Source organism: Sorex araneus, chromosome 1, assembly GCF_027595985.1.
Source record: "Sorex araneus isolate mSorAra2 chromosome 1, mSorAra2.pri, whole genome shotgun sequence".
In the NCBI taxonomy this organism is placed as follows: domain Eukaryota; kingdom Metazoa; phylum Chordata; class Mammalia; order Eulipotyphla; family Soricidae; genus Sorex; species Sorex araneus.
The window spans coordinates 30,384,381-30,456,469 of record NC_073302.1 but is presented as its reverse complement, the minus strand read 5'-3'; the positions used below and the strand labels follow the sequence as shown (position 1 = coordinate 30,456,469).

Sequence of the window (72,089 nt, the reverse complement as noted above, 5' to 3'; positions counted from 1 at the left end):
GAATAGTCTGGTCCTAAAGCATTGCTTTCATTTGTATCCATCATAACCCAGATAGATATAATCATATGTGGGTTCAGGGAGAATAAACAGGGCTAAGTTCTGATTCACTAGACTCTGTAATGATTTGGAACACAAATAATTCTACTGTGAATGCTTCTGATTGCTTAAAGATTTATTCATTATATATTTATTATTGTTGGTACTGTGTTTGGCATATCAAATATGCCATGGGTAGCTTGCCAGGCTCTATTGTGTGGGCAGGATACTCTCAGTAGCTTGCCAGGCTCTCCAAGAGGGACAGAGGAATCGAACCTGGGTCAGTCGCGTGAAAGGCAAGTGTCCTACCCGTAACAACAAGTCTCACAGTGGAAATGTTACTGGTGCCTGCTCGAGCAAATCGTTTAACAATGGGACAACAGTGCTACAGTGTAGTCCTATATTTATTATACATTTACCTATACCAATTTTATGTAAGTCAACGTTTTTATAAGTTCTGGACACATGACAAGGAGATAAAATCTAACTTGCTTTTTTTTTTCTATTCCCATGGAACTAAATTTCAGGAGGTGGAGACAAAAAATAAATAGATGAATAAGTAAGCAGCATAATTTCAGGTTTTCACACCCAGGAAGCAGAAGGAAATCAAGGATGCATTTACTGAAATGTAAAGTTTGTGTGGGCAAAATCAAGGGTTTGATTTTATAAAGACACATTTTGAGATGCTGACTCTATGTGAGTGGAAATGTTGATTAAGCAGTCGGATCTAAGAGTCAGAGCTTGATAGATAGATTGAAGCACAATAACAAATCTCTACAGCAACAAGGATATAATTAGGGACAGGAGCATTAGTAGTGCAGCCTGAAGTAATAAATAAAGGCTGACAGAGTAGCTGCCTGGGCTGTTTCTCGTCCATATATCCCATCTCACTGATATTTCCACGTATGTTTAAGGATGGTTACACTGAAAGAAAAGAAGAAACAGTATGGAAAATTGCTATAAAAAGCAAATTAGAGTACCCAGGTGCCTAATGAAGAAAGAGGGACCTAAAGTCGAACAATGGGGACTTAAAGCTCTACCCCAGATGTGCTAATCCTTATGCCCAATCCTCTATGGGTATTCCTTAGTTATCTTACTCCTTACAAATCTCATACTCCCAAATCAAGTGTGACTCTCTCCCTGGAGAGTTCCTGCATCTGTGTCTCTAATTGAGTACTTTTTTGTTTTTAAGAAATCTTTCAACTACTGTCTATACTATCTTGTCCTTGAATTCATAGTTGGGTTTTTGACATACAGTGTTCTATCTCCAACTCCACCACCTGTGTGAACTTTTCTCCATAAGTGTTCCCATATTCCTTCTCCTACCCCACCCCTACCCCAGCCTCAACCTGCCCTCTTGACAGAAACCTTTTAAATTTGGTTATTAAACTTTGGGTCTCATTATTTTAATGCTGTTGACTCTATGTACTGTCTATTTAGCTCTATCATTCCTTAACACTACCTGGTCAACAGTATATAGAGTTCTCAGTAAACTTAAAATTGAGCTACCCTACATGTAATTCCACTTTTGAGTATCTACACCCAGGACAGAAAATCATTCATCCAAAAGGATGCATACATGCTACTCTTCATTGCAGCACTCAGTATGGTCGCACAGCACAGTCATTGCACACTCGTCCTATTGTTCATCGATTTGCTCGTGTGGGCACCAGTAACGTCTCACAACAGAGTTGTGAGAATTCTTGTCACTGTTTTTGGCATATCGAATACGCCATGGGTAGCTTGCCTCCTCTGCCGACATGGGCGAGATACTCTCGGTAGCTTGCCAGGCTCTCTGAGAGGGGCTGAGGAATCAAACCTGGGTCGGCCGTGTGCAAGGCAAATGCCCTACCCGCTATACCATTGCTCCAGTCCAACAGCTAAGAATTGGAATCAACCTAGATGTCCAACAACAGATCAGTGGATCATGAGGATCTGTTTTATATATATATATATATATATATATATATATATATATATATGACATTGAAATACTTTGCAGCTAGTATATGCACAAAAGATGATGAAATCATGCGATTTGCTGCAACATGCTGAAGGTATCATGTTAAATGAAGTAAGCCAGAAGAAGGACAAACACAGGATGATATCACCTATATGTGGTGTTTAGGGGAACTGGATGTACTAGATGAGGAAATGCAGTGTTTTAATGGGGTTAGCGGGCAGAGGATGCCTAAAATACCCTTGAACCCAGATAGAGAGTATAGGGAGAAGGAAATGAAGAGAGTCAAAGAGAAGGGAAGAAGAGATAGAATGATACAATATGGTAAGGGTCAAGAGGAACAGGGATTTCTCTGAGGAAGACCAACAGATAGCCAACAGGCACATAAAAAATGCTCACCATCACTTTTTAGGGAAATGCAAATCAAGATGACGATGAGATACCATCTTACATCAGTGAGAATGACACAAATCAAAAACCACGGAAGCAATCTGTGTTAGCAGGGATGTGGTGGAAAAGGAACTCTTGTCCTTGAAATCTTTGCCTTTTTTTTTTTTTGACTAAAACAAAGGGAAAGCAGAGATACTACAGAGACCTCTCAGAGAGCAAACAGCTCCACCTGTTCAAGAACCCTCCATCATTTGGGGGCTTACTCTACTTCTAATAAGCACATAAATACTTTACTTGAGTCTGTCTCCTTCCTCTCATTCGTTGGTGGTTGGAAACAAGAATCTCTCTGTGTTAGCAGTGTCAGGATAAAATTTGTGGCCTTGTGCCTGCAAAACAGACACTGTCACTGAGTCACAGCCCTGGATCTAACCCTGAGTTTTCGTTCCTTCTAATTTTCTAGCTCCCAAGATTTCTACCCACTCTTCATTCGTACAGCCTGGTGAATTTTTCAGCCCTTTCCTTCCCTACACCCTGTGCCTTTCCTGTAAGTACTAGGATTGTGATTCCTGAGCTCATTGTGGTGAAGAGTTTTGGTGAATTGTCAAGGTAAGTAATGCATGTCATTTTTGAATAGTGTTTTGTATTCCGTTTCTAAACTTTTTCAGAGCTTTTGTACCTCATCAGGGATCTGCATGAGTCTAGGGAGTGGCTACCCTATCAGATTGGCTTCCTTGATGACACTGATAAGTAAAAAATACTTCCTTGCCCTGATAACTTATAACGGGCACATAGCATAAGCAAGAAATAGATGTTGTTGCTTTTTAGTCCTTGGCAATGTGGGCAGGAGCAAGGGTGTATAATGGGGCTTCCAAATAATTCTCAGGAGACCCTTGAGTCCTTTTCTGTTCATTCTCAACTGACAGGAAGTTCAAAGTGAGGGCCTGAGGATGCAGTTTTTCTTGGGCCATGCAGTGCTGGGGATCACTTGGGCCATCTTGGTGGTTTCCATGGAACCTTCAACCTACACCTGACAATGCTTGGAGGACCATGTGTTGTGCATTATCAAACCAGGGTCACAGCATGCAATACAGGCACCTTAAATCCTGTACTATCTCTCCAGCATCCCCCACCTTCCACTTTAGTACTTGCTATTAGCTTTATTCCTTTTCCACTACCCTCAGGTTGCTTCTTGGGAGTATCCTTCCTGATAGAAACACTAACTAGTAGCAGCCAGGAGTGTTGGACTTTGCATAGCCAGAGAACAGAAGATTAAATAGGTCAGGTATAGTTCCTTTCCTTTCCAGTCTTCTGTGAAGTGGCATAAACATTGCTTTAGTACTTTAATGCATGAGATGCCAACTTGTTGTCATAGAGATCACAACCCAGCACTTCTAGGGAGTGAAGCAGATGTACTCTTTCCAGACTCTAAGTTAAATTCTGTTAAAATATTCTGTGGGGGCTGGAGAGATAGCACAGCGGGTAGGGCGTTTGCCTTGCACGCGGCCGACCGGGGTTCAAATCCCAGCATCCCATATGGTCCCCTGAGCACAGCCAGGGGTAATTCCTGAGTGCAGAGCCAGGAGTGACCCCTGTGCATCGCCAGGTGTGACCCAAAAAAGCAAAAAAAAAAAATATTCTGTAGTGTCTTACATTATAATTGGAATTGCTTCAGGTGTATTTCCCAGAGCTTTTTATGCAAAAAAAGCAAATGGCCTAAGGTGATGTTTAAAGGGCATTTATAGTTAACACATTTGAAACAAAGGGCCTTGCATGTCTTTGCATTCACCAGTCATTGTACATAAACCATCCTTGAAAACGTGGTGTGACTTTGAACTGGGAAATGTCCTTAAGTGGAGGAAATTACCAGGAACATCCTTGTGATAAAAGACTGCATCCACTACAAACGTATATCAATTTCTAATAAAAAAATCATTGGGATTCTGTACTAGTTATCTTCTCTTAAAACTTACTGTTTATGTTACCCTATAGTTTATGCCCATAATGTGATGTTCACTTGGGCTATTGTTTTATACTTCTCAAGGCTTATCTTTATGGGTTCACCTCAGACACAATTTCAGAAAACCATCTCAGGAAATATCTCTTGATAGTGTTACCAGCCATCCTGGTATTTCTTCTGTGAATTTTGAAGACATTCTGCATCAATTGTTGCTTGCCCAGTGTAAGGAAAGGGCCCTTTAAGCCGTGATGATGGAGCTGTTCCTCAACCCTGAGGCATTCATTGGGGAACTAAGATGAAAGTTGATTGGGTTGAGGTTGAGGAGTAACGTGAGGTACTTTTCCCCCCCAGGATTTCACACTGAGCACACTAAACCTGAAAGTCCCAGAGTATCTTATTATTCCATGTTATGTGTTAAAATGTTACATTCTTGACTGAGACTTTTGCCCATGCCTCAAAGGGCAAGTTGATCATTTCAATTCCTTCTGAGTAATTGTATCTCTGTTCTCCAGGCCCTGTTTCATCCCATCTGTTTTTGAATTCTACCTGGGGTTGTTGTATCACTTCTGATGAATTTTGCTGAGGGAAAGGGAAATGGTAAAAAGTAAGACTGTGGACTGCCAGGGTTTGCTCTTTCAAGCAGAAATCAAAAGTAGAATCTCTAAAGAATAAAATTCTAATAATCTGTTTTAAGTTTTATTTTACGAGGAAGCAATTTATGTATTTAATTAGATTATTCACAGATTTTTTTGTTATGTTTTGTATTGTTTTGGTTCAGGGGCCATGCTTAGATAGCTTAGGGCTTACTCTTGGTATGGTGCTCATGGATCACTCCCAGTAGTGCTCAGGGGATCACATGTAGGGCCAGGAATTGAACTGGAATCACCAGTGTGCAAAGAAGGACCTCAAGTCCTATACTATCTCTCCACACCCACATTTTATTTTCTTATTTGACCATAATTTACCTAATAAAGGAAAATTATGTCTTACTATCCCCCTATATCAGAATATATATGACCATAATTCTTCAAAGGTTATTCCATCCCTAGAAATTATTTGTTAGGGTGGGTGTAGAATAACATTGGTTTGTCCTTTCTGCCTTGCCACCGGAAGCTTAGGTTATTGGGTTACTCCCATTACAGTGCTCCCATTCCTCTGTGTTTGCTTTCTTTCTTTGTGCTCTGCTTCCCCCAACTGGTCAATTACCTTTATCTCCTAATCAAACTCTGTTAACTTGTAAATATTGCTTTTCTATTCTTAAGTCCTTTGCATAGTTAATTCAGAGCAATGCCCTTTTTGTATAGACACAGGAAGTCAGTTAATGCTATGCTTTTGTAACTTGAGAGTTAATTGACTCTGAATGATAGTCATTCCTGGGCATCTGTTCTCTTGACAAGCCTCAGTTGCCCTTACTTCTTAGCACCCCAAAAGCAGGTCCTGACGAGGGACTGGATGGACCCAGGGCAAGCTGTGAGCTACCCTGGCATCAAAATGGGTCAAGCCAAAGTGCCATAGTACGTAACTATAAATTAAGAGCATGGTCATGGACAAATTCTGTCATGATCCACAAAGTACAACTAGATAGGACCCTGCTAGAGTTAGGAAAGATTAATCTGGCCTGGTCACTGTAGTCTGGGATCTTTAGCAAGATGTCCCCAGGAGAACCACCCTACAAGCTTAATGTATTTCTTACTGTGTCCATACAAAATAACTAATATTAAGAAGTAGAATTAAAATGTTAATTAAGTTATTGGACTAAGGAAAGGAGAAAAACCCTTAAGTGGCATTTTGCCCTTGAGCCTGATTAGTTAATAAGGAAGGGCTTTGATATGTTGATATGCTACCCAGACCTGGGTGTGTGGTGGCTACCCACAATGGGGGGAAGTTGGAAAGTGATGAGAGTGAGACCAGGGTGGGGGCGAGATGAGTGCAGAGAGATGAGCAGGAGAGACAGGAGGAGGGGCCGTGTGAGACTAGACTGGGGAGCTTAGTGAGACTGGAACAGGCATGTGGGGAGAATGGAATAAATGGCAACTAATCATCAACCAGTCTTAGTCAGCCCATGGCATTGGCCATCCTACGTAGGGGAGTGGCCTGAGACCACCGAACACAGGCAGCTAAAGAGAGCCAAGGGGCTTCTCAGTTGTCTGGAGATTACATAGGTGGATGTTTTTGTTTGTTTTGTGTCACACCCAGTAGACTCAGAGCTTACTACTGGCTTTGCACTCAGGATCATTCCTGGATGGAGTGTTATTCTCAGGGGGCTGGGGATTGAACCTGAGTGAGTTGTGTGCAAGATAAGCATCTGTTCCTCTGTACTATCACTCTAACCTTCAGAACTTATTTCTTGAATGTGGACCAGTTGAAAACAATAGGATGTCACAATTCTATAAAGGTTGATAATATTTTATCTCCAGTTTCCATATTATTTTACCGGCAGATATGCTTTCTACATATCTTTGTTATTGCCAAGTAAAATAACTGCTCTGAAAAAAAGGGTAAAATAACACAGAAAAAAGTAAAGCAAAGAAATTTCTCAATAGTCATCACTTGGACACCAGAAGCAATTTGATTTAAAGCAGCTTGAAATTTTTAAAGAATGACAAAAAAAAAGGCACTGTTTTCTCATTTGACTTTTGCTTTTTCTTTAAACAGGTACACACTCTCCCTGCAAAGATTCTCTCTTTAAAAACATTGCACAGCTTGACCTGTAATTTAAATCACAATTAAGCTCCTAGTTAGAATGTATCTTCATCATAAATCTGCTATAAATCCCCCAGTGTTCTGCTAAATCCCCTTATCCTCTTACACAGCATGACCCTAGTTTTTTCCCCCAGACATAAAATGCTGAATTATAGCTTATTTATGAGGTTTATGAATAAGACTAATTTGATTGCCATTTGTAGAGAAATTCTCACCAGGTTATTATACTCCTAGATCCCATTAACCAATAAAACATATACAAAACAAAAATTACTCCAAATTAGTCTCCCAAGCAAAATTGCTGGCAACATTTCTTTATATAAAAAGAAGCCACCAGCCATAACTATTAAGAGCGTTTCCTCCTGTTGCCCCTGTTCAACCCTGTTTATTTATGCAAAATCCAATCTGCTTCTTATAAATACATACAAATCCATTTTCAGCCTGTTATGGATATATTCTCCTAGAAAGGCATTGCTTTTCCACTGAGAATTCACTCCCTTGCTATCAGGTTTTATTTTCTTGAGCTAAATCTGAGTACCCACTAAAATTCTGTGTAAATGAGATAGTCCAAGCATCTAATGAAACTGGTCAACTGAGTTTCAATGACTTGAAGATTTTTAACTGCACAAAGGAACTTACAGGAAATGTTTGAAATTTGCCACAGTAAAAAGTAAACATCAACATTTTAAGCAATAAAATTTTATATGAATAACCATAAATAATAAGGACCAAGATAAGTTTGAAATAAAAGATGTAGAAATGATGAGGAAAACTATAACTGAAAAGTTTCAAGTATTGTTCTTTCTTTTGAAATTCAAATGATTCAGTTAGATAGACTTGCTTTTGTGAAACCACATGAATTATAGTTAAATTTATAAAAATATAGAAGTGGTTTCCTTCAGAAATAGGATGTTAGACATGTAACACTGAGGAAATACATTGCTTTTCCAATATCAAAACTGTTTCAAAAAAGCATTTTTTGTACAAATTTGTAACATTGGGGCTGGAGCGATAGCACAGCCAGTAGGGCATTTGCCTTGCATGTGGCCGACCTGGATTCGATATCCAGCATCCCATATGGTCCCCCAAGCACCGCCAGGAGTAATTCCTGAGTGCAAAGCCAGGAGTAACCCCTGAGCATCGCTGGGTGTGACCCAAAAAGCAAAAAAAAAAAAAATTTGTACCATCAGATGTTTATGATACTGTTTGTCCTATTAGGGAATATGCTTTCTCCTCCTCATCCCATCCCATTCCCTCCTCAAACAGTTGCTGTAGGAATGAGATTAGAAGTTGGGGGAAAAAAGGCAGAAAGACTTGAAGGCATGATTTTTAAAAATATTATTTTTAATTTTTTGATGAATTACCGAGGGATACAGTTATAGACTTACAAACTTCCATGCTTACGTTTCAGTCATACAAGGATTGAGTACCTATCCCTTCACCAGTGCCCATTCTCCACCACCAATAATCCCGGTATCCCTCCCACCACTCCCACCTCATTATACCCTACCCCACCCTTGCCTCTGTGGCAGGGTATTCCCTTTTTGCTGTCTCTCTTTATGGGTGTTATGGTTTGAAATAGAGGTATTGAATTGCTATCATTCTATCTGTAGTCTACTTTTAGCATGCATCTTCCCTCCCAAGCAGGCTCTCCAAGTACCCCATACTTGGTGTTCCCTTCTCTATCTGAGCTGCCTTTTCCCCCTGTATGTGAGGCCAGCTTCCAAGCCATGGAGCAATCCTCCTAGTATTCACCTCTACTATTCTTGAGTGTAAGTCTCCCATTCTGTTTCTTTATACTCCACAAATGAGTGCAATCTTTCTATGTCTGTCTCTCTCTTTCTGACTCATTTCACTTAATATGATGCTCTCCATGTAGATCCACTTATATGCAAAGTTCATGAATTCATCCTTTCTAACAGCTGCATAGTATTCCATTGCGTAGATATACCAAAGTTTCTTTAACCAGTCATCTGTTTTCGGGCACTCAGGTTTTTTCCAAATTCTGGCTATTGTAAACAGTGCTGCAGTTAACATACAAGTGCAGGTGTCATTTCTACTATATTTTTTTGTATCTCTGGGATATACTCCAAGAAGTGGTATTGCTGAATAAAATGGGAGCTCAATTTCTAATTTTTGGGGGATCATCCATACTGTTTTCCAAAAGGGTTGGACCAGTCAGTATTCTGACCAGCAGTGAAGAAGAGTTCCTTTCTCACCACACCTGTGCCAACACTGGTTGCTTTTGTTCTTTTGGATGTGGGAAAGTTTCTGTGGTGTGAGATGATATCTCGTTGTTGTTTAAATCTGCATCTCCCTGATGATTAATAATGAAGAAAAAATTTTCATGTGCCTTTTTGCCATTCAAATTTCTTCTTTGAGAAAGTTTCTGTTCACTTCTTTGCCCCATTTTCTTATGAGGTTGGGTGTTTTCTTCTTGCAGATTTCAACCAGTACCTTGTATATCCTTGATAATAATCCCTTAGCAGATGGGTCTTGGGCGAATATCCTTTCCCACTCTGTAGATTGTCTTTGTATTCTGGTCACTTTATCTTTTGAGGTGCAGAAGCTTCTTAGTTTAAGATAGTCCCATTTCTTTATCTCTGTTTCCACTTGATTGGTCAGTGGGGTGTCATCTTTGAAGATATCTTTAGCTTCAATGTCGTGGAGGGTTTTGCAGACCTTGTCTTCACTGTACCTAATGGATTCTGATCTGATGTAGAGGTCTTTAATCCATTTTGATCTGAATTTCTTGCATGATGTTAGGTAAAGGTCTGAGGCCATTTTTTTTGCATGTTGCTGTCCAGTTTTGCCAGCACCATTTGTTAAAGAGTCTTTCCTTGCTCCACTTCACATTTATTGCTCCCTTATCAAAGATTAGATGATTGTATATTTGAGGGTATGTGCAAGGATATTCGACCATGTTCCATTGGTCTGCAGCTCTACCTTTGTTCCAGTAACATGTTGTTTTAATAATAAATGCTTTGTAGTAGAGTTTGAGGTTGGAGAAGGTGATGCCTCCCATCTTCTTTTTCCCAAGAATTCCTTTAGCTATTCATGGGAGATTGTTGTTCCCTATGAATTTCAGGAGTCTTTGATCCATTTCTTTAAAGAATTTCATAGGTATTCTTATGCGGATTGCATTGAATGTGTACAGGGCTTTGGGGAATATTGCCGTTCTGATAATGTTAATTCTCCCAATCTATGAGCAGGGGATTTGTTTCCATTTCCTCATGTCTTCTTTTATTTCACGAAGTAGAGTTTTGTAGTTTTCTTTGTATAAGTCCTTTATCTCCTTAGTTAAGCTTATTCCAAGATACTTGATTTTCTGAGGCATGTCTGTGAACAAGACTGCTTTTATTCCTGTCACTTTCCTCTCTCATCATTTGCATATAGGAAAGCCATGGACGTTTGTTTTGATTTTGTAGCCTGCGACTTTACTATACAAGTCAATAGTTTCTCAGAGTTTCTTGGTAAAGGCTTTGGGGTTAAATATAGTATCATAGGGACCCTCTCGCCTAAAGACTTTGATTCCAAAGATGTAACACATTCGGGCATCCAGCGCAACATCCGATAGCGATGCACTGGGACACCAAACTGGGCTACAACTCTGTGCTGCCAGGGGTGGATATTTTTTTTCCTCCCCACCCTGTCTTCCTGCACGGAAAGCAGCGGGATGGCAGCACCCATGTGGCAGGCGCCATCTTCTGTGACTCCAAACCCACAGGTATTTGGATTTTACTTTGGGGGCTCCCAGGAACTCATGGGAAGGGGGCGTAACTGGCACGCCCTCGGCCCAGATAAATCCGGAGCCGCTGAGCGCGAATCTGACCCTCTCGCCTAAATACTTTGAATTCAGAGACTTCTTACAGCAATGCACTGGGACTGTGAGCTGGGCTATGTAATTTCTGGCAGAATTTTCCCTGGACTTTATACAGAAATCCAAAATTATAACATTTATAATTGTCAGCAATGTGAAACGGTTCCATTTGAACAGGTCTGACTTGGGGGGGAAACTCCAAATAATAACAGTAAGTTTTTGTTGAAATATTGAAGGTTTTTAATGTAGCAGCCACCTCTGGACTGTGAACTAAGCAAAAGCCCCACGCTGGCCGACGCGGCGTGGCGTACACCATACCATGAGGCGCAGGAAGGGGGATGAGGGGGAAAAAGAAAAAAAATGGGAAAAGGAAAAAGAAAAAAAAAGAGAGAGAGAGAGAGTTATGTCAACTATAGTGAGTTTTGTGTTGAATTATGGAATGTAATCAAGGTAAAGAAAAAATGAAGTGAAATTCATTAGTTATACCGTAGGGGGCAGGGGGTAAGGGCGGGGGGTATACTGGGGTTTCTGGTGGTGGAATATGGGCACCGGTGAAGGGATGGGTGTTTGAATATTGTATAACTGACATATAAACCTGAGAACTTTGTAACTTTCTACATGGTGATTTAGTAAAAATTTAAAAAAATATATAGTATCATAAACTGACACCCAAGGACAGTAGATACAAGGGCCAGGAGGACTTCCCCATAGCTGGAAGCCTGCTTCATGAGTGAAGGGGAGAAGGCAGACGGAAGAGAGAAGGGATCACTGAGAACATCAAGGCTGGAGGAATCAGTCAGGATGGGAGATGTGTGCCAAAATTAGATAATGGACCAAACATGGTGACCTCTCAGTGTCTGTGTTGCAAGCCATCATGTCCAAGAGTAGAGAGAGAGTGTGGGGAATATTGTCTGCCATGAAGGCAGGGGGAGGGTGGGAATGGGTGGGGTATACTGGGGATATTTATGGTGGGGAATGTGCACTGATGGAGGGATGGGTGCTTGATCATTATGTGATTGTAACCCAAACATGAAAGCTTGTAACTATCTCACAGTGATTTAATAAAATTTAAAAAATAAATAAAAATTTTAAAATAATTTTAAGAATAAATAATATCATATCATCTGTGAATAGTGAGAGCTTGATTTCTTCTTTTCCTATAATATCTTTTTCTTGCCTAACTGCTATTGCAAGTACTTCCAGTACTATACTGAACAGAAGTGGTGAGAGAGGGCATCCTTGCCTTGTCCCTGATCTTAGGGGGAAGGCTCTTAGCTTTTCCCCATTGAGAACAATGCTTGCCATAGGCTTGTGGTAGATGGCTTTGACTATATTGAGGAAGATTCCTTCAAAATCCACTTTGGTGAGAATTTTCATCATAAACGGGTGCTGGATCTTGTCAAATGCTTTCTCTGCATCAATAGATATGATTATATATATATTTTTATCTTTTTTTGTTAATATGATGAATTATGTTGATGATTTCTGAATGGTAAACCATCCTTGCATACTCGGGATGAATCCCATCTGGTTGTGGTGTATGATCTTTTTGATAATTTGTTAGATTCTATTTGCTAATATTTTGTTGAGAATCTTCTCATCCCTGCTCATCAGGTATATTGGCCTGTAGTTTTCTTTGTGAGTGTGTGTGTGTGTGTGTGTGTGTGTGTGTGTGTGTGGTGTCTTTGTTTTATATATTAGGGAGATATGCACCTCATAGAAGCTGTTTTCGAGAGTGTTTGCTTTTCCAATTTCCTGGAACAGCTTGTAAAGAACTGGCAGTAGGTCCTCTTTAAATGTTTGGAAGAATTCGCTAGTGAATCCATCTGGACCTGGACTTTTGTTTTGGGGAAGACTTTTGATTACAGTTTCAATTTCTTTGATAGTAGTGGGGGTCTATTCAGGTATTCCACATCTTCTTGGTTCTGTCTTGGGAGATTATTGGAATCCACGAATTTGTCCATCTCTTCTAAGTTCTCATGTTTTGTGCCATATAGCTTTTTGAAGTAGTCTCTGATGATGTTTTGAATTTCTTTGGTTTCTGTTGTGATGTCCCCCTTCTCATTTCTGATTCAGTTTATTTGGGTCCTCTCTTCCTCTCTCTCTTTTTTTGTGTGTCTTGCCAGTGGTTTGCCAATCTTGTTTATTTTCTCAAAAAACCAGCTCTTGGTTTCATTGATCTTTTGAATTGTTTTTTGGATCTCCATGTTGTTAATTTCTGCTCTAAGTTTTGTTATTTCTTTCCTGAAGGCATGATTTTTATATCTATAGACACATAAAGAGAACTAGGTTTGGATTGTTGAAGTCTGACCTAAACTCTATTAAGGATGTCCTAAGTATTCTGGTATTTTGAAGAAAAACCTCTTGAATGTTATGAGAATATTGATGTTAAGAGTAGAATGAAAGAAAAAATTAAATATATGAATAGTGGAGACTGAAAAGAGAATACAGAGAATATAGGGTTATGGATTTCACATTTGCAACACAAACTGTGATATGAGACCCTTGGTCATTTCAGAAACAAATTAAAGGGAAGTTGGTGGTGGGGGGTGCATTGGAATACATCAAGTAAGATACTTACAATTATTCATGTTAAAGCTTTTATTGATAGTTTGATATAAATAAACCATTTTACTGATACAAACTTTTTTAAATGTCAGATCAGTGAAGAATAATAAGTATCTGCTATTAACTTACTGAACCATAGGTTACTGAATAATTGGTAGATTATGCTGTATTTTAATATGCAGCAGTTCAAAATCTTTTCACTTTTCAATTATTTCTTTCATGTTACCTTAGAGAGCGACAAATATCAACAAATAACCCCCACAAATTTTCTTATATTCGACCAACACATAATAATCAATTAAGCCAATATATAATAATATATATGTGCTTTGTACTGAGTGCAAAATATATTGCAGTAGAAATATAAGCCACAGCCTGCAGTATTCAGGTCTTACTCCTAGGTCTGTATTGAGGGCTCACTCCTGAAAGTGCTCAGAAAACATTAAATGATTCTAGGATTTAACCAGTGTTGGTTGCATGTAAGGTAAGCACCTTAGCCCTATTCTCTTCACCCCTTTATTCTTTTTAAATAGATAGGTAAAATGGCTTGAACTTCAGTAAGGCAGAAGAATCAGAACTAAATTCTCAGGAAAAACATAGAGTTTTAAAAAGCTTCCAGTCACTGGGAATAAAAAACTCCCACATACTAGTATGGGGAAGGGCAAGGAAGTTTGTTTTCTGCCTGGACCGCTGAACAGGGAAGAAAACAAAAAGCACCCATGAGAAATCAAAACACCATACCGGTGTGATAGTTATAAATTTACAATAGCTGCATAATTCAGGGACCACAAACAGAGAAATAATCATTCACAAATGCTCTAGGATCTTTAAGAACCCAAGAACCTTGGCAGAAGCAAATGCTTAACTGCTCTGAAGGGACTTTTTCACAATTCAGGGCATAAGAGACTCCCATAAACAAAACAACCCCATCCCAGAACAGAGCAGTAGAGAATAAATCTCTGTGAGTAAGAACCAGCAAATGCTATAAAAAGTAGTAAAGAACTCAGAAGCTGGAAATTATAGAAATATCTGAAAGGGAAGATAGCAACATTTAACTTGACTAAAGAGGCAAAGTAATAGAAATCAAAATGAAAGAATGAGCAGGTTTCACAGAGAACCAAACAGAATATGTAATATTGAAAAAAAATCATTGAAATAAAAATGAATGGTCTATGAGTCTAGAATATAGCTCAAGGAGGCAGAGCATATGCCTGACATGTTTGAAGCCCCATGTTCCATCCAGACATTGCATGCCACCCCCTCTAATGCCCCATGTCTCCCATTCCAGCACCGTTGAGTGTGAGAAACATAGCACCAAGTAAGGCATGAAACAGGTCCAATGCTGGTTGAATTATCACTGAGAGAGACTGCTCCCACTTAAAAGCAAAATAAGCACATTTAATCAGACCTCTCAGGGGAACACTGTTTTACTATTGCTTAATTTCTTTTATGTATATATGTACGTACATGCTGGGGATGGAATTCATGGGTTTCCATATAGGAAGCATGTAGAGCCATATATCCAACACTCCTTTTAAATTATGCTCAACAGTATTTCTTTCTAAATTTGCCAGTAACGTTCTGCTTGGTATATTCTGAATGTGCTGCTACTCAATAGTTCTACCATAGAACTTCTTGTTCTAGCAATTCAATCCTTGAAACTAAAATTAACCTCCCAACAAACGAATGGTTATTTCTGGAAAGAACTGAAAGTTACTTTTTTTTCTTTTTGTTTTTTAAAAATTTTTTTATTAGTGAATAACTGTGAGATAAAGTTACAGACTTACAAACTTTCATGCTTACGTTTTAGTCATACAACGGTAGAGTACTCATCTCTCCCCTAGTGCCCATTTTCTACTACCAATGGTCCAAGCATCCCTCCCACCACTCCCACCCTGTCCCCTCCACCCCACCCTGCCTCTGTGGCAGGGCATTCCCTTTTGCTCTCTCTCTCCTTTGGGGTTTTGTGGTTTGCTATAGAGGTATTAAGTAGGCATCATGTTCAGTCTATAGTCTAGTTTCAGCCCACATCTCCCATCCGGCCTAGCACCCTTTGCTTGGTGGTCCCTTCTCTATCTGGGCTGTCTTTTCCCCCTATATGTGAGGCCAGCTTCCAAGCTGTGGACTAATCCTTTTGGTACTTATCTCTACTATTCTTGGGTGTTAGTCTCCCATTCTGTTACTTTATATTCCACTAATGGGTTGCAATCTTTCTATGTCTGTCCCTCTCTTTCTGACTTATTCCACTTAACATGATACTTTCCATGTTGATCCACCTATATGCAAATTTCATGACTTCATCTTTTCTAACAGCTACATAGTATTTCCATTGTGTAGAGGTACCAAAGTTTCTTTAACCAGTCATCTGTTCTCAGGCACTCAGTTTTTTCCCAAATTCTGCCTATTGTAAACAGTGCTGCAATGAACATATAGGTGCAGATGTCACTTTTACTATAAGAAAGTTACTTTTTTCTTGTCCTAAGATCCATAGAGAAAGGATTGCCCCACTCCCTGTGCAATTAATATTAGACAAATACCATCAGGACTGAGTATTCCCCCAACCCTCTGGAAGACTAAATCTTTTTCTTCTACTTTATGACTTTATCAATATATTTTCTACATGAACATTAGGACCACACCAGACTGCCAACACTGAAGCTCTTATAAGCTTTGACCCATATTGATGAAAGAATAACAGTAGTTTATATTCTTGCTTTTTAAATTGTAAGTTGGGTAGCACTGTCACTGTCGTCCTGTTGTTCATCAATTTGCTCGAGCGAGCACCAGTAACATCTCCATTGTGAGACTTGTTACTATATTTGGCATATTGAATACTCCACAGGTAGCTTGGAAGCTCTGCCACACAGGCGGGATACTTTCAGTAGCTTGCCGAGCTGTCCAAGAGGGACAGAGGAATGGAGCGTGTGTTGGCCACATGCAAGACAAATGCTTCACCGCTCCAGTAATGGATAATAAGTGGTAATAGTTGATTCTTCTAAAAGCAGCTTTTGGTTTCAGATGTTTTGAACTCAAATATTTATCGTGGTAGACATAAAAACATTTCTGGCTTGATTTCTGGTCCTTAATTTGGGGACAAGGGTTAGGGGACAGTGATGTTCAAGGGCTTACTCCTAGCACTGCACTCAAGGACTCCTAGTAGTGCTAGGGTTCAATATGAGATATCGAGGATCAAACCAGGTTCAGCTTCATTTAAGGCAAGAGCACTACCTGATGTACCATCTCTCCAGCCTTCCTCTTTTTGTCTTAAACCATACTTAAAGAAAACCACCAATTTGATAGATCGAAGAATTCTCTAGGCTCAAAAAGTAAGACCCTGATATTTTAAAGGTGAAGACTCTGAGGTCTACAATGAGTAAATGATTCACTCGTTTGCCAATTCAAGGTCAGTTTGTGGTCGAGACTACAACAATTTACTAGAATACTTTACTACAATACTACAATACTTTAACTTGGTTACTAATTAGTCCATTAAGCTGCTTCTCACAGTCCATTAAGCTGCTTCTCACAGTACTTCTCACAGTACTAAACTACAACAGTAATGATCCTTAAAGTAAAAATTATGAGTAATATGAGATAATTATCTTTCTGAGAAATGTTTAAGTTGGGTAACTTAAAAAATTGTTTTAAATTTTCTTGCAATTCATTACTATAAATGTGTATAATTGGATTTGCACCTCTGTCCAGCGGGGTTTGGAGGGAGAATGTAACAAACACATAAGGAGACAAACAAATGCATATGGACTGTCCAAACTTTAGGGTCTCCTGGGGAGCTCTAAGTAAACACAAAGGCTGGCCATTTATTCAATAGTTTTGATCCTCCATGCTGGTTCTCTATACTTCAGTTATTGTTTAAGTTGACAGACACATTAAGAAGAGTTAGTAAGCACATCAAAATTCAAGGGATATGCTAAGAGTAGAAACTGAGATATTTCACATAGCAAATCAGCTGACTCTCTTAAAGACTTAAACGTATCAGCCAGTAATTAATCTATAAAGTAAGTGTAAAGCTAATAAAGCTGATCTTAGCATACCTCTCTTCACCTCAAACTCATTTCACAGCTTGGTAAAATCCCCATTTGCCTTTAGTTGCAAATGAAATTTTTTATTCACAAAGCAGTGAAAGAAGCCCTACTAAAAATAAATATGCTGAGACTAAATAGAAATCAATACAAATGAGCAGCTGTGAAATGTTATTGGGATGCAGGAATCAAGAAAAAGACGGCTGGGACCAGAGGTATAATATAATGAGTAGGACACTTGTCTTGCACATGGCAACCCTGGTTCAACTCAGGCATCAGCATATGGTACTCTGAGCTCTGTTAATTGTGATCCCTGAGCACAAGAGCTAGGAGTAACCCATAACACAGCTGGTGTGCCCCACAAGCCAAAAAGAAAAGGCAAAAAGAAAAAGATAGCTGTCCTCAGGCCATTAATATACCAATGGATAGATATGAGGCAAAATAAACGAATTTTTTTTTTTTTGAGCAATCCAACTGTACCTAGGGTTGTTCCTGGTGGTGCTCAGGAGCTGGTTCATTCAAGCAAGGCAACTTTGGTTCACTGAGCCACATCCTCTCAAGCCCCTCACCCCCAAATTCACCTTTTGAAATAGTTAAAGAATTTAAAAACATAGGCAATTGCTCTTGGTAGTTTAAGACCAGTGCAAATACTACAAAGCCTTTCCAGGGCAAAAAGAGCTTTGGAGTCCTGAGCTCTTTTATTACTCGTCTCACCCCATCTTAATAATTTATTTTCAGAAAAGAACAATACACACAAATACAGAGTATCGCTAATAGAGGTGCTGGATTCTGTGCTTGAAGGAAATGGCAGCAAAATTAAAGGGCTCTGGAGCTAAATGGCTTGGGAAATGCATCCCAGAGTTTCCACTTAATCTTCGCCTGAATTGCTTAATTTACTATTACTCAATCTGTAAAGAAAACAACAGGTCGCAGATTGCACTGGGTTACTTCGATGTTAAGAAACCCTTGGAAGCCAGTGTGGTAGGGAGCGCAATCTGTCTGAATTGGCCTCAGGTGTGTCCAGGAACTGTCCCTGAAACAGCATTCAGTCTATCATTACCTCTCATTATGCAGCTTTTTCGGTGATGAGATGAATGTCTCTCTGCCCAGCATCACAAGGCTATTAATCCCCCAGGCAGGTTCCCTCTGGGGCTCAGTAAAACTGCACATAGACTGTCTTTTTTTTTTTTTTAACTTTTTTTATGGAATCACTGTGAGATAAGACCCTTACACACTCTTCATGATTGGATTTGTCATACAGTGATCCACCACTCATCCCTCCACCAGTGTATATTTCCCAGCACTTGTGTCCCCAGGTTCTCTCCCATCCCCCACCCCTCACCCCATCCCTGCCTCTGGCAAGTTCTTTCCTTTGCTCTCTCTCTTCTTTTGGGCATTGTGGTTGGCAATATTGAAACTGAAAGTCTATCAAGAATATCCCTTTACCTACTTTTAACCCTCAGATCTTGTCCATTGTGATCATTTCCAGCTATTATTGTTATACTGGTCTCTTCTTTCTTACCTACCCTCAGCTCCACACACACTTTTGGTTATTAGAGACTTAGTTTCTTCCCAGAGAAATTCGATATAAAAAAAAAAAGGCCCTGCCCAAAACCGGGCAGTTGGAGGGCGGAGCCCCAACACTACCCATCACCCCCAGACTTCAGCAGATTGGAGCCTTCCTGGCCTTAATATAATTCAACTCTTCTTATTATTATTAGTAGTATTATTATTATTTGCGTTTGCTTTTTGGGTCACAACCCAGCCATACACAGGGGTTACTCCTGGCTCTGCACTCAGGAATTACTCCTGGCGGTGCTCGGGGACCCATACGGGATGCTGGGGATCGAACTCGGGTTGGCCCCGTGCAAGGCAAACGCCCTACCCACTGTGCTATCGCTCCCGCCCCTCAACTCCTATTTATGTCAAGTCTCAGCCAACACGGGTACAGTCTGACATCCGGAGAAGAACGAGCCCACTGGGGGGAAAAAAAGTCTTCCGGTTTCCTCGCCTTCACCCGCCAGGAGAGACTTTAACGGGCAGGGACAATAGCCCCGCCCTGACACTACGCCTTCTCCCGCCTTCCCCGGGGGCCGGGGCGGGGCTTGGAAGTGCGGGGGCCCTACGGCGTCAGTGGCCGGCTGTCCAAAGTGTGCCTGACGCCAACCTCAGTATTTACCCCCGATTTCTGCAATTCTCCGACCACGCCGTCGTAGAATCCTGTGATGACTTAGTCGGGACTCTCTTTCCTTCCTTTCTCTTACTTTGGTTATTCGTTATAAGGGGGAACTAGGGACTCCTTTGCACAGGCATCTCCTAAGATGCCGCCCACGAAGCGGGCCAAGGGCGTGGGGTCCTTGACTCGCGCCGAAATTCAAAGGAATAAATATTTCCGGCGCCGCTGCTAAGGCGCGGGGCAAGTGTTGTAGCTGCTATGGAAGGATTCGCTACCTAGCACTCGAAGGCGGGCAGGGTCGGCGGGCTGAACGCCCGCGTGCCCAGGAAGAGCTCCGGGAGCGCGTCCAGACCTGGCAGCCTGTGCACTAGGGAGACGGGTGCGTGCGCGCGGCCGGTTAGGGCCTAGCTTGGCAGCTTGGGCCGGAATTGGGGGTGGGTGGGAGTGGGGTTAGGGTGCTGGGACGGATTGCCAGGGCTGCCCTGAGGGTAGAGTTAGGATGGAAGGCTTCTTAGAAGAGTGATCAGTTTCTGTTCGGCCTGGGAGGAGGTTGAAGAAGTGTTGGCTTAAAAGCTTGGTAAGACGATTGCAATGGACTGAATAAGAAGAGACTGGAGAAATAGATAATTAAAGTGTGTAATCAGTGTTCGCTGCCCTCTTGTCTCCCGCACTCTGCCCTGGGATTGGACGCTATTCAGGCATGGAGATGTGAATGTGGGTGAAGATTCTGCAGGAGATGACTTCCTCATGACTTGAGCAGACAGAGATGTAGACACCTAAGTGCAGTGAGGCAGACAGAGGGCTGGGAGAGGTAGAGATGCTTTATTTCCCCCGTCTGGAGTTCAGCACTCACCCAGTGGGATGACTTTTGAACCCAGACACGGGTGCGTGAACACTTGCCTATAAGTGCCTGGAAACAGCAAGATATGGGCATAATCAGTCGTCTCCGTTAGCTAGAGCATAAAGAGGAAGAGCGAAGCCTGGAGGAACAGTGGCTTGACTCACTTCCATGCTATGTATGTTCCAAAATTGACTCACTTCCATGCTATGTATGTTTCCTAAATTGGAGACCAATGTGCTTACTTCGTAGGCATTAACTTGTTAAGCAACAGGTTAATTTCTATTCCTTTTGGCATTCTTTGTTTTTAGTCTTTTGCATTTACTGTGGTTCCAGACTGACTTTCTTCTTCATTGTGTCGTTTCTGTTTTGTTTAGAGCTACTTCGTGGCTTGTTTAATTCCCAGTAGAGGTTTATCTTTCCACATCAGTAGTGAAAATGCATATTAAGTCAATCATTCTGGAGGGATTTAAGTCCTATGCACAGAGGACAGAAGTCAATGGTTTTGACCCACTCTTCAATGCCATCACTGGTTTAAATGGTAGCGGAAAATCCAACATATTGGATTCTATCTGTTTCTTGTTGGGCATCTCCAACCTGTCTCAGGTAAGGTGTAAGCTTTTCTGACTTGTGTGAATTTGGATTTAATGGGGGGGAAATCTTCATTGAATTTGGAGATTATTGACACTTATGTTGATTTGTACGTTTTACTTCACTTGATATATCGATACCTCAGGGGTAAAGGTATTGTTACTTTCTTAGGTGAGAAAATAGAAAACTTGGAGAAAGTTGTCTTAGATTCACCTTTGAAACACTCAGACTTTGTCTAACTTTAAATCAGTCTCATTCTAAAGTGTGAATTTCCAAAGACTGTCCCCGTAGGCCCTTGTTTCACTCCCCAGGTTTATAATGTTTTTTAGGAGGTGCTAGTGTATTCTTTTCCCCAAAATCTTTCAAGTGAATTTGCTTTAAGGTTTGAGCAAGAAAACAGTTCGATGCAGAGCTTAAAAACTTCTTGGAGAAAGGAACTCAGTGTAGGTTGCTGTCCTTGTTTCTGCATGTGACTGGTTATCCTTGGCTTCATGTTACCACATGAATAGTTTTTCAATAGCAAGAACTCCAGTTTTAGTGTTTATTGTGTAATAAGGGGTTTTGTAATTGATAAGTTTTTCTTTTTATTTTAGGTTCGGGCTTCAAATTTACAGGATTTAGTTTACAAAAATGGTCAGGCTGGCATTACGAAAGCCTCAGTGTCAATCACCTTTGATAATTCTGACAAAAAGCAAAGTCCTTTAGGATTTGAAGTACATGATGAAATTACAGTAACAAGGCAGGTGAGTGACTACTAAATCTTATTTGGGTATCTAAAAATTTTCGTGACTGATAGGTTTTCAGCAGTAAGAATATGGGAACGGGTTTACCAACAAAATCTATGTATCACAAACTGATGGCTTTTTAGTATCTGATTTGTCTCTTTAAAAATGAAGAGGTAAAGGAGAGGAAGGATTAGCTACAATGTATGGAAACTGTAAGAATGTGATAGGAGTAGTTAATATTTTATACATAAATTAAAACATAAAACTGAACATAACTTTAGAAAACTAACCTGTGAAGGTACTCAGTTAGGTTTTTCCTTTTTGGTGGGTGTGCATTTGGCCCACACCCGGCAGAACTTGGGCCTTACTCCTGGTTCTATGCTCAGGGGCACTCCTGGTAGGTCCTGGCAACCGTACAGGATGCCCAAGATTGAACCCAAATTGGCCATGTGCTAGACAAACACCTTACCCACTGTAGTAGCGCCAGGGAACTAATTAGTTTCCAGTGAAGTGAAATTGCAGTGAGGAATGTGGGTGATTCTATAACTTCAGTCCCAGTGTTAGAAGCTGTTTACCCTCAATCAGTTGTATATTCTTTCTGAACATGCTGCGCATGCTTTATTTACTCTGGATAGCTTTGGTTTACCACTACTTAGAAGAAACAACTGAAAATAGTTTGGGGAGGGAACTTATCCTCTGAGCTCAGTATTTGACTGTCTATATGTTATTTTTCTTTTAGGTGGTTATTGGTGGCAGAAATAAATACTTAATCAATGGAGTAAATGCAAATAATACCAGAGTACAGGATCTATTCTGTTCTGTTGGTCTTAATGTTAACAACCCTCACTTTCTCATCATGCAGGTATTTAGGGGGTTTTTTTGTATCTGTTTCCTGATAATAGTTTTGAAATCTCTTACTTTTGAGTTATTAGAATAAGTATTTGTTTTGATACTCCTTTTTTGCTTCAGCTTTCGTGGCACCTGTTAAGAAATGAAGGTTGGATATTGTATTTGTGTGTTCTAACATTTATACACTTTAGTTTTTTTCTTTTCTTTTTCGGGTTTTGAGTTACACCTAGCTGTGCCAAGGGCTTAATTTTGTCTCTGTACTCAGATCACTCCTGACTGGCTTGGGGGACCATATTGGGTGGTGGGTAATCAAACCTGGATTGGGTGCTTTCAAAGTTTGATTACCCTTGAAAAAAAAGCACCCTACCTGCTCTACTATCTCTGCAGCCCTTTACACTTTAATTTTGAAGATTGTTTGGAATTAATCTTCCTTGAATTAATTTTTTGTTGTAAGAAAACTTTTTGTTGTAATATGCATCCAAACTATAACAATCAAAAATTAATAAAATTAATTTTTGTTGTAAGATACACATAAACTACAACAGTTTGTTTTAAAACTCACAATATATTTTTGGGGTTATTAGATGAAAGTATTTTATTTCAAAAATTTAGTAAATTTTAAATACTTTTCTTGAGCAGTTTCTGAAGATGAAAAAAATGGGGGCCAGTGTTATCTTGCACTTATATTGATGCCAATTGACTTATGCAGCTCTCTTTTGAAAAATTACTGGCAAAATCAATGGCAAAATTATAATAAAACGAAAATAAATGTATTTTTAGTATATTACAGCTTAAAAGCTAAAAGTTACCTCAAGTGAATCTAATACCTAAGTAATATGATTCTTTTGGAAATTTGTTTTCAACTTGGGGTTTTTGTTTGTTTATTTTTTTTAATAATTCTGAATGAATTTGGTTATTTTTGAGTCCTGGAAGTCTGTAATCTATGTTATACGTGTGTGTGTGTGTGTGTGTGTGTGTGTGTGTGTGCCTGCTTAGAATTAAATACTTCTATCATTACTACTGACTAATTAACTTTGTGTTCCTCATGTGTGACTTATCAGTGGTGTGAAAGTATATAGTAAAGTTGCAAATTTCTAGTTATGTGACAATTTTTTTCTAAGATCTAAGCAAAGAAACTTCCCAAAAGATTATTTTATAATTAATTTCAATGCAAATAAACAGATACGCCTTTCGGTTATGCTTTCTGTAATTTGTTATTAAAGTTTGCCTTTTTATTTTCAGGGTCGAATCACAAAAGTACTGAATATGAAACCCCCAGAGGTAAGAGTACTATTTATGAACAGTTGGCAGTAGTTATGGATATTATTTTAATCTTCTACATAATCTACTTTTTCACATACTTCCTTTATATTTTGGAAACTGTAAGAATGATTACTAAAGAAACTGGTTTGGTTGTTGGTTTTGTTGTTGGTTGTTAAAAATTTGGCACTTCTAGTTAATTGTTTTGGTTACATAATTGATTTACCCCACTGAGCTCAGTTTTCTCAATTATAAATTGGAGTCTATAATCTTTACCTCTGATCTGTTTTGAGACTATAAGAAAAGACATATAAAAATCACCATTGAGCAGATTTTTAAAAGTTGAGCTTTCATTAATATTAGTTTCATGTAAATAATGCTCTCCATGAACGGTAATCTAGCTCCTATGCTTCACCACACACATAGTTATTTTCTTGTGATTAGATCTGTCGTGTTGATGCTGTGCTGTTCAGATTTGTTGGTGTGTGATCCACACTGGGTTCACACCTCACTGTGCTCAGAGTCCATGAGGGTGGAGCCAGGGATCTAATTTGAATCCTCTTGCAGGCCAGGCCAGTCAGTCCTCCAATCTTTTTGGCCCTGCGAAAGCAACTTTTTAAGATAACCCTTAACAAGTTCTAAATATAGAATGCTATTATTAATCAGGAGGCTTGTGTCTTTTGACCACTGCAGCCATTTTTTTCCAGCCCATGTCATCCCTCCCCTTGCAAGTACCAGTCTGTTCTTGTATTTATAGGGGGTGTGTGTGTGTGCGTGTGTGTGTGCGCGCGCGCGCGTGCGTGTGAGAGAGAGAGAGAGAGAGAGATTGCTTCCCTTTCAAGATTCCACATACAAATGTGGTCTCTTTCTTTGGTTTTCTCTGCCTGACTCATCAGCATTCAACAGAATACCCTCAGGGTCCTTCCATGCTATTGAAAATGCAAAGGTCTCCATCCTATTTATGGCTACCATATTCCAGAGTGCATATATCCTCCATATCTTCTTAATCCACTCATCTGTACTTTAGGACTGATGCTGCTCTTGTAAGTCTTGGCTGTTATAAATGCTGCAGTCCACGTGGAGCTGCAGCTCGCTCCTGTGTTTGGAGTTCCTGTGTTCTTTTCCGTAGCATAAATACCCAACAGTGGAATTGCTGGGTCGTATATTAGTTTTATGGTTTTGGAGGAATTTTCATGCTGTTTTTCATGGTGACTGTACGAGTACACGAAAATATATATTCCCTCCAACAGGACACAAACGTTCCCCTTTCTCCAGTCTACCAAGACTACATTTCTTATCCTTTTTAAATAGCCATCCTGAAAGGTGCAATGTGATACCTACTGTGTTTTTGATATGCATTCCCCTAGAGAGTAGGACCTGCTGCCCATTGTAGTTTTTAATGGAGAAACATCTAAAGATGCTATGCCAACTTTTTATATATGCATTTATTTATCTGTTCTATGAGTTTTTTATGTTTTTTGGTTTTGGTTATTAGCCTGTTATCACATATGATTGTTATCACATATGATTGCACATATTTATTCCTAGTGGTAGGTTTGTTCATTTGTTCACAAATTCCTTTGGTTCATAGATGTTCTTACTTTCTACTTTATTCTAATCAACATTTTTAACATGTAGCTAAGAATGAAGTGTCGACAGTACACCAGGAGTTCACACAGGCCAGCAGAGCTAGTTCCCTGCAGTGGCAATACCACAGTAACATGAGAGAGCGAAGTATTTTTTACCTTGAGCTCTTGGTGATTAAGAAGCTAGAAAAAAATAGTTGATAGACATAGCCACACCTCAGATCCATTTGTCACACTGTTTGTGAAATTACTGCATATAATTTGTTTCACTTATGGTAGACTAAAAACATCAACATAGTTCTTAAGGAGTTAAATGCAGATTTTTTGAAGATTGCAGTAATGGCAGATTGGTGCATGTTTTATCAACATGCACCTTATGCATTTCTTTTGGTTTTTAAAGACTTTTTTATTGAATTACTGTGAGGTAGTAATCTTTACAAAGCTGTTCATGATTAGGTTTCAGTCATACAGTGTTCCAATACCCCTCCTCCCGCCAATGTACATTTCCCAGCACTAGTGTCCCCAGTTTCCCTCCCATCACCCCTCATCTCCCCCCACTTTTTTTCTTCTCTCTCTCACTTCCCCTCTCTTTTTCTTCCTCCCCCCACCCCCTGATCTTTGGTTTTGGTGTCAGATCACCAAGGCTATAGGCAAGGATCTTATCATTTATGCTTTTTCTAGGATTTTATTTGCCCAATATATATATATTTTTAAAAATTGTATGAAGCAGCCAGTTTTCTTTGTTGGAGTTAAACATTACAGAAAAAGATTTGAGTGAAATTAGTTCATTACATACAATAGTTTCCTTAGAGCATTACTGCTTAATTTTCTCTTGGCATCCCCTTGAGAGAGTTGCTATGAAGGGATGAATGTTACTGATAAATTCAGCTGTTGTGAACATAAGTTATGGTTATGTTGCTCTATTTGGGGGGAGTTTTACAACAGCACCCATTGGTGCTTGGTGCTGCTTCTGACTCTGTGCTCATTATTTGTTTCTAGCAGTCTTCAGGAAGCCATGTAGTTGAAGGGCTCATATTTAGAGCTCTTGCATCCATGTGCACAAGCCTTTGGCATTATCTCCCTGGTTATTTTCTTTAGATAACATTTTAAAAGGAAAACTGATTTGAAATATCTAGAAAGTGGTTGCCAGAGAAATACCCTTGAAATAGGTGTTGATATTAAGTCAGTGCTTCTAAAGCAGAGTGTTAACAAACTCCCTGTTCCAGAGTACTTTTCTAAAAGATTTATTTTAAGCAATGTTTGAGGGGTATTATTAATACCCGGAATGTAACAAACTGGGGCACAGAGAAAATGAAGTTACTTGTCAGCCCCCTGAGCTTTGCCAGGGTGGCTGTCCTGGTCCCTGCCACCACAGGACTCGAAACAGCACCCCATCCCTGGTTCCTTACATTGAACTCTGGCCCTGTTGTTGCCTGGGTCTCCAGCCTGAACCACTGAGTTCTGCTTGAGTCCTGCTTATCCCCCCCACCCCCCATCCCTTCTTACCTGCCTATTTTCCCCCAAAAGTAAAAGTTTCTTAAAGCATTTTTTCATATCTAGAATGTAAACATTTTCCCATATTTTATTCTTGTCAGCACAAAATGAAAGTCTTTGGGAGAGTTTTAAATAGAAATGAGGTTTTTTTTTTTTCATTTCATATTTCCTTGTAAATATGAAAGCTGAATGGTATTGTTTTTCATCACCCTTTTAGACTTGGTTTGCAGGGAACCAGGTGTGATTATTGGGTTCTATTTTAGAGAGGGGGCAGGGTCCAGTCACACCCAGTGGTGCTAAGGCTACATCTAGCTCTGTGCTCAGGGTGCTGGGTGGTGTAGAGGATCAGACTAAGGTCAGCCACAAACATAGGAGGCACCTTAACTTTTGTACTCTATCCCCAACCCCTGGGTTCATATCTTAAAGAGACATGGCACATTTAATTTTAGGACTGGAGTGATTGTTAGAAGACATTTATGTATATTTATTTGTTATTCTAGATTTTATCCATGATAGAGGAAGCAGCTGGAACCAGGATGTATGAATATAAAAAAATAGCTGCCCAGAAAACCATAGAAAAAAAGGAGGCTAAACTGAAAGAAATTAAGACGGTAATGATATTTATGTAAAACTTTTTAAAAGATAGTAGTTTTTCATTTAATTTTTATGTTTTGTGTTAGAGCCCCATCCAGCTTGCCTCAGGGCTTGCTCCTAGCTCCTGTTGGTCCTCAGGAGACAGTATGTGGTAACAGTTATCCAGCCCGGGTCTGCCGCATGCAAGTCAAACACCATAACTCCTGAACTCCCTGTCTCTTTAATGGTGCTTTTTAAACCAAATATTTCATTTTTCCTTGTTTTCTAGATACTTGAAGAAGAGATTACTCCTACTATTCAAAAATTAAAAGAGGTATGTATCATTTATGTGAAGACAGCAAGAATTTCATTGGTGATGTATCTAAGTTCATAAACATAGGAATGAAATATGCACTACTTGCAGGGAGTTTTTCTCTGGGATAAGGGATTACTGTTCGTACTTCATAACTCATACTTCCACTTACAGAAGACATGTCTTCCATATTCATTAAGTCTTAATGATTTTAAAAATTGCTCTCCGGAATCTCAGAAGATGATACGCTGTTTTGATTCGTTTGTTTCGGGGCCACAGCCAGCAGTGCTCAAGGCTCACTCCTGGCTCTCTACTCAGGGGTCACTCTTTGCAGGGCTCAGGGGAACTCTGGGTTCAAACCCAGGTCAGTTGTTTGCAAAGCCAGCCTCCTGCCTGCTACTCCAGTCACCACGTTTTCTTTTCTTTTTTTTTTTTGGTCACACCTGGCAATGCACAGGGGTTACTCCTGGCTCATGCACTCAGGAATAGGAATTAACCCTGGCAGTGCTCAGGGGACCAAATTGGATGCTGGGAATCGAACCCAGGTCGGCCACATGCAAGGCAAACACTCTACCTGTGGTGCTAATGCTCCAGCCCACCTTTTGATTCTTTGTTGAAGAAAATGTCTAGATTTTCTTGAATTATTACAATTGGCTGGAATAGTATTTCTTGATAATTAGATACTTTTTAAAATAAACCTTTTTTTTTAAAGTTACAAAGTTTCAGATTCACATCATTTAAAAGAACAATATGTATCTAATAAAGAGCTCTTAGCTCTTGGTGTAAACGTCTAAGATTTGCTACAGATATTGCTATCAAGGCATTTGGTAAGAGAAAGGTAATGAAACTGATGACTAGTTTTTTTCTTCCCTTTGCAGCTTCTAACATATCTAAGCTTCAGTGAAGGGGTGCATTTATAGCACTTATTTTTGGTTTGGAAGGAAAATGTAGGGGTGCTTAGGGCTTAATCTTGGGTTTGTGCTCAGGGGACTGTATATGGTGGCAGGGATCTAACTAGGGTTGGCTGCATGCAGGGCAAAGCACCTTGGTCCCTGTATTGTCCTACACTAGCACATCTTTAAATTTGTGCTAAAGATAGGGACTAATCCGATGCTCCTGAAATTTCATCCTTCTAAAGCTATCTTCTGAATCTGCATAGTAATTAATATAGATGTTGTAAAGCCTGAAGAATTTTGATTTTCACAAGTGTATCCTTTTTGTGTTTGATTTGCTAGAAAATCCTAGATAACATACTTAAACCTAGGTTTTTCCTGATTATGCAAAATCTAAATGTGATGTTGACAGGATATTTAACCACTCTAAATTTGCTTCTTTATCTACAAATTAGGATTTCTAAGTATTGCTTTGTCTACCTGGAAGATCTTAATGAAACTTAATTTAGCAATGAGTGAGCAAGTGTTTTCTTATAAATATGTAAATGACTGTTGTGTAGGCATTTTGGTAATATACCATGACATAATACATTTATTTTATTATGTATCACTGGTGAGTGTGTTGGTTGCAATTTTTTTTGGGGGGAAATGCATGCCTAGCTCTATCCTGTGTTCAGGATTACTCCTGGTGAAATATGTGGAACCATATGATTCTGGAGATAGAACCCAGGTCAGTTACATGCAGGAGAATCTCCCTACTTGCTGGACTTTTCTAGCCCCTTGATTGCATAGAGTTCACTAGAGATGGCTTAATCTTAATTTTTAAAAAGCCAGAGTCCTAATGTTATTTTACGTTTCCTAAAACTTCTGATTGATAATCTAAAACAAAATGTGTCGTAGTATCATCTAGTAGAAATTTTTGTATAAGGTTATGTTGCTTAGTGCTTCCCATTTTTCTATAGTTTGGTTCTATTTAAATTTATTTAAAAATATGTACTTGAGTCATACTTTATTGATGATTTCTCTTTCAGGAAAGATCATCTTATTTGGAGTACCAAAAAGTAATGAGGGAGATAGAACATTTGAGTCGTTTATATATTGCTTATCAGTTTTTGCTGGCTGAAGATACCAAAGATCGCTCAGCCGAGGACTTAAAAGAAATGCAGGATAAAATTACAAAACTTCAAGAAGAGTTATCTGAAAATGATAAAAAAATAAAAGCACTTAGTCATGAAATCGAAGAACTGGAAAAAAGGAAAGATCAGGTCAGTAATATACAAGAATGGTTCATACAATGGAAAAGTATTGTGTTGTATATAACAACTAGTGTTCTGGATATTGTCTACATATTAGATTTTTTAATCTTAAGGTAATAAAATAGTTTATAACAATACTACGTAGAGAAGCATAATAAAGTAATATATGAACAAATTTTAAGTATTTTGATTTAATTGGGCATAGGAAATTGGTGGCATACTCCGATCTTTGGAAGATGCTTTTACAGAAGCTCAGCGAGTTAATACTAAATCTCAAAGTGCCTTTGATTTAAAGAAGAAAAATCTGGCTAGTGAAGAGAACAAACGTAAAGAACTGGAGAAAAATATGGTTGAGGTAAGCAAAGAAACTTTAATTGCATTAGTACACAGTTATCCCTCTGTTTATATTTAACGTAGTAGTGAGCTAAGTATATTTGTTTGGACTTGAAGTGTAACAGTAAAAGAAATAACAAATGGGCATAAAACACCCTATTTTGATTTTTTTTTTAATACAGGGTGAGAAACAATTGTAGTGATATCTTATGTAAAAAAAAGCAGGGAGGTGATTGGAAATATAAGAGACAGGAGGGAAGAAATGGGGAATCTGGATTTTATTTTATTATTTTTTTATAATTTATTTTTTAATTGGTGAGTGACAGTGAGGGTACAGTTACAGATTCACACATTTTTGTGCTTGTTTTTCCCTCATGCAATGTTCGAGAGATCCATCCCTCCACCAGTGTCCATTCTTCACGAACACTTCTGAACCCAGTATCCCTCCCACCCTCCTATCCCATCCCCCCCACCCCGCTCTGTCTCTATGGCAGAGCATTCCAATTTGTTTTCTCTCTCTCTCCTTTTGGGTGTTGTGGTTTGCAATAGGGGTATTGGCCATGATGTTCAGTCTCTAGTCTACTTTCAGCGTGCATCTCCCTTCCCGCTCAGGATTTCCAATCACATTTTACTTGGTGCTCCCTTCTCTATCTGGGATGACTTTCCCCCAGCGTGTGAGGCTAGCTTCCAAGCCATAGAGCCAACCTCCTGGTATTATATACTACTATTCTTGGGTATTAGTCTCCTACTCTGCCATTTTATATTCCATAGATGAGCGCAATCTTTCTATGTCTGTCCCTCTCTTTCTGGCTCATTTCACTTAGCATGATACTTGCCATGTTGATCCACTTATATGCAAAGTTCATGACTTCATCTTTTCTAACAGCTGCATAGTATTCCATTGTATAGATCTACCAAGGTTTCTTTAACCAGTCATCTGTTCTCGGGAACTCGGGTTTTTTCCAGATTCTGGCTATTGTAAACAGTGCCTCGATGAACATATAAGTGCTGATGTCATTTCGACTATACTTTTTTTTTTCTCCAGGATATATTCCCAGAAGTGGTATTGCTGGATCAAATGGAAGCTCAATTTCTAATGTTTTGAGAAGTGTCCATATTGTTTTCCAAAGGGGCTGGACCAGTCGGCATTCCCACCAGCAGTGTAGAAGGGTCCCTTTCTCCCCACATCCTCTCCAGCAGCGGTTGCTTTTGTTCTTTTGGATGTGTGCCATTCTCTGGTGTGAGGTGGTATCTCATGGTTGTTTTGATCTGCATCTCCATGATGATTAGTGATGCAGAGCATTTTTTCATGTACCTTTTAGCCATTCGTATCTCTTTCTTGGAAAAGTTTCTGTTCATTTCTTCGGCCCATTTTCTGATGGGGTTGGATGTTTTCTTGTAGAGTTCAATTAGTGCTTTGTATATCCTTGATATCTCAATCCTTTGTCGTATGGGTATTGGGTGAATATCCTTTCCCACTCTGTAGATTGCCTTTGTATTCTGATCCCTGTGTCTTTTGCGGTGCAGAAACTTCTTAGTTTAATATAGTCCCGTTTGTTTATCTCCATTTTTACTTGATTGCTTAGTTCCGTGTCATCTTTGAAGACACCTTTAGCTTCAATATCGTGAAGGGTTTTGCCGACTTGTCTTCGATGCACTTTATGGATTGTGGTCTGATGTTGAGGTCTTTAATCCATTTTGATCTGATTTTTGTGCATAGTGTCAGGTCGAGATCAAAGCCCATTCTTTTGCATGTGGTTTTCCAGTTATGCGAGCACCATTTGTTGAAGAGGCTTTCCTTGCTCCACTTCACTTTTCTTGCCCCCTTATCAAGGATTAGATGATCATACATTTGGGGATGTGTGTTGGGATATTCCACTCTGTTCCATTGATCTGCGGCTCTGCCTTTGTTCCAGTACCATGCTGTTTTAATTGTTACCACTTTGTAATAAAGTTTAAGGTTGGGTAAGGTGATACCTCCCATCATCTTTTCCCCCAGAATTGTTTTAGCTATCCGTGGGCGTTTATTGTTCCATATGAATTTCAAGATTGCGTGATCCATTCCTTTGAAGTATGTCATGGGTATCTTTGCGTTGAATCTGTATAATGCTTTGAGGAGTATTGCCATTTTGACAATGTTGGGGAATCTGGATTTTAAACTAGGTAGCTGTTGAAGTTACCTTTTAGAAGATGGTTTCTCGTAAGACCCACGGGAGATCAAGAGAGCTCTGGAGATAAATTGGGAGGCTTTGGGGGTGGGGAGTAGTTTTTCCAGTCAAAAGAATATCAGCTGTACTGGGGAAGTAAGGAGTGGTTGTTACTAACAACTAGGGCTGTAGAAAGGTAATGGGATATAGGGTGATTTACAACAAATGTGGAAGGATTTTATCAGGTAAGTTGCTAGAGTTGGGCAGGATAGTGACATTTGTAATGTTTTAATTGGACTATTCTGCTTCGAAGATAAAGATAAAGGGAAGAAATAGGGAATCTGTGCAGTAAAAATATTAGTCTGGTGCTTGGATAAATGTAGTAGAAAAGGGTGTGAGAGAATTCCCAAAATTTTATGTATTTATCTTAAGGGTGATTCCAACAAAATAGTGGCAGATGAGTTGTTGCATAAGAGAGTATGACCAGGAAATCTCCCCTCTCCTGAAAAAAGACCCACACAGCATAAGGTTACCATAACTTAAATTATCTTCATGCCTTCTTCAAATTGCTATGAAATCTGATGATCTATAAAGGTAAAATTAATGTTTTCTAAAAATACAGTAAATTTCCCATCTGAAATTCTTCGTAAATTCCTAAATTCTTCCTAGGATTCAAAAACTTTAGCAGCAAAAGAAAAAGAGGTGAAAAAGATAACAGATGGACTGAATGCCCTTCAGGAAGCGAGCAGTAAAGATGCGGAAGCTTTGGCTGTGGCACAGCAGCACTTTAATGCTGTTTCCGCTGGCCTTTCCAGCAATGAAGATGGAGCAGAAGCAACTCTTGCTGGTCAAATGATGACCTGTAAAAATGACATAAGTAAAGCTCAGACAGAAGCCAAACAGGTAAATATTAAGCGCTGTTAGTATAATTTAATTAATTCATTTTTCAAGAAGTTGTTTTAAGTTATGGTTATTATTATAAAATACTGAAAATTGTTACTTCACTCTTTAGTAACTTGCTTATTTTTATTCTGCTGCTTAATTTAAACAAGGTAGTTGCTAAATACTGATGGAATTAATTTACTAATATGCTCAAAACAAAGCACCTTTTAGGTTAATTGGAATTTGAAGTACAGTAAATATTTAGTTAGCATCATTCCAGTATTGAATACTGGAAATTGGATCATTTATTCTCATTTTGATTCTGCTGTTTTTATTTATGTAAAGTTGATGCCTAGAGCTTTAACATGAAAACAAAAAAAGCCCTCTTCATTTTTATACCTATCACCTATTTATTTCTAAAACTTCTTACCTTCCTTGTATGCGTCTCCCTCCTATGTACTCCCACTCCAGTCTTTGACTTTTCTGCAATTTTTATTGTCTTGAACAACTTACAATTTATTTTAATGGCTTTCATGTTTGTTTAGCTATTTTCACAGTTGAAGGTCCTATGAGCACAAGCATTTGATGGCAGAAAGGAAACTATAGGTACATAGATCTTGTCTTTAAATAAAAATGAATTAAAAATGAGTAAGTTTAGATAACTAAAAAGGGGTTCGTCTTTAAAAGTGGATATAGGTGTTTTTATGCTAATCCTATATAAAGAATTCTATTATATGTCACTGTCATCTGGTTGCTCATTGATTTGCTTGAGCGGGCACCAGTAATGTCTCCATTTCGGGACTTTTTGTTACTGTTTTTGGCATATCGAATACGTCATGGGTAGCTTGGCAGGCTCTGCCATGCGGCCGAGTTACACTCAGCTTGCTGGGCTCTCCGAGAGGGGTGGAGGAATCAAGCCTGGCTTGGCCACATGCAAGGCAAACGCCCTGCTGCTGTGCTATTGCTCCAGCCCATATTCTATTACATGCAACATTTTAATTGAAAGATGTGATAGTTCATAAAATGCATTAAGTCAGTCGTAAAAATACATTATGTTCTCTTTAATTTTTTTCATGTTGTGATTTTATATGGAACTAGGGAAATATGTATGTGTATATATATATATATATATATACACTTTATACTTTATTCAGTTTTAGGGGGAGGATATACCTTATATATCTTAGAATATTAGTTCATGGTTTTAAAAAACAGTGCTCAGTTGTTTTCAGACTCCTGAAATTTCAATTTCAGCATCTGAATGATTCTATCAGTTTACTTTCCTTTTCTATATAACCGTATTGCTCAATACAATTTCTCCACTGTCAAATCAATAGTCACAAAGATACACAAATATAAATATGTACATCTAAGTGCTTAATGGACTTAGAATTGTGATTTCTAACTTTATATGTTTTTTAAAAAGAACATAATCAGCTAATGACATTTTCCTTACACAGGTTTTTAACCTTAATGTTGTTTAATCAATATCAAAAATATGAACTTCAATTGCAAATTATTTCATGATTTATTATAATTAATATATTAGTTTATACTATCAGTGTCACACCTGGCGGTGCATAGATATCATACCTGGTGGGACCCAGGGGACTATCTGGGGTACTAGAGATTAGGCCTGTGAAAGGCCAAAAAAATAATAATCCAGTAGACCAAACAGATTTCAAAACATGCTTATTCGGGGGCCAGAGTGATAGTAAGAACACATAGGGCATTTACCTTGCGTGCGGCAAATCGGGTTTGGTCCCCAGCATCTCATATGGTCCTCAGAGCACTGCCAGGTATAATTTCTGAGCACAGTGCCAGGAGCAACCCCTGAGCATCACCGGATATCACCCAAAAAGCAAAAATACAAACTAAAAGACGTATTTTTTATTAAACCAATCTAATTCTTGGCCATTTAATCACTAGCATTTAAGTTTAATCACTTGACTACCTTACATAATATGTTAATTTTTTTCTGTTATAGGCCCAGATGAAGTTGAAACATGCCCAACAAGAATTAAAGACCAAACAAGCTGAAGTAAAGAAAATGGATAGTGGTTACAGGAAAGATCAAGATGCCTTAGAAACTGTGAAGAAACTTAAAGAAAAACTTGAAATTGAAATGAAAAAACTAAATTATGAAGGTTTGCTTTTAAAGATATAAGATTATAAATTATTACCATAAAATGATTGTAGGTAGAACCTAACTTAAAGGAGATAACAAGCAGGATAAATTATTTTACCCTTTTGGATATTGGTAAATATGATATCTGTAAATGCAGTCTGTAAAAGTATCTAATATGTAAAAGTAATAAATATGATATCCGTAAAACGATATCTGTAAAAGTATCTAAGCATAATGGTTTTTTGCATTTTTGAAAGTTTATCACTGAGCTATTCCAATTTCAATCATTCAGAAGTGCCACATGAAGACCCAGAACTCATTGTATGTTTCTGTTCTTAAGTTTTCAATTCATTGTTTCTTAGAGTGAAGATTGCATTTTTTATTGGAAGTGATGTTTACTTGACACTTGATAGAAATTTGAATGTTAAGCTAGTTTTTTCTTGTATACTAGATGGTTTGTATTTTGCTTCTAGAAATGTTTTGAAAATAGAGGTTACTAATATTATTCTCCAGCCCGTAGAATACCTAAGTTGTTAAAACTTGTTTCCAATTTTCTTATGATTGCTGTTTAGAAAATAAAGAGGAGAACCTCCTAGAAAGGCGCAGGCAGCTGTCTCGTGATATCAGTAGGTTGAAGGAAACATATGACTCTCTTTTGGCCAGATTCCCCAATCTTCGATTTGCATACAGGTAAGATTTAAAGTTTGAATTTTTTTTTTTTTTTGCTTTTTGGGTCACACCCAGCGATGCTCAGGGGTTACTCCTGGCTTTGCACTCAGGAATTACTCCTGACGGTGCTTGGGGGACCATATGGGATGCCGGGGATCGAACCCGGGTCGGCCACGTGCAAGGCAAATGCCCTCCCCGCTGTGCTATCGCTCCGGCCCTAAAGTTTGAATTTTAATGGAATAAAGACCATCCTCTGGCATGAGGATTTGGATGTGAAAATTTGGACATGAAAATGTTTCAAGTATTAATTTGAGAAATTCTTCTGAAAACGAATGACAACTAATATTACTACTCTTAAAACCAAAATAGGAAAATTTAATCAGTTGAAAATATATAAACATTATAAAACAACTTTGTTATGTGCATTTTCCATGCACTATATAAGGAAATTGTGTATTACAACGATTAGAACAACAGTTTTTCCTTTTACATTGAAAACATACATACTGAAAGGTCTGATTATTTTAAAGCCAATAGCTGATTTGTCATCTGGGACACTTTTTTTTGTTGTTTGTCAAAACTGAATAGTTTCTGCTTTTGCTTTGGAGTTAATGTATTGTCAGTAACAGCTCTTAACAAGTAAGTACAATTTCTTTTATTTTTTTAATCAAAAATTAATTTTTGTCTACTTTTTTGTTTCAGGGACCCAGAGAAGAACTGGAATAGAAATTGTGTGAAAGGACTTGTGGCTTCCCTGATTAGTGTGAAAGACACTTCTGCAACCACAGCTTTGGAATTGGTGGCTGGGGAAAGACTCTACAATGTTGTTGTAGATACAGAGGTCAGTTGGTCTTAATTAAAGAGAATTTGTTTGTTTTGCCTCAAAAGTCATGTGTTACTAGAATAATTGGGCGTTATCTTAAGCTTCTTAAGCTTCTAAGTTTGCTTATCTTACATGATAAAATTAATCAGTTTTTGATTTCTCATGATTTTATTATATTTGACCAACTATTGCAGAGATTTTATGCTTACTCATGCAGTTAGTGCTAAATGCAAATTATTGATCTTAGATTTTTTTTTCCTATTGTTTGGGATAGAAGACACTTCACATTTATTTAATTATGGGTTCCCAAGATTTTAATGCTTTCCATTTGAATGTTTTTTTGTCATCATTAATATATATATTTTAATTTCAATTGAACAATATCTTAGATTACTGGGAAAAAACTACTGGAAAAGGGGGAACTGAAGCGTCGATACACAATAATTCCACTCAATAAAATTTCAGCCAGATGTATTGCTCCAGAAACTCTGAGGATTGCTCAAAATCTTGTAAGTTTTATTTGTTTTGTCTTTATAATCTCTTTTTAAGTTAAAGACATTTATCTTGTGTTATTTAATTACATTCATATGCACAAAATTTCAGGTACAGTACATTAACTTGCTTTATATGAAATTAGATAAAAAAAATATAAATGTTGGCTAGAACTCCCATAGCGTTTAAAATTATATTACCTTTTTTTACTCCTTGCCTGGGTTGGGATGTGAGCCAGACTTGATGGTGTGTGGGGGCTTCTCCTGGCTCTGAGTCTAGGGGTGGTTTCTGGTGGTGCAGAGGGTCAAACTGGGACAGCACGTGAAAGGCAAGCGCTTAACTCCTATACCATTTCTCTGGCTTTTAAATGTCTTTAAACTTTAAATCAAGTCTGTGAATATCAGGGGATTTTAAAATTTTTGAGTTTTTTAAGAGCTAGATTTATAGAACATACATTTAAATACCAGGATTCCTTAGTTTTCATTTTCGTTCCAGACATACATACATTTCTTACAGCCACAAATATTATGGAAAGTCTCCATCACATAGCAATGATGTTTCTCTGTTAAAGATGTGTCCTGTAACCTTTAGCATACAGAGCAGCTGATCAGAATAACCCGGCAGTTGTTGGGATGGATATTGTATCTCTTGAAGTTCAGCTTCCTTGAAAACGATTCCAAAGTATAGTTACATGATCAAGAGTAGGAGGATATATATAGAATAAGTGAAAGATGGTATTTTGTGTACTTCCTTTACGTAGTAAAATCATTAGTGGTCTGTGAACCTTAGAAAATTATTTCCGCTTTTGGAGAAGTGCCAATGTTAGAGGTAAATCAGAATTTTAAGGGACAAGAAAAGTATTTCCACTTTGATTCTTAGGCTCATTTTTTAGGAATTACGTTAAAATGTGATGCTAAGAATAGATTTTACTTAAAATTGCCTTCTTTGTGATTTCTGCTATTGTGGCCAAGCTACTTAGTTCTAGAAAGGTGGGCAGCGGTACTCAGTATCAAAACGTTAAGAGGAGAGAGCCAGTTCGGTCAGAATAATGATTTAGTTTAAAAAGTTTTTTTGCTTTTAATTATTAGTATTTGAATTTTTGTAATTGGCAGGTGGTAGCTCTGGCGTGTTTAATTTGAATGACATATATTCAAAGATTCACAATAAAACAACCAATTACTCATAACCGTAACTATGCTTTGTGTTGATCCAATTTAGAAACTTGTGTCTATGCAGTCTATTTTGTATTTTAGAATTTGATAGAAATTTTCATAATGTCTGATAGATCTCGCAGTGTTTGAACCTGAATTATTTTTCTAAAACTGGGTTTTCCAAAGTTCAAAAAGGCTTTTCGTACAAATATTACTTGAGTTTCCACTGTCGTATAAAATGTGTTTAAAGAGAAAGGAGTAATGTGCACTCTGTTGTTTTCCTACAGGTGGGCCCCAACAATGTTCATGTGGCTCTTTCACTTGTGGAATACAAACCAGAACTGAAGAAAGCAATGGAATTTGTCTTTGGAACGACTTTTGTTTGTGACAGTATGGATAATGCAAAAAAAGTGGCTTTTGATAAAAGAATAATGACTCGAACTGTAACTCTAGGAGGTGAAGTGTTTGATCCGCATGGGACATTAAGTGGAGGTAGGTTGTACTGAATTTTGTCCTTCTAATTCTGCTGTGGTGAATTACTTTGCAGGCTTCTTTTAATGAGTAACAAATTATTAATATTAAATTATATTATTACTTTATAATGCTGTTGTTCTCCAAACAGTCATTTTCTTTTACTTCAGTAATTTTGTTTCTTTTTGCTCCTTTTTCCTTTTGCTTCATGATTATCAGGATGTTATAGTCATGGCAGAAAAAAATCTTCTAATCTGTGTTTCTGTTAAAAGTAAAACAATTCTTGAAATGGAACAGTAGTGCCTTAAAAAAGATATTAGACAATGAGGCATTTCCTTGCTGTAGTCCTTTCAGACATATGTCAAACGATTAGGTAATAAGAAGCATTAAATAGTACTTACTGTGTGCCAGGCAGTGCTGTTAGACTAATGTATACTAGCTACTTATGGCTTTTTGCTTTTAGCTAATAACTTAAAATTATGATTAAAATAAAATTCTCAGTCGTATTTACAGTTTAAGGTCTCAGTAACCATAAATGATGAGTGCAGATACAGGATATTTTTGTCATGCTATCATAAGGGCCTTAATTATTTTAGCTCTTCTTTAATAGCCTTGTACAGAAGCTAGGCTTATTTCTATCAACTAAAATACATAGTTGTAGAAGTTACAACCATGATTAGGTATGATTAGGTAACCAATACATGAGAAAGCACTGAAATTAAATCAGGTCCTCTCACTTAAGAGTTTGTGCTCTGTAATACATTTTGAGATAACAGATCTAATGTCTTTTTTTAAATTAAGTTATAATTGTTATACATCAGTTACAGGTGGTAATGTTTCTTGCAGTGTATACTTAGAAAAATTTTGTGATACTTTTTAGTATTTAAATGTAGCAGTTTCTTATGTAACTTTATATTTCTCTAGTATCAGTTATAAAATCTTGCTTATTTAGATTTATTTTTAAGTCCTTTTTGTCTGTAAAGATAGGGAAATATATTTCAGTATATCAGTTCATTTCAAAAGAAGCAGTGTTTATTTAGCTTTATTGTTCTTTCTACTCTGATCTTTGTGATTTCATTCTTTCTGTTAATTTTGAGTTTTGTTTGTTCGTTTGCAATTCATTTGTAGGAGGTTTAATGTTAGGTTGTTTAATAGATTTCTAGGCCAAAAAACAGTAGTCAGTGAAATGAATTCCATAACCCAGGGTAAGATCCCAAATACACAGTCAAGTAATGTTTGCAATTACAAGATAGAGTAATTTTTTTTTTAAATACAAAGAACATTTTAGATTTTTTTAAATACCAAGAACAGTTTAGATTTGATTTGAAAAAAATTTGAAATTCTTTGTTACGAGTAATATTTAGTTACATGTCTTATTAACAAAAGAATCATGAGAGCATTGTTAGTTGAAGATCGAATTCTCCCATTAAATATACAGCATTTTCTTGCTAACAACACTTAACCCCTCATTGCCTTAGAGTCTAGTTCTTTCTAAAGAGAAACTAATTTGCCGTGCTCACAGAGCTTGTAAAGGACAGTAGACAAATCTCTGGTGGCTTATTGCAAGTTTATTCCAGAACTGAACCATATCCTGTGGCACCTCTCCCAGGTGATTCTCATTCTGTGACCCTCACTAAAGGAGAAATAATTCTTTTCTTGAATGCATTTTGCATTTTTCTCATGAAAATCGAGGATTATATATAAAATTATTTTTAAAAAATGTGAATTACATGTACTGCATTTTAAAGCTTACTTTCAGAAGAGTCAGATTTCATTGCTCAGAGCAAATCACGCAGCCAGGACTCAGCATTAGTGGGAGGAAAATGGGCCCAGAGAGGAATGGGACCTTAGGCAGGGCAGTATTTCTTCTGAGTAAACAAATAGTCCATCTCATCTACTTAATGTGTTTCTTTCCAGTTTGTATATTTTGAGTATCAAGTGATGTTTCTTCTGGCTATTTTTTTTTATTTTGCTAAATTCTCTTAATGAGCACAACTTCAGCAATAATTGCTTTTAAAAAATTCATGTGATGACCTCTGTAACTTCAGAAGCTTAATGAGTAGATTTTCCGTTAACTCATCTAAAGTTTAATTTTCCTAGAGAGCTTTTATTCTGTGATGACTTACTCTGCAAGGCCTGTTTCCAAATTCCATCATCAGGTGCTCGATCTCAGGCAGCTTCAACTTTAACGAAATTTCGAGAACTCAAAGATGTTCAAGATGAGCTGAGGATCAAGGAGAATGAGCTACAGGCTTTAGAAGAAGAATTAGCAGGTCTTAAAAACACAGCTGAAAAGTAAGATTTCTGTTGATTCCATGTTTTTCAGAGAAAATGGACATAAAATTTGATGGTAGAAAATGCAAGAAAAATTACTTTTAAGGAAATACAAATGACATATGTAGCTGTCTTGTAGATAATACATATCACTAGGCTGCCCACAGAGGTCTGTTTTTAGACAGCCACTGCTAAAATTTGTATGAAAGCACTGTTTCTTCTTTGTGGGTATAAGTGCCATATTATATGTATTTTTCCATATTAGTTCTTGTTTGTTTATGATATAGGCCTTAGTGTATTTTTCAGTTCTTTTCAATACTGGAGCCATGTCACTTTTTTATAACTTCATTTTATCAGTTGCTATTTTTTCACTGCTAATGCCTGTATGCCAAGGGATAGACCTGTGAATTGACCAGTGTATTTATCTCATTTTCATAAAATTGGAGAAGCACGTAATAAAGCTGAATTATTGCCATATGTAAAAGATGCCAAGTTGTTAAAATAGGGGAGATATGAACTATCCAGAACAGTATGATTTCACCATGTTGAAATTTTAGAGTGAATAATAAGAAAAGGTTTATTTGAAAAGATAATCATTGAAGGAAACACTTGAAAAATGTGAGTGAACCAGTCATGTGGGTATTTGGAAGTTGTTGTTTTTGTTTTGTTTTGTTTTGTGAACTGGGAAATGGGTTGTTTGAGCCACACGTAGGTATTAGGGATTGCTCTTAAAGGGGCTAAGGGAACTGGATGGAACCTGGGTCGACAATATGTAAGGTGAGCACCTGTTACTAACTCCTGTACTACCTCTCTGAACCCAGAGAAGATTTCTTACTTTTTTCAAGTTTTAAGTAGTAATAATGCCACAACTCATGAAAATACTGGAAAGTTTAATGTAATTGTTTCATCCCTCTGAAGGTGAGTGGGGTCTGGAGATTTAAATTAAGCATTCAGAATTTATAATGCTGAATTTTAAATGTCAATGAATGAGCTTTTTCCATGAGACAAAGGTAACAAAATGTTTTTTGTGATGTGGAAATTCTGGTGAGTCATTTTTATAGTCACATTTGGCTTAGCACTGTTAATTTTGTTTATGAGTATTTTTGACGATGAATTGCGGCACTGAGGTCGTGGAAAGGAAATAGATTTTTTAAAACAAAGAAGGATCAAGGAAAGCTATATTTTCATAGACCATAGCAAGAAGATACCGTACATATTTTTTTCAAATTTAAAAATCTACATTTCTAAGTGACTGTTGTAAATGACAGTTTTAATTGATGTCAAATAATAACAGGCTAGAATAAGTACTCTTTTTTTTTTATATAAATTGCATTTTGTTTTTCTTCAAATTTAATGATTTTTTAATAGGGATAAGCTACCTTATTTATAATAACTTAAATTTTCTCTGCATCTGTATTTAGATACCTACCAAAGAAATTACCTTGTTGAACAGGCAGAATTGCAGGGTTTATAAGAAAAATACATTGCTGCTGTTTTAGTTCGATATTTGCTTAAATATGGTGGTTTTTTTTTCCAAAATATTTGAAAATAGATATTAACTGGGCTGGAGCAATAGCACAACGGTTGGACTTTTGCCTTTCACTTGACCAACCTGTGTTCAATTCCTCCGCCCCTCTCAGAGAGCCTGGCAAGCTACCCGTGCGTATTGGATATGCCAAAAACAGTAACAATAAGTCTCAATGAGAGATGTTACTGGTGCCCGCTCGAACAAATTGATGAGCAATGGGATGACAGTGACAGTGACAGATATTAACCAATTTTTGAAATTTTATATGATTGTTACATATTATTAATCAGTTCTGCATAGGATAGCTCTTACAGAATTTTCTTTTGGTAAGGATCAGAAGGACAGATTATGTTTTTTTTGGGTTTTGATCTACACTCTGATGTGCTCAGGGCTACAAGGGACCATACTGATACATGCATATAGAACCTCATTCTTATGCAGAGGCAGACTAGAGGAGACATAGGGACAGTGGTAGCGTGTCTTTGGCACTTTGGTGGTGGTGAGGTACATTAACTTTACTTGAACACCATCATTTTTTAATTTTTTTAAATTTAAAAACAATTTTTTAACTGCCCTGTGACCAGTAGTATATTATTTACATTGCATACTAGTTTATTTTAGGTTAGAACTTATAGTTTGAGTGCATCCCAAACACCAGATAAACAGTGATAATTTTTTCCCCCCTAAGATATCGCCAACTAAAGCAGCAGTGGGAAATGAAAACTGAGGAAGCAGATATATTACAAACCAAGCTCCAGCAAAGCTCATATCATAAGCAACAAGAAGAATTAGATGCTCTTAAAAAAATCATTGGTAAGCTGAAAATATATTGCATTTAATCTGTTCATACTGCTTACTTTAGGATTTAGAAGATCTTACTCTGTAATGTAATAATTTTTTTAATTATTACATATTGTTATTGAAGTGGCAGACTTGTACCAATATACAATTAGTCCTCAAATAATGGCATTTTTCCACATTGCTTTTTTGTAATGTTTGGTGACTTAGAATTCTTCGGTTTATGACTGTGAAAGATGGTGCATTAGCATTTTAATTGGCAACTGCCAGATTGCTGGTGAAGTTTGTAATCTTTTTTATCATATTTATCAGAGCTTTTTATTTCTATTTCAGTGACTTTTTTTCCTTTGCCCATTTTTCTGTTGTTTATATATATATTTTTAATTTCAGGCTTTAAAGTTTTAATTTCCTATAGGTTATCAGCTTTACAAAGATCTTTTGAATTATGTTCTTTTAATTTGGTCTAAAATAATTTTATAGCTGTGTTTTTTCCTAATTTTAAGAATCCGTCTTACATTGTAATCAAATTATATGATTTTTTTATTATTTGTTTCATAGAGCAATATTGCATACCAATTTCCACAAATATTTTGTAATGAAAGTAGTATGGGCAATTGTGCCGTAGTTCTGGTTTTCATGTTGTGTCAGTTTTGCCAGCAATATATTTATTCTGTCCTATTTTATTGTTTAGTCTATTTAGATATAATTTTATGTGCTTCTTCCAAAGTATCTTCATGGTTTCAGTATAAAAGATTCTATGAATAAAAGTAATGAGCAAAGAGCATAGAATAAACTTGTTTAGGGGAACAAAGCATCAAAGTGTATTAAAAAAAATGGTTTGTAACTTTTTAATAGGCTGCTACTAGTGGGTATGTTGTAGCTCATATTTATGTTATTGAAGAGCATATGATTGTAATTTCTTTATAAATCATTAGATGATATATACATTTATATGTGTGTATATATATATATTGGCTCTTAGTCAATATCTGAGCTTCTACATACTATTTTTTAAATATGGTTGGAATAAATTTTTAAAAATCTCTAGCTGTTAACTTTACAGACCATTTACTTGATTTTGTAAGCCATTATCTGTAACTCAATACTTGGAAGACCTCATTTAGCCACATTTGCCTACTTTGTGATGCAGAGGAAAGTGAGGAAACATTAAAGAACACCAAAGAAGTTCAACAAAAGGCAGAAGAAAAATATGCAATACTAGAGAATAAAATGAAAAATGCAGAGGCCGAAAGAGAGAAAGAACTGAAAGATGCACAGAAAAAACTAGATAATGCCAAAACGAAAGCAGATGCTTCTAGCAAGAAAATGAAAGAAAAACAGCAGGTAATTTTCTTTATATTAAAACAGTCTCTTAATATCAACATAAAGCTGAAAGTGATAGAGTATCATTGACTGGCCTTATCACAGAATCTGAAAGTAAATTTTGTTTCTAAGAAATTAGTTGTCCATCCTAAGCATCAACAAAATACATGCTTCTTCAAAAATCCTGTATCTGAGTGTCATATACACTCATATAGGTTGAGTATATGTATATGTTACAGGTTATAACACATAACCTATAACATATACATATATGTTAATTTTACAGAAAAAGCTAAGTTGCCTCAAATGTGTATGGGTAAGTGATGTAAAAGAAAGTGATGTTGACAAAGTTCCACTTAGTTGTAAAGTGATGGTATCTGATTCTATCATTTGAATAGTCCCAGAGCTGGAATTTCACTTCGATGTTTCTGTCCGTAGGCTATGCTCTCAATCATTGCTCTGTACAATTTTACTTAAACCTACTTTTCTTTGTGGTCATATTTTTAACCCACATGTGATTCTGTCATTAAATAGTCTTTTTAGTGGTATGAAGTTTATAATGGGATGAAAGAAAATTTAGAAACTAATATCTTGACATTGGATGTTCATGTTTTTAAAACAAACTTTACTCATATCTTAGTACAGAAGGCTGCCAAGTTTTTTTTTTCTTTTGGGGATAGAAACTGGGATCTTAAAAACTTGGATTTTTTTCCTTTTTAGTGGCATGAAATCACTTGTGTTTAGTAGGGACTATGGTGTGATAATGTCTTGCAGGCAAATTAAATTAGTATTTTCATTTTACATTATTTTCAGCTTACAATCAGGGCATAAGCTTATAAGTTGAAGAGGGTCCATAAAATGTTAGAGGAATTTATGCAGAATTCTTTGAATCCCAGAATTCTCCATATATTTGTCATCATTTTATTTAGCCTTGGGAGGAGGGGCTTGTTGTGCTATACCCAACAATATTCACAGGTTACTCTCGGTTCTGTGCTCAGGGATTATTCCTGGTTGGTCTCAGGTGACTATGGAGTGCCCGGAATCAAAACCTGGTCAGCCTTGTGCAAGGAAAGCATCTTACCTGCTGCTGTACTGTCTTGCCAGCCCCCCTCTGTGTGTGTGTGTGTGTGTGTGTGTGTGTGTGTGTGTGTGTGTGTGTGTGTTGTATGTTTTTTGGACGCTTGGCGACAATATCGGATGCCAGGGATCGAATGCAGGTTGGCCACATGCAAGGCAAATGCCTTACCCTCTGTACTATCGTTCTCGCCCCTCTCATTATTTTTATAAGTATAGGAAGACAACAGTTTTCTTCCTTTCTTAGGAAAACCAGCTTATGTGAGTTTTTGGAAGTTGAGTAAGCATAACTCACCTGTGAATCTTAATACACAAGAATTTTACTGATTTTGCAAACATTTCTTTTTGGTATTTAATAGCTAATTAAGTGCCCCCAAATTATTCTTACAGGAAGTTGAAGCTATCACTCTGGAACTGGAAGAGCTCAAAAGAGAGCATATATCGTATAAACAACAGCTTGAAGCTGTAAATGAAGCTATCAAATCCTATGAAGGTCAGATTGAAGTAATGGCTGCTGAAGTAGCTAAAAATAAGGTAAGATATACTGACATTGGAGAAACTGCAAATGGTAACTACTTAGGAAATTGGTTTTGAAGATGTTGGACTTTAGGACTCTGCAATGAGTACTGATCTTAAAAGAGTTATGAAATACTGCTTATTATTATAGTCTGAGTCTACTCAGAAGACAAAAATGAAACAGTTTGAGTAGGCAGAGTTTCTGTAAGAAATTTATTAATAACAGGGCTGAGGCAGTGCTGAGAACTGAATCAGTTAGAGAAGATATAAGTGGGCCAGTGGTGGTGAAGCAATCAAGAGTTCTAAGGGGAGCTCCCACAGAGCTCTATCCTGTGTACATGCCACTTAGCTCCCACTGCTCGTGCACCTGAGAGACTTGCTTTGAGAAGAACATGCTAGACTCGGGTAGTAAAGCCCCTTTCTAGAGTAGCCTCATAGTAATTATTGCAGACAGCAAGGGAGAAACATTTCACTATCACAGCAAGGAAATGAATGTAAGTTAGGATGATTCTTGAGATGATCATTGTTACGGCGTGTTTTCAAAATTTAATCTTTCCTCTTGATTTTCTTTGTGGTTAATTTTTGTTTGTTTTTAGTATATCCAAATCCAAATTAATTGCAGATCAGTTCTAACTTTTTTGAAGATACAGCATCAAAATGCTTCTACAAAATCAAAATGTATATATTTCTGTTAGGTTATGCATTACTCTTCTAGATTCTCTTTTCTTACTTTCTGTAGAAAACTAGATTTAGTTGAAAACTGCCTCCTATGCCCTTTTAACTAGTATTACAAATTTTCCCTTGTGTGAATTTATTGGTCACATTAAGGGAAATGTAAAATGACAAAGGATAGGTGACCATGGACGTGTAAATCAGCACTTTTCCAGAAGTTTGTTATATGCTCTCCTAGTGAAATAAATCTCCATGTTGCATTGTTTTTGTATTTTCTTTCTCTTCTGATTACTTTAGGAGGCAGTGACTAAAGCTCAAGAAGAAGTAGCCAAGCAAAAAGAAGTGATAACAGCACAAGACCATGTCATTAAAAATAAGTATTCAGAAGTAGCAAAACATAAGGAGCAAAACAATGATTCACAACTTAAAATTAAGGAACTGGATCACAACATCAGTAAGCATAAACGAGAAGCTGAGGATGCTGCTGCAAAGGCACGTTTATCATATTAATTTTTCCCATTAATCAAATTTTTGCTTTTGGGTTGTTGAGATATTCTGATTAACTGTTCAATAAAGACCTGAGGACAAATGGTAGAACTACTGCTTAACATAATTTTGAGGTTTACAATTAGATAAACTGCTTGTCAATGACCATTTTACAAAATGGCATGATAGTTTAAAAAGTTTTAAGGGTTTTTTGTTTTTGTTTTTGCGTTTTGCGTCATACCTGGCAATGCACAGGTCATACTTCTAGTTCTGCACTCAGGAATTAACCCTGGCGGTGCTCAGGGGACCAAATAGGATGCTAGGAATTGAACCCAGGTTGGCCGCATGCAAGGCAAACGCCCTACCCTCTGTGCTATTGCTCCAGCCCCAGTTTTAAGATTTTTTTAAATTATGTAATTAGTAGATTTCATGGAAGGGTCATTTTTTAATTTCCAGATGTTCACAGAACTAATTACCAATATATTCACTGTATTACTGTCATCCTGTTGATCATCAATTTGCTTGAACCGGCCCAGTAACATCTCCATTCATTATAGTCCTGAGATTTTAGCAACCTCTCTTTACTCATCCTTTACAATGGTGCCGCATTAGAGGCTCTTCAGGGCTAGGGGAATAAGACCTATCTTTGTTACTGTATTTGGCATATGAATACGCCATGGGGAGCTTGCCCAGCTTTTCCCTTTGCAGGCAATAAACTCTTGGTAGCTTGCCAGGTTCTCTAAGAGGGAGAACTAAGCTATCAGATGTCTGGGAGCTTGGTTTTATAGTCTCTGGATGTTGGCCGTTTATGGGATTACATGGCGCAGGAGGCATTTTCTGGATGTGACTGTCTAGCTACTGGAAAATGGGGAATCTGGGTGGAAGAGGCCCAGTCCTGATCCAAGCAGCCTTGGAGATCTCGGCCCTGGGTCTCGCACATCTGGGTTCCTCTGCCGGTTCCTTCATGCATGAGGCTTGTTCAAACGTGTGGAGAGGGGCCTTGAGCATGGGTATGATTCGGTTCCAGAGGTCTTCAACTGCCAGGGCTCTGTTCAGGGTGGGGAAGGAAACTCAACCCACCCCCTCCTAGGGACCCCAGGGAAAACAGCCAGGACCGGGGGCAAGAGACCCTGCATCACTCTTTTCCAATGTATTAGTAGTAATGATAATGTTCTTTACCTTGTTTCGCGTTGAGTATAAAGAACTCAGAGAAATATATATTAGATGTCAATACTGTCAGTTTTTGTAGAGTGTGATCTGATGTTTTATTAAGGAGTTACCTTTCTTTTTGGTCATACTGGGGGAGGGGGGAGTTGGTGGTTTTTTTTTTTTTTTTTCTTGTCTTTGCATTGCTCAGTGCTTAAACCTGGCTCTGTGCTCCGGGTTCACTCTGAGCATGAGCATGTTTGGGGACCATATGTGGTACCAGGGATTGAAACAACATCATCCCTGGATAGGGCAAATGCCTATCTATCTCTAACAAGTACTTTTAACTATCTCTCTGTACCCATAGAAAACATTTTTATGGCCTTATCAAAACAATAATGTTTTATTGTTGGTTTCTCATTAGTCAGGTAGTCTATCCTATGGATTCACCAGAATACAATGATAGCAAATTTATTGTTAATAGATTTGGGTAATTGAAGATGCCAGTATTGGTCATTGCTGGGGAATTTTGTTTATAGTTAAAAAGGTAAAGAAAGGGACATACATGTGGAACTGGGGGGGAGTATTCTTTAAAATATTTATTTGATATCTGGTAGTATCAGGTACCGTACCAGGCACTAAAAATGAAAGTATGAGTAACTGTATACAGAATGCCTTTCAAAGAGTTTACAGAGCAGCAGGAAGGAAAAGACTACAAATAGTTGTTTGACTTTGGAGCCTGGAGGTAAAGCCATATTCATGGCATTAACAAAGACAAACCAACAAGGATTAGATTGTGCCACTGAGAACCAACCTGAAACAATTTTTGTAGAAGAAAATCTTCCTGACACGTCAACTCTAGTTTGCTGGTTCTGACCGTTCTGTCTGCCTGATCAAAGGAAGATGGTAGGGGAGGGAGACATGAAGTTAGTTTTTAGGGTGGCTTTAGATTATAAATTGAGAATCAATCAGCTAGAATTCTGGATTAAGCTTTCATGATCTTACCAAATCAGACTTCAGTGTTCCTATAAGAATTTTAACTTTTTGACTGGAGAGATAGTACAGTGGTTCATTCGCTTGTCTCACGTGCTGAGAGTCCTTGAGCACAGTCGTGGGTAGCCAAGCTCTCAAAGTCCCAAGAAACATTTTTAACTTTCACAAGTTGTTTTTGAAGAACTCCATTAAATCTTTAGGAACCTCATCTGATTTTTATGTCATTCTATTGTAGAAATTTTACATATACTTCAAAAATTCTTCAAGTTGGCTCCTCTGATATAAAGTAATAGGAAGATTTTTTTTTTCCTATACACTCTTTCTAAAGTATGTCCGTTGGATAAAAAATATTCATACCTGTCAACAATGAGCCTTATTGTTTCAAATGAGTCATTGGTATCTCTTCAAAATATTCTTAAATTGAAATATTCTTAAATATTTAAGAGACTGTTTTTAAATGTTGCAATAATAGGTATCCAAGATGTTGAAAGATTACGATTGGATTAAAGCTGAAAAGCACCTCTTTGGCCAACCAAATAGTGCTTATGATTTCAAAAATAATAACCCCAAAGAAGCCGGTCAGAGACTTCAAAAGTTGCAAGAAATGAAGGAGAAATTAGGGAGAAATGTCAACATGAGAGCTATGAACGTACTGACAGAGGCTGAAGAGCGGGTGAGTCATTTTGGATGATTGACTGCTTCCAAATGTAACCCCCAGAGGCAATTAGAGTCGACCTCTTGTTTGCTGTCTATAGATAGTACTTTTGTGTTCCCTTTCTCCCTATGTATTTTCTTTAAAAAGAATTTGTTTTTACATCATCAGTTGCTCTACTTTGAATAATTACCTATTGCCATAAATATGTTCACTTCTTTTCTTATTTTCAGTTTAAATCTAAACAACACTATTTGATCATGTTAACTCTTCACAGTTCTATGATTTCTTATACATGGAAGTCTGCCGAATAGGATAATCTGTTTCTTCACCTGTAATTCTATAGCCACTATATACTAGAACCATTCTATAGATAATGGTTAAGATTCTTACATAATCATTGTTTTACTAACTGGTAAATGTGTGGCATTTATGTTTTATTTTAACGCTTTATTACTGGATAATGTTACCCATTTCCTCTCCCCTAGCAAAACTTTCAGCCTGCCATATCACTAAAACATTCCAACGGAGAAAGCCGTCCCTATCCTGAGGCTCCCATAGGGAATAGCACTCTTTTTAATCTTGCAAAATTCTATTTAAATTTGAGTATTAGAGTTAGAATATAGGTAGGTTATAAACTCAGGTATGTTGAAAATTTTGGCTATACTCTTTGTTTAAGCAAAATTTATACTGTTACTGACATAGGATTGCATAAAAAATATATTTTACATAGCAGAGTTGAATATGTAAATATTTTGATCTTGCTTTATAGCAGAGTTCCTGCTGGTTTGCATTCCTCTATTAAAACTTTGCACTAAAAGAAGTATTTGTAGAAGGAAGCCTTTAGCTTGAATTTGGACTGCAAAATATGATAACAAGAAGGCCTACAAGTTTCAAAAAGAATTCAGCTGCCTTTCTCATTCTTGAATATTAATGGTTTATTATTGATCAGTACATACATGGCTTGTACAAAATACATACAAACTAATCAGTACACCCATGGCCTGTACAAAATACATACAAGCTGCTATATTTTGTTTCAGTGCCTTTAAGAAACTAAGTGGAATCATGCAGAGAATTAAGATACAGTTAATCCCTACAGTAGAGAAACAGCAAGGAAACTAGCAGCAGCGTAGCTTTGTTTATTTTTTTAAAGGAAAATTTGAAAATTTGAAACCACTTTGAAATTTGAGGCTTTGGGGCAAAGGGATTTTTCGAAAGATTCTTCTTCTGGTCATGGTAATTATCTCAATGTCTTCACTGAAATAAATGTTTTTCAGTAATTTCTGCTTTAAACCAGGGAAAGTGATTCTGGAGGTGTGATGCTTGAGCTGAAAGTTGAGGCCCCAGTCACAATGGGTACAGGGAAAGTGGGTTCTAAGAATAGAGACGCAGAGCTGCTTATGCTCGGAGAGCTGGCAGTATAGGACTGGAGGCTGGGAAAGAAAAAGATGCTGTAAAGTCAGAAAAAAAATAAATATTGGGTCCTTTGCTATGACTGATTTTAAGTTAAAAAGCATGCAGGGCTACTTTCATATGTTAAAGATTAATACAGAGGGGGCAGGGCTTATGTGATATAAAAACAAGAGAATATTAATTGAGTCAAAAATTTCAGGGACTTGTCCTATAAATTCTGAGTGACAGTAAGTGAATTTTACATATAGGTGACATGTTATGATTATACTTTGGTTTGTATTACAACTCTAAAAATTGTACATTTTTTTTGGTAAACAGAAATACATATGCTATATACATTTATCATATATATACATATATATTTTAAAGAAACCTCATTTCTAACAATTCTGAATGTAAAGAAAATTTGTTCCCAGTTAAGTATGCTTTCTTATCTTGCTAGTATAATGACTTGATGAAAAAGAAAAGAATTGTAGAAAATGACAAATCCAAAATCCTTGCAACTATTGAAGACCTTGACCAGAAGAAAAACCAAGCCCTCAATATTGCCTGGCAAAAGGTAATTGAAATAAAAATATTATCATTTATTCTGCACGAATAAAGGAACAAAGAACATAGGTCTGTACTCTGAGATTTAAAATGGCAGATTTATGTTTGAATGAGAAATGTGGTTTTTGTCCTTTTTGACTTGACTCCCAGCTTGTAAAGGGGGGGTTTGTGTTACTCCATCATACTCACAGTCTACTCCTCTGCTTCCTAAGATACGTTACATTCTTAATTTTCTAGATGGCTCTTTTTACCATTCTTGTTTGCTAGGTCTGTGTTACCTTTAAAAGGGGCACAATTTTGACCTCTCTCTTTCCATAAGATCATAGTTAATTAATTGTATTTAAAAGACGTGTTGTGTAACGTCTGCTACACCCACTCTGCATGAAATAGAAATACTATCAATTTCACACTAGGAAATTGGTTACTGGAAAATCTTTCCCTAGTACAGTTCACTATCTTCTATTTTCTTACCTTTTTATAGCAAAATTGGTATATATGCATTACAGAATTCATAAAAACACGTGTTCTATAGGGTTTGTTTAATTTTTAGGTGGGGGGAAGGAAGACACTATGGGGCTGTACCTGGTGCTTAGGACTTTCTCTCTGGCCCTGTGCTCAAGGATCACTCTGACAGTGCTTGGGGAACCGTATGCAATGCAGGCATTAAACTGGGGTCAGCTGTTGCAAAAGAAGCAGCTTAACCCCTGCACTTTCTCTAGGTTTCTGCAGGGCTGTTTTTTTAACAAGGGTATTTATATTAGTTACAAACCAAGTAGGTTCTCTGATTAGTATTTTACATTAATTATCTCAAATATTTCCATGCCTTTTGTAGTTACCCTAATTTTATGGGTGAGAAATCAAATTTAGATGAAATATTCCAAAATCATATAGGTAGAATATGGAGATGTGAGATGTCTTTTTCTAATTAGAATCAAAATTAAAGTTGCCTTTTGTTGTTAACAATTGTTACCCTGGTGGTTTTTAAGATTTGGGGAATAAATCTGAAGATATGCTTTTATTTTACTGTGCCTTTATGCAACAAAATCCTACTTCCCATTTTGTTCTATAATAACTTTGGCAGATTCCAAAATTCATTTTTATTTTTTTTTACTTTCTGGGCTACATATATTTTCCCTATAGGATGTTTCTTTGGCTAGGTAGAAGCTTTTTTTCAAAAGATTGCAGCATTATTATATAATTAAATATTTAGCAAGTGTTTGATTGCGGTTTAACTGGACACCAGCCTGTTTTCCTCCTTAATTCTGTAGAAACTTTATTTCTAGTCATGGTAGTTTCCCTTTAAGCCATCATGCTCTTTGGTTTAATTCTCTATCTCCCTGTTTTATTTGTCTCTTTTTAAGTGTATGCAGAGAGTGAGTATATTTTCTGCTACAATATGCCAGTTTAACGCTGGGTTTGAGAAGTCTTTGTCTGTTTATCCTAGGGATTCTGCATTTAGTGCAAGAACACATTTTTCTTTTATACACTTAACCCCAATTTCCATGGTTCTCCAAAAACAAGTAAATTTACTGAGTGCTTGTTATATGGCAAGCTCTACTCTTACAGTAATTTTCTCATTTAATCTTGGTAATAACTATATTAGCATCATGTGCTGCCTCCTGACTTCAAGAAAATTTGATTCTCAAAGCCAAGGTATTTCAGTCACAAGTTGTATGTTTTCTTCGTGGATTTCATACAAGTCATGAATGTAATTCATTTTCTCTCCAGGATAGAGCTGTATTCCTCTTCACTTACTCTCCTTTGGAAAAATTCTACATGAGGGGAGGGGGAAGTGTTCATGATTTGAATGTTTATATTAATATATGGTAAAGACATGTTTACTGTTAATTAAAATTTTAGTCTGCCATTAGCTCTTTTTCCACTTGAAAAAGAGAAATTGAAGAACAACCTAGGTTGTTAAAAGTGTTTTAATCTCTTCCATCATTCCGAAGAGATAGTAGGGTTTTTTTCCTATTACGATAAATCTTTCCTGACTCTAAATTCCTTAGCAAATCTATATCCAGATGCACCACTGTGTTCAGGACTTTACTATTAACATAAGTAAGAGGTAAATTTAAGTTAGGGCTGGAGCGATAGCAGGGCTGGAGTGATAGCACAGTGGGTAGGGTGTTTGCCTTGCATGGGGCCGACCCGGGTTCAATTCCTCTGTCCCTCTCGGAGAGATCAGCAAGCTACCGAGAGTATCCTGCCCGCACAGCAGAACCTGACAAGCTCCCCGTGGCGTATTCGTTATGCCAAAAACAGTAACAGTCTCACGACAGAGGCGTTACTGGTGCCCACTTGAGCAAATCGATGAACAACGGGACAACAGTGCAGAGGTAGATTTATACTTGATTTTATAAATCTGTATTTGAGTTTAGATATTTCCTTAGAAAACATGAATGTCTAATACTTATCTGTGTGTACAAGCTCTTAAATTTGCTGAATTCAACAAGAATGTTAAATAAGATATATAACAAATTTGAACTCAGTTTTATTGTGTCTTTGAAAATTTTATGCATAAAGAGCATTGTCACTCTGCTTTTCTTCTTCCAAATAAAAATCCAATCTCCTGTGTTACTTGTATTTATGTGTATGTCTCTGAGAGTACCAGCAGTATTATCTGTGTGTTTTAATGTTAAGTGTAGTCACTAGTTCCCCTGGAAGTTAGAGAAGACTCAGTAAACTGTTTTCATAAAGGGGTAAAATAATAAATGTTTCTGGTTTTGTGCACCATATAGTTTCTATTGAAGCAATTAGCGTAATGGTAGCTTTAGACAAATGATAAGCAGATGGGCATTACCAAATTATATCATACTAGGTTAAAAACATACATACCAACTTGTGATCTTCCTGGAAACTCATTTTATTATTTATTGTCCAGGTGAACAAGGATTTTGGATCTATTTTTTCTACTCTTTTGCCTGGTGCTAATGCGATGCTTGCACCACCAGAGGGGCAAACTGTGTTGGATGGTCTGGAGTTCAAGGTTGCTTTAGGAAATACTTGGAAGGAAAACCTAACTGAACTTAGTGGTGGTCAGAGGTGAGTTATCCCCGTTATCATATTTTTCTTTGTTCTTTTTACTCCATTATCGTTGTTCATTTCATCGCCCCCCCCCCCCAGTTTTATTTCAGTTGTTTTGCTCTAGGTGTCCTTACATGTAGAAGGTAAGCGCAGTACTATGTATGTAACAACGGGAATCTTGATTGAAAACATCCCATTTTAAAAGTAGTCAACAAAGGAACCATAGAAATAAGCAACTAAATTGTTAAAATCTGTAACAAGCACTGGAAAAGTCTGGAAAATGACTGTCCCTTGTATTCTAATACCGGGAAGATCAAAGAAACCAGCCGAGCCCAGAGTTCATCCCGGCTCTCACCTTCCCTGTTGTGCAGACGCCGGAGAGGAACCAGTACAGGAAGCAGCAGTCTCAGTAGATTCAGGAAAGAACTTTGGAAGATTCCAGTGAAATATAATATATGGATGAGATGTAATAACTGATGTAATACTAAACATACTCTTGGCACATCTTAACTAGAATATAGGCCTTAAGGTAATTTAGCTCTTGTGCTTTTTATGTTCGTGAGAATTAAGCCCAGCATTCTAAAATGAATGACTTTTTCCCCTGGAGAAGCCTGTGTTCTGTCTTGAACACACCTCTCTTTCTCTACCATCGTTTCTGTGGGTTATCTCTTAGACTTACTTCAGAGACTCTTAGAACATGTTCAGCAATTTCTAGATAGAAATCAAGAAAGTATGACTGGAGAAAATTCAGTGGAAAGACCAAGGAATGTAATGACAGGTGATGAAACTATCGTAGTTAGAGAGATTTAAGAATTTAGTTTTAAGAAGGAAGGCTTTCTCCTGCCTTCTGAAAATAGAGCATTGCTTTTTGGTATAATTCGGTAGCATAGTTTTTGGATCCGGGAATTGGAAAATTTTACCATAGAACTTAATGTAAAAGCACTCCCAGTCCCCGCAAATGGTCCAAAAAGCGTTCAAGTCATACAAACCAGAAGCACTCTACTTTCAGAGAATGGACTAGGCTAGGGGTTAGCGGGACCTATATAAGAGCTAATGGTGGTGAAAGACATGGTAGCTATTTTTTTTAATGATCAAGAACTTTGAAGGTAAAAGCTATGCCTGATGAAATACTGCATGAGATTGATAGGATATGCAGAAAAAATCTGAATGTATCATAGTTTAAACAGTCGGGTCTGTTCAAGCTAAACAAAGACTAGACGCTCAGTGACCTATGGGACATATAAAGTAGTCTGACTTCGAGTTCCAAAAGATTTTAAAAATGCTTAAAGCATTGTCTCTAAAGTTTTGACATTTGATAAGTTCTCTAAGCACTAGATTTGAGTTCGCTGAGGCCCAGGTGAATGAATTCTTGAAGTCTCGTCCTAACCCCCATCCCCTTTTCCCGCCCATTTCACCACACACGTGCACTTGAGAGCAACCTTTGCACGAGACCAGGAAGGAATAACCCTAAGCATTACTGGTTGAGACCAGATAAAATATCACGACAAATAGAAAGTTTCTGTCCAGAAGTTTAGAATCAGGGCTGGAGAGATAGCACAGTGGGTTAAGGTGCTTGCCTTGTATGCAGATGATCAGGGTTTGATCCCTGGTAACTCATGTGTTTCCCCAATCCCCTCCAGGAATGATTCCTGAGTACAGAGACAGGAGTATGTCTGGAAGCACAGCCCTGTGTGACCCCAAAACCAAAACAAACAAAAAAACTCTGATGTCTAGAGTCTGTTTATAACTCTCTAGCTTTCTATAAAAGAAAAATACATCAACCTAGAATTCATTGTCTAATAGAGATTCTCCAACTGTATGCAATATCAGTATGTTTTTTTGAAAAACAAAAACTGGAAGAATTTGATTCCAGTAAAACTATACATTATAGAAAATTCTCAAGTGAAAAGAAAATGATTCCCAATGTAAACATGTATCTTCACAAAGGAATGATAGTGTTGAAAACAGCATAAACTTGAGACTTCAGGGAAATTTTCAAAGTTTCATATTCTAATAACACAGTGGGTTATAGGATTCACAAATTAAAGAAACTTACACGGTCATAGGGCATCTTACCTGCAAAAAGCCAAATAATTAAAATCTCTGGAGAGAAAAGTATTAGTAAATACTCACATAGTTGAAGATGGCTATTCTGTTTATATTTTCCCCTGCAAGATATACAGCTCATACTGTGGATTGTTCTGATGACCCCTCTAGTGCGTGGATCATCTCTTTTATGTGGCTAAACTACTAAACCTAGTCATTTTTATCATAAAACTCCTTGTCATTTACATGAGTAGAAAAAGTCGATTCAAGTTTTCATTATTGATAAAATTCTTAAATATTTTTAAAGTTAAAAGATAGCTGTTTTGCTGCCTGTTAACCAAAATTGATTTCACAGTTTAGATGGAAGCATCTTAACTGTTTTGCCAGAACATAAAAGATGTAGATATTTTTCTAAGAGGTTTTAAAAATGATTTCTATGTGATGTATAATTCTGTTTTTTTTTTAAGATTTCCCACTATTTAGCATAGCAGTTTAACTCTTGATGAGGTTGCTTTTTTAGTTTGCTTGGTTTTTAAATTCAGCATTTTAAATATTTGGCATAAAAACAATGAAAAATAATTCATTGTGAACTATGGGGTGAACCAGCATCTTTCTAGCTACCAGAGCAGATTTGATTCAGTGTTTCATAGAGCTTATGCGGCTTTTTTTCTAAACTTCATCATAGGTCTTTAGTGGCTTTGTCACTGATATTGTCCATGCTCCTGTTCAAACCTGCCCCAATTTATATCCTGGATGAGGTGGATGCAGCCTTGGATCTGTCTCATACCCAGAATATTGGACAAATGCTGCGTACCCATTTCACACATTCTCAGGTAAGAATTAGAAAGTACATCCTGAGTACAGTATTACTTTAAACCTAAAAGGCATCTATCATTAAAATATATCCTTATCTCAAATGGGTGTAGAAGAAAAGAACAATTGATATCCTGTTAAATAGCCTGACATTACAGTTGTAGCATGAGAATCTAATTTTTTCATAATTTGGAATAATTTAATGTTAATATAATTATTTTCTCTAGTGAGGCTGCCTGTGGGTACAGAATCAAAACAGTGCTTATTGATCTGTAACTGCAAAATGTGTATGGATTATAGAATTTTGGGGGCCTCATTTTTCATAGTTAGAATTATATATTTATACTGGCAGTCCAGGGGCAGGTAACAGTGAAGTGGTATGTTTCCTTTATTATACAAATATTCCATTTGGGTTACTGGCAGTACCATAGGCACTTGAAGCCTTCTATGGTATTATTAAAATCACACAGCGGGAAGGAGTTCACTGGGATGTTTATGTTAGCAACATGCAGTCAAGCAGTGGGGATAGTAAACTGGGGGTTTGAAACACAGGGTAAGATTAATAGATTCCTAAAATATTATAGAAACCTAGAAGTCTTTGAAGGACTAATGTAATTATTTGTTATGTGGATTCCAGGGTTAGGTTTTTTATTTTATTTATTTTTTTTATTCTTGTTGACGTCACAGCTAGTGGTGCTGAGATCATGACTTTTTTCCCTCCCCTTTTTCCCTTAAGTTCATTGTGGTGTCTCTAAAAGAAGGAATGTTCAACAATGCAAATGTCCTTTTCAAAACCAAGTTTGTGGATGGTGTTTCTACAGTTGCTAGATTTACTCAGTGTCAGAATGGAAAGGTAAAGGAAGCAAAATCCAAAGCAAAAGGACACAAATGATTACCGTGAAAGTTTTAAGTAAAGATTAATTCTTTACATTGACTTACATTGTTTTAAAGAACTTGGATTTATCTGATTTGTTTATTTAAAAATTTAATGTCATTTTGTTACTTAACCCATATTTTTCTCTTTCCTTTGTATCACTTACATGAGCTGAGAATCACTTTTCTTATTAGTGTAACTTGTCCAATTACTGTTTTTGTGATTTTATATGTATATACATGTATATCAACAAATACCTTTTATTACATGAGTCTTCTATATATTAATGTCTTGAGATACCTGCTTGGTGGTCAGTTCTATTTCTAAAGGAAAAATAAAAAGAAACTGATAAAATTAAATTATAGCATAATATAGCTGATAGTCAGCTTTTTAATTAGTTTGATTCCTAAAGTATGATACATATTTTCTATTGCTAATAAAGTTATTCTGGTAAAGAACAGGGTTTTTTTTAATTACCTGGACCACCAGAGGGAAGTCCAAGAAAGCCATGGCTTAAGTTCTTTGAGGGCACAATGGTTTCATTCCCTTGTGTAGATAGAGATGGAAAAATGATCTTAATAAATTTCCCTCATTTTAATAATGTTTGAATATCATGTTTCTGTACACTTTAGTAATATGTCTCTATAACCTTATGGTTTGTTGTGCTTTTATCAGAGTGTGAGAATATAGGAGGTCCTCAACTAACTCAATTTTTCTTTTTCCTTTCTGTTTGATATTTATGTAAATATTCTTCTATTCTGCTGAAAGAACTCACAATTTGTTGATGGTTGTTAGAGTCCTTAGTGCCATCTGTTTCCTAGTTCAGAGGAATAACGGAAGTTTCCTTAAGAACATAAAAAGTGGCACTGACACACACCATAAAATACTCTTAATCATTCTAGGTACATTACCAGAACACTGTTTCCAAACTTTGAGCCCTGATAGCTATCTGACATTATCTCATCTGATCTTGGATATATTATTTTGACCCTAGCTCTTCTTGATACATGAGTCTTAAGTTTCTTAGTGTCATTGTCATATTTTTCATTCTATTTCTTGGCTCTGGATTTAACCTTTCTTACTCATTATTTTCATATGTATCTGAAGGTGTCAGATAAGAACCCAGTAACTGATATAACAACACAGTGGAAAGGATTAAACCTAGAATTAGTTCTGTCTACTGTGGGAAGAGAGGAAGACATTATAAATGCTGTCACAGAAGTCCAGTATCCCAGAATACACATAAGAATCCGTTTCCTTTCACATGTATTCCACATTGTTTGCCAGAGCAGTCTTTACAGTTTACACCATCAACAGTATTGTATACCTGTTTGATTTGGTCACCATGAGACACAAATTTTAATATTTCTAATTTAATAATTATAAATGCTACTTCATTGTTGTTTTAACTGGTATTTTATACATGTGTGGGATTAAATACTTTGGCATGTGTACTAGTTTGTTTTATTACAAATGTTCTATTTATGTGCTTTTCTAATTTTTATCATATATTAGATATATTGTTCTTGGTCCTCAATAAATTTCTATGATTAATGTTGATGTTATGTTTTGTCTTTGGTTACAGGGTTGGGAAATGTTCTCATTTTTTCTGGAGGATTCTATAGAATTGAGGCTAATTCTTTGAAATATTTTGTAGAGTTCTGTGAAAGCATCAAGCTGGAGATTTTTTGAGGTGGGGTGATAAATGCATATGATTTTAAAAATAGGTACAGGATGATTTTTGATCTATTTCATGATGGGTGATCTGTGATTTTATTTGGGGGAATTATTCCATTCACCTGAATTATTAAATTTGTGTATCAAGTCCTTGCTTACTACTCTGTTTTCAAGTTCTGTTGTGGCAACTCTTGCTTTATTTTTAATACTGAAATGTTGCCTTTTAAAAATATATATATGTTTGTTTTAATTAACGGAAGTTTGCCATTTATATTATCTTTTTACTTTCTGTTTTTAATCAATTGGCTTCTATTTTTAATTACAGTTTTTTGTTTGTGATTTGGACTTTATTCTGTACTTTTATGATGGAAGCTTAGATTATTGATTTGAGACCTCTTATTTTCTGTTAAGCAGTTAATTCTATAGTTATTCCTTTAGGTAATTGCTGAGTTTCTTGCATTAACAAGATCCACAGGGCTCTGTAGTACACTGAGGAACAGTGTTTAATACAAGGACGAATGTGCTAAGACTCTTCACTTGAGGGCCAAGTGCAGTGGCATTCTAAATGACCACAGAGGCTATTTAGAGGTTTATTTGCTTCTTAAAACAGTTTTGGGGCTGGAGCAATAGCACAGCGGGTAGGGCTGTTGCCTAGCACGCAGCCAGGTTCGATTTCCAGCATCCCTTATGGTCCCCTGAGCACAGCCAGGGGTAATTCCTGAGTGCAGAGACAGGAGTGACCCCTGTGCATCGCTGGATGTGACCCAAAAAGCAAGAAAAGAAAAAAAAATACCCACGGTTTAAGGGACAAGCATAGCATCTAAGTTAACACACCTAGAACGTGCAAAAAAGTCCAGGATCAGTCTCCTGGGCTTCATCTGTTTTTGCTCTGTACAACAAGTGATCTTCTGTGATCTAGATCACCAGTTTTTTAGGTTATTGGGATATTTGGAAGAAAAATTCCATATATGTTCAATGCCTCTGTTTTTGTGATTGCCATCCATGGGACATCCATTGACTCACAGACATTGAGAGCTTGTGTTCCCACCCCCAGTCTCACAGGACTGACAGTCAAGACAGACTGCCACAGCATTGCACATTACAGAAACTTGCCCCCACCCTTTCCATGGAAAGGGCCTGGCGCTCTTACCTGTGGTGCGGGCTTCTGGTTCTGTACATATCTAGAGATGTTTGGAAGGGCTCTATCAGATCATGCTCCTGGGGACTTGGTGTCATGGCTCATCTCAGCTACTGGGAACCTTAGATGGAAAGGTTATCAGTTTGAGCTAGGGCAGAATTAGAATACATTTTTTTACTCAAAACCTTCAAGACTGGACAAAGTGACTATTTAATGCTCAGAAACCAAAACAGAGTCAAGCAAAAAGAAGAAACAGGAGAATATGTTCAGAATGAAAGAAGAGCAGAACCTTTAAAATTCCTTAGTGGAATTGAGATAAGGCCAGGTAGGAAGAGATCAAAGTGATGAAATAACTGCATGACACTAAAAGATGTAAAATGTGACATTAAAAATGTCAGCTATGAGATGACAAATAGAAATGCAGTGCTTTTAGGGTACATATGTGCACAACCTCATCCTGGTCCTGGCATCACAGGGTTCCCTGAGCATTGCCAGGTATATCAGAGGCCCCAGGGCATTGCCTGGGTGGACTAGGTAATCCCTGGCACTGCGATGCCCAAACAGCACCTCATCCTTGGGCCTTCACATTGAAGCCACTGATCTAGTTGGAGAATCACTGATAAGGGCCTTTGGAACTGCTCTCCCCCAAATAAAAATTACAGCTGCAGGTTGTATTCAAACTTCTTAACTTATATTTAAAAATAATAGTTTGATGCTAGTCTCAGTGCAAAAACCTACATTAAGGATGCAAAAAACAGAATAGAATTGAGCAATCACTATAAAGAACTTCCTAAAACCACAAAGAAGAAAGTAACAGAAATAGCAAAACTTGGGGCTGGAGCGATAGCACAGCGGGTAGGGTGTTTGCCTTGCACGCGGCTGACCCGGGTTCGAATCCCAGCATCCCATATGGTCCCCTGAGCACCGCCAGGGGTGATTCCTGAGTGCATGAGCCAGGAGTAACCCCTGTGCATCGCCGGCTGTGACCCAAAAAGCAAAAAAAAAAAAAAAGAAAGAAATAGCAAAACTGCCAGAAATGCACTCATTTTAAAAGTAACTGAATTTGGGGGGGGAGGGATTGGGACTGGGGGGTAGGAGGGATACTGGGTTCACTGGTGGTAGAGAATGAATACTAGTGGAGGGATGGGTGCTTGAACATTGTATGGGGGTAACACAAGTATGAAAATGTGTAAATCTGTTACTGTACCCTCAGGGTGATTCACTAATTAAAAAATAAATAATTTTTTTTAAAAGTAACTGAATTCTACAGAGGCCATAGAATAGCTAAGCAGATCATTGTATCACTGTCATCTTGTTGCTCATCGATTTGCTCAAGCGGGCACCAGTAACGTCTCCATTGTGATACTTGTTACTGTTTTTGCATATCCAATATGCCACGGGTAGCTTGCCAGGCTCTGCTGTGTGGGCGGGATATTGCTTGTTGGGCTCTCTGAGAGGATCAAAGGTATTGAACCCGGGTTGGCTGTGTGCAAGGCAAACGCCCTACCCGCTGTGCTGTTGCTCCAGTCCAGTCTGCACAATATGCACAAGTATCAAATTGTTATATGTCTGAAATAAATACCTATTCATGTAAATCCCAATTAAAAAGAAAACAAAACTCACCAGAAACAAAATAAAGCTTTAACAACGTCACATCTATAATTGTAAAAATACTAAGTTACTCTGATTATTATATAAAACTCCAATACCATATGGTTTTATTTATGCTTTGTTGCTCAAAAAGAAATTATCACAAATCTACACAAAATCTTACTGAAATAGTATGGGATATATTTGCAAGGAGTTTGTTTTGTTGGCTTTCCCCCACCCGGAAATACTCAAGGGTTACTCCTGGCTGTGCATACAGGAATTATCTTGGGTGGTGCTCCCAGGGGGTCATATAGGATGCTGAGGATGGAACCCAGGTCAGCTGTGTTCAGGGCAAGTGAATCTACCTGCTATACTATCGCTTCAGCCCCTCAAGATATTTATTTTTCTGTGTAAATAGTACACTATTGTTCTAATAGCAAACTTGACAAAGACCTTACAAAATAAAAGAACATGAACATAGGAACAAAAATGCTGAAAATTTACAATCCTATTGAATTCAACATATATGTTGTAATAAACCATTTTCTAGTTATGTTTTCAGTAAGTGGTACCGACAGCATATAATTATATAGACAAAGGTGAATACTAACCTTTCCACATTTATCCAAAACTGAAATGTGTCAGACTAAATAATAAAATGTGTCAGACATAATAATCATAATACTTATAGAAAACAAAAAATTTGTATCCTTAGATTAAGCAAAGATTTCACAGGGCACCGAAAGCCACAAAGTTAAAAAAGAATACATAAATGTTCATCTGAATTTTATGAACCTTTCAAATGATACTGCTAATAAAAATATAGGCTGGGATGTAGCTGAGTGATTAAAGTGCCTGGCTTGCATGTAAGTGGTCCCTGGGTTTGATTCTCAGCACCTCATGAAAAAATAAAAATAGAAAATACAAGTCACAGAATAGTAAAAGTATCTGCAGTGTACAGAGTTAACAAAATTGACAAAGAACTGTGATTAACAAGTTGATTATTTGTATGAATGGTGAAAAATCAGAAATGGGTAACTCACTTTAGGGTTAAGGCTTTATCGTCGTTCAAAGAAATAATCAAGGGTTACTCCTGGCTGTGCACACCAGAAATATATCCTAGTCTACCAATAGCATTTCCAGTGCTATATGTTTGAATTTTTTTTTGGGGGGGGCGGGGGGCACACTCTGCAATACTCAGTGATCACTTCTGGCTCTGTGCTCAGGAGTCATTCCATGCAGTGCTCAGGGGACCATCTGTGGTCCTGGGGATCGAATACAGATCTGCTACATACAAAGCAAACACCCTTTCCACTGTACTAACTCTGGCTCATGTTTAAAATTTCTAGCCACTGTTTAACATAAGAGTGTTTTGATGAAGCTGTGAACTTTATTATATTTGTATCTTGATATCTTGAGTACTTTTATAATTTGAGTGAGTCAGAATTATGTATAGATACTTTAATAGACCATGGCATTTTGGGTTCTTTCAGAACTACAGAGTTTCAATTGGAGTCTAATAAGTTTTTTCATGGAATACTATTTTTGCCTAACAGATGACTAAGACAAATTTTGGTTATTAAACCTAGAGCACTTGGTAGACATTTCTCAAAAATAAACAAAGTGAAACTGTCTTATAAACCTGACATATTGTTGCAAATAGCAAAATTGTAGCTTTCAAATAAGAATTAGAAGTTCAGAAAATTTGTATTCATCACTGTGAGCTTGACATCTTTCCAATATTTAAAGACTTCTGATAACACTGGTGCAATATTTTGATATTTAGAATTTATGCACAATTTAATGAATTGTACTTTCCAATGACCAATGGAAAAAAATCAATGAACGATGTTACAGAATCAAGCATGGGGGCCAAACAGTCATTCCAAGTATAGGAAAGATAAAATGTATTTTAATAGTACAGAGAACAAAAACTATTGTTATGGTATATGCAGATTCCATATTTGAACTAATTTAAGAAGCTATCATCCTCCTGCCCCCTTCTACTTAAGGAAGCCCCAGCAGCCAAGCCCACCTCCCACAGTTCTTATCACTTTGTCTCACCCCCCCCCCCCACCAGCCCGTCACTGATTCCCAACTAAATCCCCCAGGAGATGCACACCAAGTGACTAAAATTCAGACTGGAGCAGGTAGGGCATTTGCCTTGCACACAGCCGTCCTGGGTTCGATTGCCAGCATCCCATATGGTCCCCCAAGCACTGCCAGGAGTAATTTTTGAGTGCAGAGCTAGGAGCAACCCCTGAGCATCACTGGGTGTGACCCAAAAAGCAAAAAAATATATACATGGCAACACTGGCCCATGCAGCTGAAAATTCTAGAGTGCTCTCAGAAGTGCGCAGGCCATGCCAAGGGCTTCACTCCACCACTTCATGGATACCCTCTTCAGAGACGCCAAACAATAATCTCAAGCACCTGAGCACAAGCTACAACTCTAGGGTCTTCGTGGACTTGGGGGGGGGCAGCATTCTCCTTCCCCCACTCTGTACTGCTGGAAGCCCCAACAGTCACACCACCTCCCCCAGCCCCTGCTTTATCAGTAGACTCATTGGCCCAGACCATAGATCCTGAAGTCTCTGGACTGCTTGGACACGACACTTCCTAATTTCTCATGACTGAAATTCCAGTAGGAGCATGCCAAGTTAGGTGAGAAAGTAACATAGGAGCCAGCCAAACACAACAAACAAAAGCAGTAATGCAAAAGCAACAAACAACTTGATAAATTTTTAAACAAGGACTTTAAAACCCTGAAATCAGATATAACAATTCACCTTAAATATGATTCTTATTGGAGCTTTGTTATCAGTGAATTCTATCCTAGACGTACCAGCAGTTGTGGTTTTTGCCTGCTGTCACTGTAGCACTGCCGTCCCTTTGTTCATTGATTTGCTCGAGCAGGCACCAGCAATGTCTTCATTGTGAGACTTGTTACTGTTTTTGGCATATTGAATATGCCACGGGTAGCTTGCCAGGCTCTGCCGTGCAGGCAGGATACTCTCAGTAGCTTACCGGGCTCTCTGAGAGGGACGGAGGAATTGAACCTGGGTCAGCTGCGTGCAAGGCAAATGCTTTTGTCTTTTGTCTACAGTGGCTTTTGTCTACATTTAAATAAATTTTAAATTTAATAAAAATCTGTCTGGATCCTGCTCTGTTCCCATCTTCCATAAGGCATCAAAACTATATCATAATAGTAGTAACTGAAGAAATCTACCTTAGTTTTTGTACTAGATTGTAAACGGTTCTCTGTGCATTTGTTTAGAATTCAGTACCTGTAAATGTTTTCATCTTAAAGACTATTTACTAAGTGAGTAGAAGAAATCATAAAGGTTAAAAATGAAATAGAATGTGGTACTTAGCACAGGTGCCAGACTGTGTGGGTTAGCAAATAATTAGAATGGTTTGATTCATATTTATTCTAAAAAGTTTCTATTAGTTTTTTTTCATACACTGTACTTGTAATAAAGTCTAACAGCAAAATTTATAAACAAAGATTTTTATAGTAGAGGCTGTTTCTCAAAAGAATTAAAAAGAATCGATTACACCAACCCTTTTATGTACTGGATTTATTGCTTCCTGTTCTATTCTGTACATGAAAAAATATATATAAATTGTCTAAACCTTTGTGTTCCAAAGTTAAAAGGTTTTTTTGCCATATCTATCAACTTTAATCAAAGAAAAAATTGAAATCTCTTAGTAATTTAGGCATACAATTTTGCTTTATTGCTAATTGCTTGGGATTGAAAATTCAGGCAGATGTTAATTTGAAAAAAAGAAGAAAAAAAGTCTAACGTGGGAAAAGGATTTTTATCCTAAGATTGCTTCCAGCTCCGCATAAAGAAGCAGGTGTTAAACACAACCTGATTACCTCTGCTTTGGGGGACCAGAGAACATGAGTAATTTACTTTTATAAATAATTCCTATACTTTATTCCTTCCACTCTCTCTCTCTCTTACTAATTTCCATTAGCACTAAATGGACCAAAAGTGCACTGTGCTGCTAATCCATAGCTCGTGCTTTTCTCTGATGGCTTGCTACTGAAAACTTTCAATGGAAAAAAAATGTGAATTTAGGGTAAAGAGAGGAAAGAAGGTAAGAGAACAAGCATACATCAACTGCACATTATTTCATCTCTTATTTTAACAACTCAGTAAGGTTGTTGATATTACTCTCATAGATGAGAAAACACAAGTTAAGAGAAATTAATTTATTTCCTCAGTTAAGCTGTGAAAGAATCCGAACTTGAAAATAACTCCTTAACTCCAAAGGTCATGATCTTTCAACTATAGTATTATTTCTAAAACGTTATTTAATAATGTAAGAAACTAAAGAAAAAACGTTTTCTATACAATATTATTCAAATGTATATTAGCATAAGCTTTGAAAACATTTAAGACTTTAAGTCTCCTAGTCTCAAAAAATGTGAAATATATTTTTAAAAATACAAAATATTTACAAGCCAGAAAAGCAAACTTTGATCCCTGGCACCACAAGAGCGCAGAGTATTGGAATAGTGTTAGCAGCAATTGGAGCATGGAATCACCTGGCTTGTACTAATGAATTAAGAATCACCTGGATTAATCCCCATTTATAAGGAAGCATTAAACCCTCTCTTCAGTACAAAAATGAAAACTATGTATTCCAAATGTACATTTTTAAATTATAGCATATGCTGTGTTGTCCAATAGGCTAGTTTGTCACCCCAACTAAAACTCTTTGATCTTAAGAACCAGATTTATTCTAACATTTCCCAGAGTCTAATATATTATCTAGCACTTGGTAGTTGCCCATCAAATAAAAATTGCTGGATCACTGAATTCTAGCTAAATCTACTTCACATCAGCATGCAAGGTCTTGGCAAGAAATACTGTACATACTAAATTTTAGTTCAAACTTCTTCCTTTTTGGAATTCCCTTACTTCTAACACAATAAATGGGTCACAGCAGAAAAAAATGTTGCATAAATTAGAATTCCACTTTAACTAAATAAATAAATAAATAAATTCCTAAAGAGCTCACTGTACCAGACCCTAATAGTTTCCTTATGACCTAATTTAAACCGGGAGAGGTTAGGGACTTCTTCAAGGTGTGTCTATACCCACTTAATACTCTGTTATATCTACTGACCTGCTATTGCCCCCTATTCATCTGGGGTCCATGATACTTTATCACTTGTTTCATCTGCCTAGATGCCCTTCATTCCAATCTCTGCCTCGACATTTTCGTTATATCTTCTAAGACTAGACATAATGTGATGTCTCTTAAAGCCTGACAGTAAGGCAGAATGAATTATTGCCCTATCAATACTTTTCAGTACTTTCAAGTCTACTCCTAGAGCACTTGTCCTCTCCTATTCTTTGTGTTATCCCTCTGCATAGTTGGAGCGCAAAAAAAATATTTGGTGCATCTCTTTGTCCTGGTACCCAGCACGGTGCCCACCACAGAGAGGTCAAAGTGTTTCCAAATGGAATGTACTCCTCTTGTAGCCTGTTATTTTTTTAATTTTTAAAAGAAATATCATGATCAATGTATAACTGTAGCATTGTAGCACTATAATCGTCTTGTTGTTCATCGATTTGCTCAAGCAGTCACCAGTAATGTCTCTATTGTGAGACTTGTTACTGTTTTTGGCCTATCAAATACGCCACGGATAGCTTGCCAGGCTCTGCCATGCGGGCAAGATACTCTTGGTAGCTTGCTGGGCTCTCCGAGAGGGACTGAGGAATCAAACCAAGGTCGGCAGTGTGCAAGGCAAACACCCTACCCCCTGTGCTATCGCTCCAGTCCGATCAATTTATAATGGCTGAAATAAATCATTTGTAGAAGATAAAGAATATAAGCCTTTGCAGAAGGTTTGTTATGGTACCTATAACCACAGCACAAGTTTATCAGTGATGTAATATGTACAGAAAGCAAAAGAAAAATCCACTCTAGGCATAAGGGAAGAAGAGCATGAAAGAATATAAGACTTGAATGTTGCAAGTCTTAAAATATGCCGGTAGGACTTGGACATACGTTGTATAATTAGAATCAAGAAATATTATTGAAAACTTTATGACTGGCCCAGAAAATCCTGCCCTTAAAAACATCTGACTTAAGGGCTGGGATATGATTTAGTGGTACAGTACACACGTTGCTTGTATGAGACTCTAAGTCAATACCTAGCATCACAGAAATAAATAAAATATATCTGATTGGAAAACAGATGCTCAAAAAGTCATTAGAAATCAAGAGAGAAATTAGAAACTTCTAAAATGTAAAAGGAAAAGAGTCAAAACGGGAAGAAAAAATGTGACAAAATCATTAAAATATGAACATGAATTTATCAACTAATCAGGAAAGTTTTAGCAGAATTCTAGTGAAAGCAATAGCCAAATACATGGTTACAACGTTCTTGATCAGGGAGAAAAATATTCCCTGTATTTTTTAGATAGGTCAAAAATGTTTCCTGCTTGAAGGCAATATCAGTGAAAATAATTTGTGTCATTTTTGTTTCTTTTTTTGGGGGGGGTAGGTCTTCTGTTTTGTTACCAAGTTGCTATCCATAACTAAATTGAGAATTTGATATACTCAAATTTGAATTCAAGATGTGAAAATTGCCAATTCACTCATTTTTTAACTCTGAGCACACTATGAATATGTGCTACACTTTTTTGGCTACTTCCTCCTTTGCCTAGATTGTCAACAAAAGAAAGAAATCCAAGATGGAAATAAAGCTTGGCCCTGAATTAGGTGCTTAATCTTTAGAGAGGATTCGGGTAATGGAGTAATAATCAATAAGCTGATTTAGACTTCACTAATCCTTTCCCCATAGCTTCTCTTTGCTTCCCTTCAGCACAAACTATACTTTTAAAAAACCTATTGTTTATAAATTTTATTGTTATAAATAAACTCCCCTGATTTCCTTTTAGCGTTTAATCATTTGCATGCTTTTATAAGTCTTTTATCATTGTATCTGCAGGATATCCCCACCCCCACCCACCACAGTCCATATCTTTTCCCCAAAGCCCTATTCTTGATCTGTTCCTGAGGCCCAGCTTTAGTTTCTAGAATCATACCTAAGCTACACTTTGCATTATCTGCTTGTCCGGGAAAGAAATTTGGACCCTTCCAACTTTGGCTAAAAATACGCTAACAATTTGAGCCAGAAAATTTTCCCTCGCTAAAAGAACATTAAGTGTCTGGACAGTAATAGCAAACAAGTAAACATAATCATTGCAGAATCCCTTAAACTGATGATGCTCTCCCAACATATCACAGGGAATGATGTCAAGTAATTCAGATCAGAAAAAAAAAAGACGATGTACATATAACTTATGAGTGCAGCAACTGCCACAAATAGAAGACTTTCTTAACACTGAATTTTTCAGGGTGAAAACAGCAGATCGATGTGTTGGTACAACGACCTGTTTTAGCCATGTGCAGTTTGTGACAGATTCTACTGAAACTACAATTAGCAATCTTCATGTTTTCAATTTTTTTCCCCTCTAGGAACACAAGTTCAATGATGTTCATTTCTGGTTTTTAAAGTCTCATTCAAAATTGTAATTCTTAATCCAAATTCCTGTTTGCACTTAATGTCATTTCAATTGGTATTTTCTTGTAGAAAATATATATTTTTCAGTGCTAGAGGTGTCAGAAATATGCTTTACTTCTTAAAACCCATATTTTCTGTTTGATTGGTATTACATGATGACTAGAAAATATGCAGGTGACAATATTTGGGGAGGATGTGACATATTTTTGTAGATTACTTTTTTCAGAAAATATGGGGGCAAACTATATGTTGGACCATTCTGCTGTCTGATATTTCTAAAAAAGCATAAGTGCCCTAACCAACATAGGGATTTACCATTCCATTTGCATATGAAACCAAATTAGAAAAGTTAGAATTCTGGACTGATATGAATGTAATTTTCAAACCTTGTAGTGTCAAATTAACTATTTTATTTATTATCGTTGTTAGAGAAATGGATACACATGACAAAACAAGCTCAAACTTACATTCTTAGAAATTAGAAAGAATTATTTCTCTTCATTACTGCTTACATTTCTCTCTCCAACACCGTCTTTTTAGGCCTTTCTGTTTTCATATCTTTTTTGTAATTAATATTACCAGTTCTTTCTATTGTAACATATCAAAAAGTTTCATGGTTTTCTTAGAGCAATTTTATTTATGATACCAAGATATGATAGGAGACAGGGAAGTAACCTTATTAGTTGGATATCAGTAGAAATATTGTCATTCATTCTACTTATTTGTTTTTCAGTTAAATATTGTAATCAATTTATTTATATCTTGTTTTGTGCATTTTTCACAGGGCAAAATCAACTTTTACCTAAGACAAGACTCAGACT

The 72,089-nt window shown here is 37.2% G+C and overlaps 1 protein-coding gene across 1 annotated transcript; it reads left to right on the top strand.

Moving 5' to 3' along the window:
* The first annotated feature begins 19,847 nt into the window (after positions 1-19,847).
* SMC2 (structural maintenance of chromosomes 2) lies at positions 19,848-61,057 on the top strand. Its single transcript, XM_004600439.2, has 25 exons — positions 19,848-20,029; positions 20,866-21,094; positions 21,673-21,822; positions 22,544-22,666; positions 23,896-23,934; positions 27,494-27,604; positions 27,856-27,900; positions 29,804-30,037; positions 30,234-30,383; positions 33,178-33,411; positions 35,378-35,537; positions 36,091-36,208; positions 36,890-37,028; positions 37,400-37,519; positions 38,941-39,145; positions 41,284-41,419; positions 43,615-43,739; positions 44,875-45,068; positions 46,512-46,655; positions 47,607-47,801; positions 50,407-50,607; positions 52,445-52,561; positions 55,436-55,596; positions 58,310-58,457; positions 59,174-61,057. Exons 2-25 carry the CDS (start codon positions 20,927-20,929, stop codon positions 59,327-59,329), a joined length of 3,573 nt encoding a protein of 1,190 aa, XP_004600496.1. The 5' UTR covers positions 19,848-20,029; positions 20,866-20,926; the 3' UTR covers positions 59,330-61,057.
* Positions 61,058-72,089: the final 11,032 nt, after the last annotated feature.

Excerpts from the sequence above, each read along its gene's own strand:
- SMC2 (XM_004600439.2), top strand. The coding sequence starts at position 20,927 with ATGCATATTAAGTCAATCATTCTGGAGGGATTTAAGTCCTATGCACAG. Across the intron at positions 21,823-22,543 it reads AAATTACAGTAACAAGGCAG|GTGGTTATTGGTGGCAGAAA; the intron begins GTGAGTGACTAC and ends TTTTTCTTTTAG. Across the intron at positions 37,029-37,399 it reads ATGTTGTTGTAGATACAGAG|ATTACTGGGAAAAAACTACT; the intron begins GTCAGTTGGTCT and ends ACAATATCTTAG.